Source organism: Eschrichtius robustus, chromosome 6, assembly GCF_028021215.1.
Source record: "Eschrichtius robustus isolate mEscRob2 chromosome 6, mEscRob2.pri, whole genome shotgun sequence".
Taxonomy (NCBI): Eukaryota; Metazoa; Chordata; class Mammalia; order Artiodactyla; family Eschrichtiidae; genus Eschrichtius; species Eschrichtius robustus.
In genome coordinates, this window is record NC_090829.1 from 37,023,184 (window position 1) to 37,095,272 (window position 72,089).

General features: G+C 41.1%; 1 protein-coding gene across 2 annotated transcripts; it reads left to right on the top strand.

The window, feature by feature from the left end:
• The first annotated feature begins 258 nt into the window (after positions 1 to 258).
• On the top strand, positions 259 to 28,496 carry TIPARP (TCDD inducible poly(ADP-ribose) polymerase). Of its 2 annotated transcripts, none has more exons than XM_068546145.1 (6): positions 259 to 526; positions 3,403 to 4,359; positions 18,865 to 19,033; positions 20,357 to 20,517; positions 25,447 to 25,725; positions 26,410 to 28,496. In XM_068546145.1, the coding sequence occupies exons 2-6, from the start codon at positions 3,443 to 3,445 to the stop codon at positions 26,855 to 26,857; spliced, it is 1,974 nt and encodes a 657-aa protein (XP_068402246.1). In that variant the 5' UTR covers positions 259 to 526; positions 3,403 to 3,442; the 3' UTR covers positions 26,858 to 28,496. The 2 variants fall into 2 exon arrangements, with proteins under 2 accessions (XP_068402246.1, XP_068402247.1); XM_068546146.1 differs by lacking the exon at positions 259 to 526 and adding an exon at positions 552 to 1,076.
• The last annotated feature ends 43,593 nt before the right edge of the window (positions 28,497 to 72,089 follow it).

Genomic DNA, 72,089 nt, shown 5'->3' on the forward strand with positions numbered 1-72,089 from the left:
CTCACAGCCACGCGATCCCAGACGCTAGCGGACGCAGACCCTCCGGGACCCAGCTGGCGGCGAAAGGACACGCCCCCTCCAGGGAGCACGGGGCCGCTGCACGCACACCTCGCGCGCCTCCCCGCGAGTGAGCGTGCATGCGCATGCGCACGCGGGGCGGGCCGCCTTCCCGTCACCCACTGAGCTCCCGGTCCCCTCACCCCACCCCACCCCCCTGCCTCTCTGGCTCCGCCTCCGCGACGGGGCTGCCGAGAGGAGGCGACCGGAAGCCACTTTAAAGCAGAGCTCGAGGTGACAGGCGAGCGAGCCGGGTCGGGAGTGCAGTCGCGGATTTCTGCGCTCCCGGCGGCGGAATGGCCCGAGCGCCGCTCGCCGCGTCTCCGGCCTGCGACCCCTAGACGCCCGAGTCCGTCCCCCACGCCCATCCCCACACACCCCCCCACTCCCCCCACCCGGCGCGAGCACTGTAAGCCGGCGGCTCCGCGACTCGGCTCCTGTGGTCCGTTCTCTCAGGCTGCCCGTTCAGGTAAAGGGCTCCGGGTGGGCTCTGAGGGGCCGTTGAGGGACCCTCTCTGGGAAGGCGGGCGCGGAAGGGGTCGCCGGCCTCGCTGCCGGCGCTCACGGATCTGGGGTGAGTGATGTTTAGACTGCCTTTTTGTACTGAATTCACTCGGATCCCGTCAGTATCAGGACGGTATTGGTTTACACTTCTTAGTCACTTCGGGCCTCTGGCAGGTGTATAAATTGGAGTAATTCGCTGAAGGGTTTAGTCTGGGGCGCCGGCGTCTCCCCATTCCCACTGGGTCGGGGAGACTCGGGGGTGCGTCTGTGCGGTTGCCCCCGCTGGGCAGACCCTGCGCGCTGTGGGGCGCAGATCGAGGGGGAGGGCACGGCCGCTGAGAGGAGCCTTCCGGCGGACCCGCGTTCCGGCTGCAGCCCAGAAGTTTGAAAGCTGTTTTCAGTTTAACTTTGAAGTCTTCGCCTTCCTCCCCGCCGGCCCGAGAAGCGCCCGCCGCGTTTCCCCGGCTCTTCTTGGGTCGAGCCTCCGAGACTCGCAGGACGATCTTCGCGGGAAGGTCGGTTGAGGAGAGAAAGAAATTAACTGTGGAAGGCGCCGCGAGTGGCTTCTGGAAGGGAGGGCAGCCAGGGCGGGAGTCTCTCGTTGGGTGGGAGGAGGCTGGCCCGGGGGTGTGAGGGCAGGCGGGGGCAGGATGCTCGGGAACACACGGGATGGGCCGCGCTGCGCGGAGTTGGTGCGGCCCGGGGGGGGGGGGGGGGAGGGGGGCCGAGCTGAGCAAACTGCCGCGGCCGGTAGGAGGCGTCCCTCGAACCCGAGCGTTGCGCTACGCCCGGCCGGAGTGCTGAGTTTGGAGCGGGCAGTTTCCCCGGATGGTGCGAGGGGTCGGGAGTGCCCGAGAACCGGGGGCATCACGAGGTGAAGGGTGGAGCGGTAGGTCGCCTACAGCGGGGACTGGGGGAAGTGTCCTTCCAATCTTTATTTTTCTGTTATGCAAACTAATTGAGGAACTAGATTCTAGTGACTTCCCCACTCCAGCCACTCCTCCAGTTCTCTGCCCCTTTCTCGGTTTTATTTCTGAGGTTGACAGAGGGCAAAAATAGGAAAAGTTGTGGCGTGTGTGTATGCACCCATGTAAATGAACTGGGTTTCGTCTGTTTTGCCTTGATTGGGTGTGATAGGAGTGGTGTGTGTGTGTGTGTGCGCGTGCGTGCGTGCGTGGGGGAAGGCACAGGCCGGTTTGGTGTGGTGAAGAGGGAATACCACAATCTGTGCCAATTGTGCCTTGAGGCAAGAGCACCAAATGATGAATAATAACGCCTGGTTTGGCTGCTTTCCAGTTGATTTATGTCTTATGTCAAGTCCCTCCTTCTTCATGAAGCGTTCCCTAACAATGCCAGCTCACACTGAACTCTCCTTTTTCTACCTTTTCTTTTGTACTTACTGTGTGCATTAAAACCTTGCTATATACTGTGTTTTTAATTTTTTTGAGTTTGATCATTATGCACTTTTTACACATGTACATTTATGAATCTCTCTAATTAGTTCTTTAATATTCATTTTTCTGGGTACTCAATTTTATCATTTTGTTGCTATTGTTGACCCATAAAGCCTCACAGAACTAGGCATTTAATAGGTGCTTTTTCTTCAGTAATTCAGCAAAAAATTATTGTGGAGCACCCACTATGTGCATTGTGTCAGGCACTGTACTGGGTACCTGGGATGCATACTTGATGAAGTCATGAGCCCTTGCATCAAAGATTTCTTTCAGTCTGTTGGACAAGGGAGAAGATTAATTGCTCATCACCACCCCTTTACCACCTGGCACAATGCTCAGTAAATATTTTCAGAATTAGTTAATGAATGCTAGATTGTGGAGGAGACACCATTCATCATTTTACAAAGTTTTCTTTGCTTTTTACTTTAAGTTCCAGTTTCTTTCAAGGGGTCTGATTCTTTGAAGAAAGCACTTTTTTAGTCACTGAGTAGTTCATTAGGGATCTGAAATTTGTTTTTTTTTTTTTTTTTCTTGTGTTATTTTTCTATGCCTTCATTTGTCTTTTTGAAAAAATGCATATATGTAACTTTTCTGAAGACAAGGAGGCCCCTTTCTGTATTAGGAAGTTGTGTTTGGTTTCTAAAACAGTGTGCAGTGGTTGTTGCTGATGTAGCTTCTGTTACTAACAAGCCCTGATAGTCTTCCTCCAGTAGTGGTAATGTTTGGGGATTGCAAAAGTAGACCCTTAACATCCTTGGGGAATATATTGGAACTTTCTGAATCTAGAAATGCTTCAGTAGGCTTTCTCCCATATAATATTTCGATTGAGAGCCCCTGTTTCCTGAGTATATCCTCACACCCCAAATTCACTCACAATTAATTAATTAAAAACTGCAAATAACTTTGCAGTTTTTCCTACGTTTGACAAACTTTTTTTTTTTAACAAAGAAATAGTTTTTGTCACCTCATGAGATAGGCAATATATAAACAACTGTGAAGAGAACCACAAAGCAGTAGAGATTTGGTTTCCCCACTGTCATTAGATGCACTTACTTCTACCCCTCACCCTCCACCCCATCCTAGACTTACTGTAAAAATTCATACCCCAGCAGAATTACAAATCATATATTAAGTCCACAAATAAATGTCAAGAGCCTATTGGAAGATACTATCTCTCTTTCACCTTTATCTGTTGTGGGCTTTTGAATAACCTTGGCTGCTTTGGAGCCTTGATTTCTCAGTAAAATTTAAAACTGACCTGTAAAGGTGAAATACAGTATAAGAGGAATGATTTCAGGGACTTAGAGACTAGAACAAAACACGTTGATGAATGTATAGGATTCGGTTGTTGTCAGCTTGTAAATGATCTTCTTTCCTTTCCTGGTAGGATTTTTTACACTGAGGAGCAATTGGAGCTAATCCACATCATGGAAATGGAAACCACCGAACCTGAGCCAGACTGTGTAGTGCAGCCTCCCTCTCCTCCTGATGACTTTTCATGCCAAATGAGACTCTCTGAGAAGATCACTCCATTGAAGACTTGTTTTAAGAAAAAGGATCAGAAGAGATTGGGAGCCGGAACCCTGAGGTCTTTGAGACCAATATTAAATACTTTGTTAGAATCTGGCTCACTTGATGGGGTTTTTAGATCTAGAAATCAGAATGCAGAAGGGAGCAGCTTACATGAACCTATGGTGAAAAAACCTTTGGAAATCAATCCATCGTGTCCACCAGCAGAAGACAATATGTCTGTCCTGATTCCTGATGGAACAAATGTTGGGGGCCAGATACCAGAAGCCCATCCTACCCCTGATGATCCTGAACAAGTGGTTCCAATCCAGGATCATAGCTTTCCACCAGAAACCATCAGTGGGACGGTGGCAGATTCTACAGCAGGGCACTTCCAGGCTGACCTTTTGCACCCAGTTTCAAGTGATGTTCCTGCTAGTCCTGACTGCATAGACAAAGTCATGGATTACGTTCCAGGGGTTTTCCAAGACAACAGTTTTACAATCCAGTACATTTTGGATACCAGTGATAAGTTGAGTACCGAGCTCTTTCAGGACAAAAGTGAAGATGCCTCCCTTGACCTTGTGTTTGAGCTGGTGAACCAGCTACAGTACCACACTCACCAAGAGAACGGAATTGAAATTTGCATGGACTTTTTGCAAGGCACTTGTATTTATGGCAGGGATTGTTTGAAGCACCACACGGTCTTGCCGTATCATTGGCAGATCAAGAGGACAACTACTCAGAAGTGGCAGAGTGTATCCAATGATTCCCAGGAGCACTTGGAAAGATTTTACTGTAACCCAGAGAATGATAGAATGAGAATGAAGTACGGGTATGTATTTGTAACTACTTTAAAGCTATTGTTAAATCCTATAGAGAAGGTAAAGAGGCTTTAGTAGGGTGGTTTCTTTCAGTAGTAACCTAACAGGTTTTATTTTTTTTGTCTACTGTTACTCTTTTGGCTGTATGCTATTCTGATTTTTCATGGCAGTTGAATGCAGGCTATTTATCTAACCAGACAATGCAGGTTTTATGATTTGAACAATTCAGATGTCACTCTGTGCAGTATGTGTGTGACTGAGAAGTTGCATATACATTGAGTGTTGTGAATCAAATACTATTTTAATCACACAGGAGAGCTTGCTTTTGAAAGAAAATCCATGGAGAATCTTATAAATTACGAATGCCTAATTTATCTAATTTTAAAGTTTTGTATATTGAGTAGTTCCTATTTTTTAAAGGAAAATAGTATTACTTGGAGATTTTTGTGGCCCTCTTTACATTTTGAATGGTCCAAACAATTTTTCTGTGAATGATTCCGAAGTACCTCCCAAACTTCTGAATCATGCCCAAACGTGTTAAATCTCTTTTTTAGTTTCCTTAAAGCTTTTTACCATTAATTTTATTATTCTATTTATCTTACAGATAAAATAAATTGTTCCACAACTCAGGGTATTTTTTTAAACCTGAAAGAGTCTTTTAACAATGAGTGAAGGGAAAATTTATGTTAATGGACATATTTGTTTGTCATTTACGTAAAAAAAAGTTATTCTCATGTTTTTGTAGGCAAGACATGTATATAAGTAATTTGGTTCTTTCATGGATGTCCAAGCATTATTCACTGATAGGGAACTGAAATTTCCACATCTCAGTTCTTCTTTAATGAACTTGAAAGTGGAGAAAATAATACTTGCCACATGTAAAGTTGCTAGGGCAAAAATGGCTGTATAATAAGCATTGATCTTTATATTCCTAAGTTGTTTCTCCTGTAGTATAAAGGGACTTAAAATAGTAGGCTGCCTATCCTAACCCAGAAGTTCAGGAGAAAAACTTTGTGGAGAGTCATCTTTGTTCACAGATAAGTCAGGTTACACTACCCAAGTGTCTGGAGAGTTAGAAGGCAAATGGTGGCAGTGAACCATTTTCATGTTGTCTGATTCTATTAGTTTTGATGTTAACCTTCTGTGTTCTAACAGTGCCAGAGCGTTGTTGGCATTACAGTAACCTGGTCTTCGTTTAACTTCTCTTGCTCCCATTTAGTATTAGCTAGGTGGTTTTCTTTGAATATTTCAGTTGTATAGTACACAGATCTGTGTGTCTTTTTAGCAACTTAATTGCCATGAGACTGGAATTCTGCATCTTGTGTTTCAAAAGGGACATATGGAACAAGATGAGAAACGATATAAAGCCCAAGTTTAAAGGCGTTGTTATGTAGAAGACCTCTTCGGATAAAAGTAAAGCTTATATCAGAAATGTCGTTTTCCTGATCATAAATGCATTCTCTTGATAATGTAATGCATTCAAGATTCTGTCTTGCTTGGGTAGCAAAATTCTCAGATCCTGTAACAAAGCTAAGTACTTCTGACTTATTTTTTTTAGCCAGCATTGGAAGAGAGAAAAATGTTTTCCATTTTGTCTTAAAAATCTTTTTAATAAGGTATTGTCCAAAATCTCTGTTGCCCATGAGCTAGCAATTCTGATTGGTATGTCAAGGGTAATTAATTTTATATACTTTCAAAGCCACTCTAATCCTTCCATCTCTAGATTGCAAAACTGTGCAGAAGAGTGGCCTCCCACTTCACTCTTATAAAGCAAATTTCCAGTCTGCTAAGCACTTCAGCATCTTGGTACATTAAGTTTCTATCTGTTTGAATTGCTCAGGAAGAAACTAGCAGGATTATTGTCCAACACATTACGTTCTGTTACCTTGAGCAAGGCAAGACAGGTATTTTGATTCCCAGAAAATCCAGGAACTCTTAGGATAGCAGCACACTGAGTATTTTATCCTTTGGTAAAATTTCTTTGCTGAAGAATAGACATAGATAAAAGCCCATACGCATTCATTGTTGGATCAGTTATAAAGTAGTTGCAGTGAGTGCTTGATTTCCAGATCAGTTTTAAGGAAGTAAATTAATGTTTATTTGACACTTGAGAGAAGTATGAGTGAATTATTATAAGTGGTCCTGCCCTGATAAAAATGGCAAAAAGTATTAACAGTTAATTACTAGTAAAGTGAAGTTCTCTGTGGACTACAGTAAGAAATGTTATAAGATTGTAGATAGCTAAATGTCAAAAATTAGGCTTTTGGGAAGTTGACCTGTAGTCATTGCAACCTGGTTTTCCTTGTATTCCAAAGCGATGTTGTGTTTCCTGGCAACAAGATGCAGATAACGGCATGTTGAGCCTTGCTGAGAGATTCACAAACAAGCTGGAGCAGCCCAGGTTCACATGGTTACCACATTATTTGGCTAAAGCTATTAATCTCTGTGGTCAGGCCTGTAAAGCTGGTCTATCTGTGCAGATTGCACATAACCAGGAAGTGTGTGTTCAGCTGTGTATATACCCAAGTCGAACCAGTCTTTGGATTCAGGAATAATGAATGGCAGTTGTTTATCCCACTTGTTTTCAGCAGTTTATATGACTTGGTAAATCATTATTATATACTATACCCATAATAGTTCATTGTGTGGAACTTGGGGAAAGTTCATAGTTCTGAGTCTCTAGCAGAGACAAAAGTTCATAGTTTCAAACTGTGTAGATAAAATTCTTTGGTTTTTGCAAATGGATTTAACATCTAACTTAATCCAAATTAGATGTGCAGTGTTCATTTTATTCTCAAGAGTGAATGGAAGGAAAGTTGAGCTAGATAAGTTCACAGGTGCCTTCCAACCCTTTAGTCAAGATGCTTAGATACTAAAAACACGTGTAAAAACAGGATTTTAATAATAAAAGTGCCTGCTTGGTTCATTATAATGAAATTAATTACTCTTTTCCAATTTTGCCTTCACCCCAAATTATACCATTCCACTTTGCTTTCTCATTCCTTTTGTACATCTGCAAAATCAACTGGAAACTAGTTGTATGTATGAACTCCCCATATTTAGATGCTAAGGCTTTTGCACACGGGATGGGCTTTGGAGAATTTCCAAATTCCAGATAAGCAGTTAAGAAAACAACATCGAATGTTGTGTTTTCCATTAAGAAAACATAGTCTCTGACAGTTTAGGCACTCATCCTTAGTAGAAAATGATATTAAATGGCAGGACTAAGCAGTTTTAAAAGGGTCTCAGTAACTGTGTGGAATACTGTTGTGGATAATTGAAATTGTGGAGGATGTGCAAATCTCCCTTCAGCAACTGCGATCACCATTGGTTTTCACATTACATTCATCTTAAAGTGTGCCAGGATAGTCTTCTAGTTATTATAGCCCATAAGGAAGAGGCGCTGTGCTGACCTTATTTTGTAGGTAATTTCACCTACAGTGAAAATATGACCAGTGATTATTTCTAATTCTGAATTTCCTGCAAAGGGGGGAGGATGAAGAAGAAAGTTGCAAACTGACTCCATGGTTAATTTTTCTCAGAAGACAGTGTTCTTTTCTCCTCTTTAGAATTAAAGCATATTGATAAAAAAGGAGTTTAAATTTTATAGCTTAAGCCTAGAGTGTTGTCATAGCCTTAGCTAATTAGTTTTGAGTGATTTTGATTGCTGGTGGCTCTTAGAAGTTTGTTTTTGTTTTTTTAAAAACTGTCCAAGGGACAATACCATGAGAAGACTTCACAGGAACTCTGTGAAAGAAGACAAGGAGAATTGCGTATTAGTGATAATAAAGAGCATATGCTGTTCTTTTCTGTATGACTTGCAGAGTGGATTATCTAAAGTAGAGCAAGCTCCTGACTGAACTCTACTGGAATAGTTAAATTAGCCGAGTTAGCTCTGGCCTGCACAGCTGTGATGATGTATGAACTAACTCATTATGTGTTATTGATAATACTGGAGAGAGGAGAACAGCTGAAACTTACTATGCCTTGTGACTTTCTGGTATTTCTTGAATATACACAGCTGGATGAGTTTGAATTTATTTAAAAAATTCCTGCCTAAGAGAAAGCAAGAGCTCCATAAGCAAGAACTGTGTTTGAAGTGACTTTCAAAATATGTGCCTTGTGCTTTAGGAGAGAGCAATCCAGTGAATTATTTTCTGTACCTCTTTATGATGCTATTTACATATGAAATAAAACTAATTGGCTTCTGTCTATACTAATCCAGGGAAGTTAATGGGTCTGTGTAGAGCTGTCATAGCAATCATTCATTTATTCCCTTTCTAAGCAGATTAGACTTTTTGAAGCAGCTGTCACCTGGCTTCAGGTTGGGGTCAGTCTGTTCCTGATATATTCATGGTAATGAAAATGAAGCTTGCAAAGATGTGTAACTTTTAAATCAGACAGTTGGAGGAAATAACTTACAAGGTTATCTCACAGTTCCTAAAAATAATTGCATGATACATTCATTATACATTTTCTCATTGAGTTGACTCTAAATCTTTTACTTTTTATTGTAAATAAACAGAAAAAAATAATTACTCCATTCAACATTTAAAACTTCATTCTGCATATGTGAACATGCAAAAAATGCAACTTTTGACCGATTACTGTGTTCCTGTAAAACTACTTCCATTGTTACACTAGAATTTCTAGATTCTAGATTTGCATTCTACCGTAAAACAAAGGTAAATTCGTAAATTCCATCTGGGTGCATCTTTGATCTTAGTGATCCTTAGTTTCATATTGGGTTTGGGGGGCTATTTCTAAAGGGTGAAAAGCAGTATGCAGCCCTTACAAACCTTGACTACTTACAGAATTCTACTAAAATCCAGCCATTTGAGATTGTGACTGTTTTCCTGTGGCCTCTTATATCTCCTCCTCTGATTTGAGACCACCAGATTCTGCATCCTTTGTCTGATGGTAATAATTTTGATCACATTTAAAATAGGACCTGAGATCCTCTTAACCTAGGTCATCAACCTTTGATAATTACCAGTATCCTGTTTGTGAGTTGCAGTTGCCTTTTTGTGGAAGGAAAGCTTAAGTACTTTTGAGTTACAAGATGATTCTTGATTATCCTGGAACAGCTTTCTGTAAGGCTGGTTCAAATTGGACACTGGTAAGTTTTGCAAGAAACTCCCTTTGTAAAAGCAGTAGAGTTTCTCTTTTAAATAAGTCTGAGAGTCTTAAGCTAAAAGGAAGTGAATATGAATGATATTTGTATCTTTGGAAGATACCAGAGTGCTGAGGATTGAGCCATTTTATGTTTCATTCTGGGCTTGAAATCGTTAGGTAATAGCTTAAGCCCTTGAGGTGAACTGTACTTTGCAACGCCGTAAACAGAAACTGTACAAAAGAATAAAATATTTCTAATTAAAGTTCATTTCTAGGAGCAAACAAGTCACATTTTTAAATATGAAGGAACTCCCTTAACAAAACCAAATATTATTTTTGTATTTATGGCAGTGCTTTCTAGGGACCAGGGATCATACTGCACAGACTCGCCTCTGTTTAAAATCCCTGTAAGTGTTAAACATAATCCAGCCCAGTCCCCAACACATTAACTGAAAGCCTCAAATTTCTGATGTAGATGAATTCCTTGTTAATAGGGGGATTTTAAATTACAAGGGATAGTTTCTGAAATACATTTTGAAATCTTTGAAAATAAAGGATTTTATGTAAAAATAAATTCCACTTATTTAGCTTGGTAGTTTGATATATATTTGATTTGTGCAAAAGATAGTATTGCAGTCTTGTTCTAAATAAATATGACTAATTCTGTGATCAGGCACTCAAAATTTAGAAGTTGCTTATGTTAATAAACTTCTGATTATGAAAATTCCAATTTTCCTTGCTGACCTGTCCAGTCCCTGTTGCTAAGACAAGCATAGAAGGGAGTTAACTGAGCATTCCTATTTGCCGTGACCACACCGCAAAATGTGTCTGTCTCCTCCATCTTTCTCTGCTATTGCTGTTTACTTACTGGTAACACCCACTTGACCAGTAAAGAACCTTTGCATGGTCATCACAATGAAAGGATAAGCATGTATGAGAGTGGGAATGCTAGAGCAAGTGTTTCTTTTCACATTCTACAGAAACCAGTGATTTGCGAGTATGTGTGCCACAAAATGTTGTGTAAGGAGTGTATTAGAATCCCTGGTGACTAAGTTATCTGAGAAAGAGATCGGGAAGTTTGTATTCTTTATGCAAATAGATATCCTTTGTTTTGGTGCTATTGCTTCTGAGCTTAAGGAAGGATTTGTGAATAGTCTTATGTTGAAACTTAGCACTTCTCATAATGATTGGAAAATGTTTAGTTTAAGCCACATTTACAGGAATTTCTCTTTATTACATTAATTTTTTGTTTCCTTTTTTGAATTAAGAGATTCTTAAACTGTCCCTCTCATTTGACATACAGCCATAGAGTTTGTGTGACTTTCTTTGCTCTAGGTTTTTACCAGCACTGAATAGTCAGGGAAGAATGGCAGGGGTAGGGGTCCCAGAGTGAACTTTGCTTGCAGTGTAGTACATGTGCTTTCAGAATCTTGCCTGCACCCTGTGATCTTCAAAGCTCCTGCAGCTGATCTGGGCATAGGGAGGGCAAATGGCACAAAATACTTTAAGTAATTTCCTGCTGCGGTTGGTCTTTGGTTTCTGACTGTCACCTGGCTTCGCTCTTTCATTTCCAGGCATTGTGAGAATAAAAATAAGCACAGGAGAAATACCAGGTTTGCCTTCCAAGGTAATAAAAGAAAGACATCGTTGAATGGGGGGTGGGTAGAGTATGTGAAACAGGAGGAACTTTGCTTGGTTGCCTTCTGATGTTCGGTTTGTCAGAAATGCTGCCACACATCAGAAACTTTGTGTAAAGTCTTCTATTGATACAATTAATTTGTTACTAAAAATTAACTTAGACTGTCTTAACTAATTGATAAAATTGAAAGAGAAACTTGGCTTTGTAGAATCTCTCTCCCCTAGGAAAAGTTACTGACTTAAGACCCTTTTGAAAGGTTTTGTGGTCATAGTTTACAAAACCTAGACAATAAAAAAAATTCTCTTAATATGTTTTCTGTAGGAAGTCTTTATTTTTCTTTCGGAAATTTGCTTCAAAAACTCTCAGACAGTGATAAATTCTTTATATAGTTTGTATACATTTAAGTCTCTCATGCTAAGAGCCTCTTACTTATATCTGGGTTCTCATGATAAGCCTTCAATGAGTATATTTTTAATTTGGTCACTAATCAATTAGTTTATCTGTACTAATTGGGGAAAAAGACAAGGCAAATTTTTAGATAAAAAGGATTTGTTTATAATTTTAAAAGTCAATTCAGAAATAAGCTAATAGATTGTATCTTACTAGGGGTTATTAGGGGATATATTTTATGGTAATTATTTATAATTAGTATTTCATTTATGTGTAAATGAGTTCCAAATTGTTTGAAGTTATTTGAAAACAATTATTTTTAAGAAATTTCAGCATTTGCATGCAACTGATTTTATAATTATGTAGAAAAGTTTTATAAGTAAATATATTTCAGACCACTTTAGACGTTGTCAAATTTCATATACACAAAATTTAATTAATCAGCTGAGAACACAGCAGACATTTTTTATTGTCTACTTTGAGACAAGTAACCTCCTTTCTTGATAGAAACCTCTCAGTTTTAAAAATATTTCACTTAAAGGGGATATTTGCTCATCTTCATAAAAAGCAATAACTGCATAATTTAAGGTAGTATAAGGCATGATACATTTCTTTTTAATCTGTTGTGTTCTTTCTATCCCAGCTGTTCTTGTAGAAGTTGTTTCAGTTCCTTTTCAGGCCATGGTTGATAAGTATGTCTCACTTAAGTTACCTTCTAGGAGTCTCAGGATATGTGACTGAACTGGGATAAAAGTTAAGGCTGTATGACATTTTTGATGTCTTCAGTGTGCAAAATTTAAGCCCGTGCCTCCATAAATAGATAGCAGTGAGATCTTCTGATCTCATAAGCATAATTTTTATTTATGAAAGATTTTAGGCTTATCCACATTGTATTAAAAAGTTCTTTTGTATTCTTTGCTTTGAACTTACAGTTTTGTAATAAAAAAAAAAAGCCCAACGTAACAGTGTTTTAGTAGGTTCTCTTCCTCAGGTGGCTATTGTAATTTGCTTTAAGTGGTTGCATGGGGTAGAGGGGACTTCAATGTGTGATATATTTAGGGGTTTAGGAAACAGGTGTACTCAGATGGCCGTGTCTTAGTACAGAGTTTTTTGAGAATAAACTGTTATACGTATTTGTTTAGTTCCCCACATGCTTTTGGAGAATATAGAATAATAAAAGCTTAAAAACAAGTATCCCTTCATTTAGGAAGCCTACCTGGCTGCCTTTTTTCTCCTATTTCTTATCCTCTTGTTTTTATTTCACTGTGTTCACTTCTAGAATCACTTTAATACCACAGATTATATGTCTGACAATTTGTAAATCAAACATGGGGTTTACAAATAAATGTGGTTCCACACAGCATCCACTCATTAACTTACTGCCTTCTCATTCACCTGCTTCGAAGATGTCCTAGGAGGGACCAAGAGAGCAGCACACACAGCCAGAAGTTTGCCCTAAGAAAGTTGATCCCCAGAAACTCATTGACTCTTAAAGTAAGGAATATTTTTACCTACCCAAAAATCTTTTGAGGTAAATCCATGAACCAGGTTTAACGTTAATTGTTTTACGGAGTGATCTAAATCTCAGCAATCCTGCCTTGAATAGGTCAGGTCTCCTTAGAGGTGGGCAGGTTTAATTGTGAGTCAACATTTGATTCTTAGTCTGCTCATAAGTACTGAGGGCCATATGCAAAATAATTAAAAAAAAAAAAAACAACTCCCAATTTTGATTTGTAGGTATGTCTGTGTCTACAACTACTTCTGGATACAAAGGGGAAAACCCAGTTGTTACCAAGGCCCAATGTCATAGTGTAGAAGTTAAGTAGAGAATTTTAACCTCTGGTACATATTGAAAGATATTGCTTTGTATATAGGCAACATACAAAGATAGATAATTTTATAGATAATTTTTATTGCCTCCCCAAATAGCTTTGCGCTATTTATTCGAGTCAGTGTTAGCAAAAGTCTTAATTAGTAACAGAATAAATGACAGTTACTATGCTTCTAAAGCAGAAAGAGTACATAGTCCGCTGAAGTTTAATAACTACACTGCTGTCACAAAGTATGTTGGTATTATATATGCCATGGCTTTGATTCTCATCACCTTGTAACATATTTGAAGGGATCTATAAGCTGCCAGATATTCCAACATTGCTAAATGAGTTCCTGGAAACATCAAAGCCAGGTCTCAAAAGCCAGCTAATATTTCGTGCGCCTGTGAAATTTCTTTAGCAGCAGCAAACATACCCCATCTGTCATGCCTGTCTCAAGTCTGTAGCAGAAGAGCCTAAATAGTCTCCATATTGCATTTGATCTTTATCCTTCTATCATTATGACCCTTAGTTTGGGGAGACATTTTCACTTTACATCATAGTAATAAATAATTGTGTCTGATTAATCCAGCTGATTAGGGTGGGTGTTGATTAGTTTGAGGTCACAGGTTTATCCTTGTAGAAACCAGTTAACTTTTATAGGCAGGAAGCCAAGGTTCCGAAGTCTAACCCACCTGGTTAAAACTGTACAGAGTAGCGTGCAGAAAACTTTATACTTAATTGACCTTTGCTAAAGTCTGAGTTCTATATCTTATTTGCATCATCTTCCCACTTAAATGTTTTCCGTCTCCTGTGACTCCTGTTTCATTCAGTGGCACCATTATCCAGTCTTCCAGATCAGAAACATGGGACACATCCTGGACCCTTTCTACTCCCTTCAGCCCCTCTATGCAGTTAGAGTCTAACTCTTAAATACGCTCAAATCATCCCCACTGTTAACCTCCTGAGTTCTCTACCATCATTTGCCTTATATGCAGTTCTAGTAGCTATAGGTGGCTAAGCATAGAATAATAAATATTAATAATAAACATGCTGATAAATATTTAGCAAATAAGGGCCTGTCTCCACCCTTCCCCCACCTTCCTCTACCAAAAATAAACAAATCAGTCCTCCATACCACTACTGTTGGAGTGACGTTTATAAAAGGCAAGTCTGACCCTTTTTGAAACCCACCAGTGATTCCTGCTGCGCACAGAATCAAGTCCTAACTTCTTAACCTAGCATACAAAGCTCTTCGTTATCTGGCCCCAGCCAGCCTATCCAGTCCAGTCTCATCTCTTATCATCCCACTCACACACACATACACCCTGACCTCCCACGTGAACTGCATGTGCTGCTCACTCTGGGTCTCTTGTGCCTCGCTTGGTTGGCTTCTACACATGTCAGTCACTCTGCATGTGGTGTCCTGCCTCTCATTGTCTGCCTGGTGGCTGGCCAAACTTGGCTCCCGTTTCATCCATTCTGGGACACCTTCCTTGACCACCTTGCGTGACCCCTTTCCCAGCAGAGTTAGGCCCTCTGCCTCTGGATTGTTCCAGACCACCTTTGTGCCACATTTCACACTGTGCCACAGGGTTTGCTTGTCTCTCTCTCTCCCCACTGACTTTTGGGTATTTTGCCTTTTTCATCTTCTTATCCCAACATGTAGTCCAGTGCCTAATCAGTGTGTCTACTTAAGATTACCTTTGTTTGTTTTCAATTGTCACATTTCTTTCTTGGTTTCAAACAATTCATAGAGAAATTGCCTAAAACGGTTACACTCTCCTGAGCTCCCAAATTCATAGTCCCAAGAACTATTTATCCAGTGAAGAGATCATGTCCTGACTAATTTCTGTTTCATTCAGCAACTATTCTTTAATAGTTTTGGTTTTCATTACAGCTCTATTATTTATATCGCAAGCCCTTTTTACTTTTTAGTATCTGAAATATACATAGAAGAAATGATGGTGTGTGGGGCAGACTTTCTGACTTAGTGTGGGTGTTGGTGCTCTATGTGTTGATAATATATGTTGGAAATGTTGGTGTGTCAAGGTATTTGTTAAGTAGGAAAAAAACCATTGTTAGAAAGCATCTAAATTATGAGAATGGGTGTCCTTTTCAGAATTTTTAATTAGTTTTGTATCTGGATTCTTGTATTGGTATATGTGGTGGTATGTTTGTTGGTGAAGCATGTGGACACAGAATTGTTAATATTTCAGCAGTTCATGTTCATTCTTCCCATCAAAGCAAAAATCAGCAATCTGTTCACAATATTTTTTAAAATTCATCATGATAAGGTTATATTTTGGGTGAGTCCACATTGATTGATTGTAGCCACATGATATATTTAACCAAATCTAAATTCTGCGCAGTGGCTATCTCCCATACTCACTCTTTTCTGGCCATCCCTCAGTAAGGCTACCATTAAGTCAGATAGGGTTCTCATCTGCCAGGATGATTGCATATTGCCTTTACGAAACCCTATCCTTCCCACCTCCACCCCCATCTCTAGCACTGTCTCTGTTGCTCAGTTTTTACACATCCTGTATTTACTACTTTGACCTTTTATCACAATCTGCTCAATACTCTAAATTCCAACCTTTATTTAAGGCTCTGAGACCCTGGACTTATCTCCTTAGCTCATGGCCTGACATCTCTCACAGTGTCTGTTATATACCCTGTTCACATTTTCTCATCTCTTATGTACCCTTGTTTAGGTTTCCTTTTCCAGCTCTCTGTTCCTGTCCATCCCTGTCCCTACCCTTCAAGCAAAATGCTTGAAGAACTGTTTTTTTCTTGTTCTTCCACACAACCTTCACTTACTGGTAGTTATTTCCTATTAAACTATTCCTAAAATTCTTTCTCTTACAGAAAGCTATCTTGGATTGATACTGGAAAGCCTCTTTCTTTTCCTGACCTTTATCCATTCCTGGAGGAGTAGCCATCTCCTCTCCCATAATGCTGCATTATTCTATTCTTTGTTCTCTCATTCTATTCTTTGTCCTCTCATTCTTTGTCCTCTCATTCCCAGAGTGTACTTGCCACCGATGAGTTTAGATAGGCAAATGTACTGCTTCTTTGGTTTTAGATTTTGTTAGTTATTTCCCTCTTGAAGCCCTGGAAGCCAGGGACTGCATCTGCTTAATTATTTGTGTATTGCCTTACAGCCCACCATCACCATTTCCACACACACGACTCATAACTGCTTTCTGGTAACATGAAACAATGGCTTGATAAGAGTGGTAGATGTTGAACATTTGGCATTCGTGTTGCATGAATTTTACACTGATGCACATTGAGGAGAATAAAAACTCTTGGCTTTGGATTTTTTTTTTTTTTTTTTGGCTGCATTGGGTCTTTGTTGCTGCACACAGGCTTTCTCTAGTTGCGGCGAGCGGGGGCTACTTTTCTTTGTGGTGCGCGGGCTTCTCACTGCGGTGGCTTCTCTTGTTGCGGAGCACGGGCTCTAGGCGCACAGGCTTCAGTAGTTGTGGCACATGGGCTTCAGTAGTTGTGGCTCACGGGCTGTAGAGTGCAGGCTCAGTACTTGTGGTGCACGGGCTTAGTTGCTCCGCGGCTGTCGGATCTTTCCGGACCAGGGCTCGAACCCACGTCCCCTGCATGGGCAGGCGGATTCTTAACCACTGCGCCACCAGGGAAGTCCCGGCTCTGGATTTTTTAAGGATTCCCTGTTTAAGGGAGAGCAGGTGGTAAAATTAATCTTATAAAAAGATAATTTAATGTTTTTCAGATTTGTTGTTTTGTCTTTGTCAAGGCTACTAAAGCATATTGAAAATCAAATAGCGCTAAAACAGTACTTTGATAATAACATCAATCCACAGAACAGTTGATTGTAGTAAATTAGGATTTGTCATAAAAATTTCATAATGCCCAAAGGACTGAAGTACATAGAGAATGTAGCAAAAGCTGCAGTTTTAGATGTCTTTCTCGTGCAAATCATTATCTATGAAGTCTTAATAATACAGGAGTAAACAGAAATTGCTAGAGAGATGTCCAGAATAAAATCTGATACTTTAATAGCAAAAAGCATTGGCTGTTTATATTATAATGTATGTTATTAAAACATAATGACTGCTCTTCTAAGAACTCCATAAAGAAAATACTGAGGATTTGTTAACTCATAATTAGGAACAGTTACTGGGAAATAAACTTAAAACAGGAAAATCTGTTTAGAAACTGGACATGATCTTAACAGGGAGAAAGAGGTTAATATCTCTCCACTCAGTGATAACATCAGATTCTCCTAAAGTTAAGGAAAAATTGTTTAAAGCAACTCGATGTGAAATTTAATTTAGGTATAGGAGTTCCAGTTTTCAATGTTTTTCTTTTTTGAAGAATTTCCCAGAAATGTTTTTTAAAATTTTGGAATACGTATTCCTTTTGACCATAAATAATTTTAAACAAAGTAGTGTTCAGATGTGATGTAAACTACATTTTATTGTCTTCTTCCCATTTCACACTTAAAATTATATGTTCCATTTAAGACTACATCCTACTAGTTAGGTTGAAATTAGGCATCCTAATCCTAACTTGAAATTAAGCAAGAAATTAGGGCTTTTGGAAGCTTTTTAGGAATTTTTAAAGGAACATACTGCTGTTTTACAAGTTATGTGCTCCATGGCACCATCAGTTGGTATATGACGGTTTTTTTTTTTTTTCTTTTTTCAAATAGAACCTGATTCACAAATTATGAACATTGGGGTGGAGGGTGGGAAATATTTTCTTTCCCTCATATTTGCCGGGGTGTTTAGTGAGAGATGTTAAATAGGTCTTCATGGGTAAAAGGGAGAGCACTGTCATAGGTTTAGAAGAGTACCTTCTAGCCTTCTAGCCCTCATCATGGTACTTCAATATCTACCTTAGCATATTAAAGGGACCGAGGAGTGGCTGCAGTACGTAAATTGTTTAACTTTGTGTAACCAAGTTTTTCAAACTTTTGACCACAGAATGCTTTTTGCACAGAATAACTATTAACAGTCCTTGAAACAAATGTTCCGAGAGCAGTCTGGAGCGTCACACTAACCAACAAAACCCGTAGATCAAAATTAATACCTTTTTCAAAATCCTGATTTACTGAAAGGAAATATGTTAATTATTGGGAATATCTGTCCAAACACCTGGATTTCACCTGAGCCAGTTTTGAGTGCCACTGGATCTGGAGTATTTGGATGTGTGTTATAGACAGTCATTTAGAAATCTCTGTCTGCTTTCTGTGTCAGCTTCATCCTAGAGCTGACTCCCTGATTGGTTGAGACCAGGTTTGGCTCATCCCACTGTGGTAGGGAGGGTGGGACTGTGTTGATTGGTTTAGGCCAGTGATGTTATGGGATAGAATCAATCCCTACTCCATGGCTTGCACGTTTTGGTCTTGAGGCATATACGAAATGGGGAAAAAACCAGCAATGATGTCCTTTTACTCCAAACAAGACAAGCTTTGAAAATTCTACAGTATGCTATACTAGATATTTGTAATGTCACATGAGATGTTTAGATATTTCCATTATTTATTAACAGTTCATTTTTTTCTTGGGTCTTTTTAGAGGACAAGAATTTTGGGCAGATTTGAATGCCATGAATGTGTATGAAACAACTGAATTTGACCAACTGCGAAGGCTGTCCACACCACCCTCTAGCAATGTCAACTCTATTTACCACACAGTCTGGAAATTCTTCTGTAGGGACCACTTTGGATGGAGAGAGTATCCTGAGGTATTTACAGGTTCTTTTTCCCAAAAGTGCGTTTAAATTTTTTTGTCTTTCACTGTTCCTTTTCAACGATGACTAGACAGAACCGCAGATCAAAGAGCTTATGGATGTAAAATTGAGTCTTGTTGATATGAGTAACGCTTTTCTCTCTTGATTTTTCTGAAAGTATATTTTTTTCCATTAATCTGGAACCCATAAATAGAATACCACTGTTATCAGAGAGAAAATGCTTTTCCCAGTATCTTATACTATAGGAGCCAAGTATTTAATGTGGTAAGTACTCAGACTCAGTGCCGCCTTTGGAGTAATTTTAATGAGATGAGCTCTGGTGTAACTATTGGCTATATCTGGCTCCTGGTGGTTGGATCATGTGTTACACTATTAGCATTTTAGAAGTCTAGGGGGAAACAATCACCCTTAAGCCCCTGGAAGAAGTACTTGAAAATGTTTACTGAACTGTGGTCAGGCAAATCAGTCATTTAAAATTCTATCACATGTGCACATGCATCCTCAGTCTGAGATGGTAAGAATAGCTCATCCATCACAAAGCGAGGTTTTAAAATGATGGTGGTTTATTTTGCCTGTGAATGAGAATTCTGAGTCACATTTAATAAGTGCCCTGAAATGGACTTAAAGATTAATTTCACATTCCAAAGATCTGACTTCTTCAATTTGATTAAGTTCATTTCCAGTATTACAAAAAGGGAGAATTGACTTATCTACCTTAGGTTTTCTTTTAAGGCAATAGCAAAAGAAAATGACCAAGTATGTTAATTAGCGTAAAACACAATAGTGAGTTAAAATTTCTGACTCTTAAGTAGTCACTAGGATCTAATACCTTTCAAAGAGAATGAGAGGCTGTTTAAAATGTATCCTCAGAATAGTTGGACTGTCCCTGTGTTTTTCCTCAGAGAGGTTTCTTGGGTTTGGAACTTAATTGGTTTATTTGAACTGTATATACTACCATCTTAAATCCTGTTCTGAAACTCCCTTAAGAAATATAAAAAAAAAATCTCCAGGACATTCTTAAAGCCTCAAAATAGAATAGACTAATCCTTCACATGTTTCATAAGGTGGAAATCCATGTTCTGAACAGGAAGCATTTTTCTATTCTGCATCTTTAAAGAAGATAAAATTCCTACGTGTAACAGGAGGTAATTTGACTCTCTGTACTTTATTGAAACACTTCTGATGTTAACAGCAAAGTTAACTATTTTTACCTTTAGTTACATTAACATTTTTCATAACTTATAGTGACTATTTACCATTTATTGCTTTTTTTAACTTGCTTTTTTTTTCCTTTACCTTCTGTTTTCTACTCCATAGTCTGTTATTCGATTGATTGAAGAAGCCAACTCTCGGGGTTTGAAAGAGGTCCGATTTATGATGTGGAACAACCACTACATTCTTCACAACTCATTCTTCAGGAGAGAAATAAAAAGGAGACCCCTCTTCCGTTCCTGTTTTATACTGCTTCCATATTTACAGTAAGTGTCCAGCAGAAAGTCTCACCTTTGCTCCCATTTTATGTAAATGTACACTTAATGCCAAAGAGAAAAAGACTGTAAAAGACTAACTTGATTATTACCTCTAGAATATAAAATTCTGAGTTATTCTTTAGATTTAATTCTTCAAAAAATATAGTTCAGATAAGCTGCAATTAACCCAACGCTAAAAGAGTGCGTATCCTATAGGATTTTTTGAACTGAAAAGCAGAGTTAACATTTTTCCACAGCTAAAAGTACTTATACAGTATCTGGAATAAGGCAGAGTTTGCATTTGCCTCCTTCATGGAAGATTGAGATACCCTTCTATGTTATGGGACTATTTCCCAGCCCAGGTAAACTGTCTTGGCAAGTAGAGAGAGAGTCCCTCAAGGTGGTGTTCTCTATTCTTCTTCCTTGAGTGAATTTGCATGGGAAGAATTCACCTTTTCAAATAATTTGCATTCTCATTTGCTCAGTAAGCCCCATCTTCCTATAATACGCACTAAAATTACCTGTCATACTTTTAGGTCGAGACTGAACTCATCCTTCTGAATTATAGGTGAGCTCTCCTTCCATTTTCCCAAGTGCCATTTTTCTTTTGCCTCTATAGAGAGCCCACTGGCACATCTCCATAGGTCCCAAAAGCTGGGGCACATTACCATTAGCAAGGCCATGTCTGAAAGGTAGTATCTCTAGGGAAATCATTATCTACTCTAGTCAGATACACCATATTTAGAGCTTGATTTTTAAAATGCTACTAGGTTTACTTGGTTTTATGAACTGGGGAGGTCTAGGGTAATACTGGTTGGTCTCTTTTGCTGATCTTTGAGGTAAAAATCTTCTTTTGTATTCTTACTAGTAGTTTTTTATTCCAAGCCCAAAGTGTGTTTTTCCCAGATCATTATGGCAGAGTGTTAATGATTCTAATTCTGAGATTGCAAAGGGAACATTAAAAACAAAATATAAACAAAAATCCCTGAAATGCTGGGTACCCAAAAACAATTTGTTAATAAGGCAGATTTTAGAAATATATATATTGACTTGAGGTAAATATGTGCTTTCTTCTTGGTTCTAGTTTTTTTTTTATTATTATTAGAAACTAATAAAAATGCCATTTCACTAGCACAGCTGGAGATAGTGTCAGCGTCCAGTAGTTAGGAACATATTGTCCTCCTAGTGAGACAGTAGAACTCATTAGTGAGACCGGCAGCTTGGCATGCTGAGCCAATCAAGTGAGATGCAGCTTCTGTGAGAGAGGAAGAATGCTCATTCAAGTGCTGCATTGTTGGGGGAGTTTTACAGAATAGTGAAAATTGATTTGTTTCGATCCTATGTAATTATGGAATACCCTCTTCCCCCCACCTTTTTTTAAACTTAGGCTTGTTTTGTAAAAGTATGAACTGTAAAAATAATATGAGCAGTAGTAGAATTAATGCCACAGATATGGCCTTCCTATTTATAACATAGGCTTACAAGAGAACAAAGAAAGTCACTCTCTTTTTCTTTTTAAAATTTCCTAGTTTAGTCTTCTTATCTGGAACAGTGATCATCAGGTATAAAGTAGGAGCTTAGCAAACCAAAGAGAGTGCAGACATTTCAAGAGGAAAAGAGCAGAGAAGCAGCAAGTTCACCAGGGTGGAATGGGTAAATGCAGCCTTCAGTTCCTGTCTGCCCTAGAGTCTGGGGCTGGCCTAGAGGGCAGAAAGAGGAGGGAGACTAATTACAAAAAGCAGATTTCAGAAGTAGATTTCTAGAGAGACTGTGATCTTAGCCAGGAAGAAAGTTTTGTTTTTAAGTGTTAGCAAACACAAAGGGTCAAAGAAAAACACAGGTGTCAAAAAGGCCACAATTATCAGGGAATCAGAGAGGCCTAAGAATTGGGAATGCTGGAGCAGGGAGGCGGAGGGTGAGGCGAGGGCTTCGTTCGTGAGTTACGGCAAGCTTGGCTCTTTTTAAATGAGGGTTTCCCTGCTTTTTTTCCCCTTCCAGTTTTATTGAGATATAATTGACATAAAACACTGTATAAGTTGAAAGTGCACAGCGTAATGACTTAATATACATATATGTTGTAAAATGGCTACCACAATCAAGTTTAGCTAACATTCCTCATAGTTAAAATTTTTTTCCATGTGCTTGCTGATTTTTAATAGGGCTGATAAAAAGGATCTTTTTCTTTCATATTCTTAGAATACTTGAGCTAAGGCTGCATAAGCACACAAATATCAGATTTAGAGGTTTGGAAGTCCATTTCAGCTGGAAGGACATCTGTCCTGTGCAATCACCTCATGGTCATGAGAAGGCCTGAGAGGAGTTCTTTGACTCCTCCCCAAAAAGGATAAAATTAATTTTTACTTCATCACTGAAGTTAGGTTAGGAAACGTCTTTCAGAATGGCCAGGGGCGGGAAGGAGAGTGATAAAAGGTGACCTTGGATTAGGAAAATTTGTTCTTCAGAGGCCCTTGAGTACAAGTGCCATAGCCTTTGACTTTGCCTCTCTAAAGAAGGCTGGTTACAGTGTGGGAAGCTCGCAGTATGTCACTGGAATACCCATGAGCTGAATACAGACTCAGCATTCTTGGAAAATAAAGCTACATTTGTAACTGTGCTTAGAATATGTATTTTTAACCCATGGCAACCAGAGTGTAGAGTTCCATCAGACAGATGTCTATATACATTTTTATGTTTTAGCCCAATTAAGATGTTGGCTTATTGAAAGTAAGCATCCATGGGTAAGAATGGATGCTTAACCAAATACATAAAATCTGATTGAATGTCTTAGGATAGATGGGATTTATTTACACAGGCTCATCTTCAAGCATATGTAAGGAAATCATAGACCCCCCCCCAGTCCCCTGAGAAAGGAAAGGAGACATTTGAAGCTTTCATTTTGTGAAACTGATTTCTAGGCAGGAGTGCTAGCAGAAGGAAAAGGACCAGTCTCTTCTATTGTCAGTGCCACGTTTTCAGTATGGCTGTGACAGCCTAAAACCTATTTTGGGCAGAGTGGTTGGGAGAATCTTACCTTCCTCCTTCAATCCAGAAACCTCTGTTGGTAACTTCAACCCCTAACAATACTGGGAAAACTGGCGAGTTAGGACTTACACTCTTTGCAGAGGAGGGATAGAGGGAACAGCTAAAAATAAGGAGCTTATAGTCTGTGTTTCCTGCCATTCCTCTAGAATGGTGATGGCTTTTTAAGGAGTTACAGACCTATCAGAGTCTGATTAAAACAGTAGGGGCCTCTTTTCAAAAAAATGTACCAGTGAAGGAAGGCTCTGGAGGAATGTCAGGGCTTTGTGAAAATGCTCCAGAAGACCAGAACTGTTGTGCCCTCTGTCATGAAGGTTGGGGAAAACAGCACCCCTTTAGATCTCCTGAACTTAAAAGCACCTGGGGGATTCTGCAAGCCCCGGATCCACCGAGAACTCTGTCTAACAAAGGGACTTTGAGGCACATTAATCATAGGCACAGCTACTTGAAGGAGGTGGCGGGTAAAGGAGGCAGGTTGTACCTCTATAGCAAGCCATCTCTTAAAAGTCAAAAGGCTGTGGGGTAGTGGCAATGGTAGTGGGAATCAGGCAGGCCTGAATTGCAATCCTGGTATCCATCCATCACTTTCAAGCCTTGTTTAAAGAAAAAAAAAAAAAGAAGAAGAAGAAAATATATGTACATGTGAATTGTGAAATATATGGAACTGCAAGGAGTATGCGCTTAGAAAGTAGATAGGCCTGGGTTCATATCCTGTCTCTGTTCTTTACTAGCTGTGCTGGCAGTTTGATTTGAAAAGTGGGGATAACCAAGCCATTGTGTGGGGTTATGACAAGTAGTGACACTGGGTGTGAAGTGCCTGGTCCACAGTATGTGCTTAGTAGTGTAAGGTGGCTGATGGTAAATATCCTCCTGGAGATTAGATGTATGTTCACCTATTGTTGTAACCTCTGTGTCCCAAAGCTCTTTTGAAAATTTCAGTTTCCTAATCCATTTGGCAGACTCAGGGCTTCCCCGTGACCACTGTATGCTGATGAGTGGAGTAGTACCCCAGCCCTGAATCTGGGTCTCAGGGTCAGGATTATCTTTCTCTCTGCTTCTTCCCTTTTGCTCTGTTTTGAAAATGGCTAAGAAAAATGATTTAAATCATTTAATCAGGCAGGAATAAGTAACTGCTTGTCTAAACTCATCCTTCAAAGTAACAGACCTGAATTTAAGGTTCAAGGATATTCTGGTGTCTAGGGCTTAAAGTAATTAGCTCCATCTTAAGCACATCTAAAGCTATAACATTTGAATTGTATTGACGGTTTTGTTGTTATATGTGATACTTAAAAAACTGAAGCAAATGCCAACTTTCAATGCCTACTCCATGATTTGTTTGTTTTTACACAAAAACCAAAGTATAAGCTTTTTATTTTTAATATTTTGTCATCTCCCTGGAAGCTCCCTCTTACCCCACTTCACTTTGCCTCACTTTGCCTCCACTCACTATGCTTCCCCATGTCCACAGCCTCTAGCAATGATACGTTTTGTGCTTAGTACAGCAAAGTTTGAGGAACGTATATAAATTGTTGCTCCCTTGAAACGGAGCATAACTATACAGGCAAAAGAGGAATCCAGGATTCAGAAGGTAAAGATACTTATAAATTGGCATTTGCTTGCTTGCCTTGCAGCAGTACATTCCAGAGTTTTCTCCACGAGGAGGAGGCCAGGGGAAGCTAATAATAGGTTAGTTATCTCTGTACAGGCAGTGTTAGCTCTAAGATTTTTTTTTTTCTTTAGTTGATAGCATTTTCTATATTGTTTTTTTAAACAAGCATTGAAGCTATTCAAATTATAATATTAGATACTGCTGTAGAGCAGTGTATGTGAGATGGAGGTTTTGATGTAGAGCACCTCACTGCTGAGGTTTTACACTGACGTTCTCCCTCTCCCTCGTAGGACACTTGGTGGTGTTCCCACACAGGCACCTCCGCCTCTTGAAGCAACCTCATCATCACAAATCATCTGCCCAGATGGGGTCACCTCAGCAAACTTTTACCCTGAAACTTGGGTGTATATGCATCCATCTCAGGACTTCATCCAAGTGCCTGTTTCTGCAGAGGACAAAAGTTATCGAATCATTTATAATCTTTTTCATAAGACTGTGCCTGAGTTTAAATATAGAATTTTGCAAATACTGAGAGTCCAAAACCAGTTTCTTTGGGAGAAATATAAAAGGTGAGTCAGCAGTATGAAAAGTTCCAGAGCTTTTCTTGGTGTAGCTAATGACAAATGCAGAACATAATAGTAGAGACCTGCATAGAACTTAATGTCATATTTGTTCATATATTAACTCACATATAATTCTCATAACAGACCTACAAGAAAGATTATTACAATCTGCATTTTACAGAAAGGAAACTGAGTCACAGAAAAGCTTGGTAACTTGCCACAGGTCATACAGCTAATACGATACGGTGCTGGAATTTGAACCTAGGCAGTCTAGCACCAGAGGCCTTGTTCTTAATCGCTTTACTATGCTGCCTCAAGTCAGCAACAAATTAATGTAATTCAGAGGGGATACATGTAGATTTGAGGAACCTCAGAATTAAGAGACTCTCAGGTTGGTGGAATTAGGTAAGGAAGTCACCCTGAGAAGATGTGAGAACTAGATTTGAAATGGAAGAGAGAGCAAGTGAACAAATGGTTGATGGAGAAAAAAGGGAAAGGGCTTTTCTTGTCTGCAGTGGAAAAGATAAGTTTAAACTTTTAGTATGATCTTTGATGACATTTTGCCCTTGGTAGCTATTTTAACATTTCCTCCCCATTGAAACCATAAAAAGAAGTTTACGACTACATCATGCCTATTAAACTGATCTATACCTTCATTTTTCTGAATTCCCTGTCCACTCTTTGCCTTAGGAAAAAGGAATATATGAACAGGAAAATGTTTGGCCGTGACAGAATGATAAATGAGAGACATTTATTTCATGGAACATCCCAGGATGTGGTAGATGGAATCTGCAAGCACAACTTTGACCCTCGAGTCTGTGGAAAGCATGCTACAATGTTTGGACAAGGCAGTTATTTTGCAAAGAAGGCAAGCTACTCGCATAACTTTTCTAAGAAGTCCTCCAAAGGAGTCCATTTTATGTTTCTGGCTAAAGTGCTAACTGGCAGATACACGATGGGCAGCCATGGCATGAGAAGGCCCCCTCCCGTGAATCCCGGAAGTGTCACCAGTGACCTGTATGACTCTTGTGTGGATAATTTCTTTGAGCCTCAGATTTTTGTCATCTTCAATGATGACCAGAGTTACCCTTATTTTGTTATCCAGTATGAAGAAGTCAGTAACACTGTTTCCATTTGAAAAATCTTGGTACTGCTAAATTATTTGTATAAACTCAATCCAGCATTTGTAGCAGGTTTTGGATGGGTGGGCCAGAGTGGGGAACAGCATTGACATTAATAGGGCACTTTTAAGACCCATTTTTTTTTTAAGTTGCTAGAAAGTGAAATTTTTTTTTAAGGAAAAATACAAGTTTTAAAATGACCACTTATTCTTTAATTATTTACTAATTGTTGTTAGTGTACTCAGTGTGGAAAAGACTACAGATTGCATACTCTTTTCATTCACACCTGTACATATAGGCAGCAGTGTTATTAGAAGCATTTTTTATAAAGAAACTGAACAGCCTAACTAATTACATGTGGCTTAAGCCTGGTAGAAGTTTGGCCAAATGAAATGGAGGCTGTGAGCAAAGTGAGGATTCTATTTATTTACAAAGATTAAAACTGACTGAAACTAGTACTACCATATTTAATCCCTGTGCAAAGCATCACTGCTGTGGTGTAGGATAAGTTCATGACATTCTGGTGGGTGGAAAGAAATTTCTATTTCTATCAGTAGGACTGAAATATGTCACCCAACCAGAGAACATCAATGACTTTAACTGTTCTGCAGAGTTTACCCGAGAACTCAGAGTTCTGTTTAGAGGAAGTAAGAAAAAAAAAAAAAAAAAAGGAACCATTTGAAAAGTTTGTCACCAGCAAAATTTTTCATTAACTAGCTACATGAAATGAGATTCTCGTGTTAAACTTCAGCGTTGGAAAAAACAGTCTCTTTCATTATCATCCCACCCCAGTTTGAAGGAGTTGGGCATCTAATTTGGTTAAAGCCAGTCCCGAGAATTAGAAGTATTACTTTATTTTAGGGTTCCAGACCTAGGCCCTGACCGAAGGTTTTAGAGGAAGGAAGTACATCTGTAACTGAATTGGTCAGGTTTTTTACTGTGCTTTGCACAAAGTAGACCCTCAAAAAAAAGTCTTTGTTGACATGGAAATATTGTTAAAGGTGGAGCTCCCACCCTTCCACCTGCTTTGCCAGATGCAGCTGGGTTCCCTGGCCAACTCTGTATTTTACACTACTTCACAGAAACACACACTTGGAAATTGTGCCACTGGCCCAGCAGGAGCAGTGTTAGGTGAACATGCCACTGCCTCAGCTCAGAGAGGTAGCAGCTTGGTGTACTTCGCCTTAAGTAAAGCAAATGGACCTGGATTTATAAAAGCAGTAGTGGTTGTTCACAAAAGAATTCACCACGGAATTCTTTCAGGTACCAAGCTCCCCTAGTATGTTTGTGGTTATTTCATTTACACACAACCCTTCAGGAACTTCTGTGTTGTTTAAAGCAAGATCTATCTATCCTGATGTCTCAGTGACTCGGCCTGTTTAAGCACTTACCAGGGCTTCCACACAGTAATTTATTTTGCCCTAGTAGATCTTGTTGTTTGCTACCATTGGCATGAAGCAGCCCACTGAGGCTGGTACAGTTGTCCTTTCATTCAGTTGTAACTTGTAAACCAGTGATTCCCAATCTTTTTCAAGTTAAGACACCTTACCGTTGCTTATTTGATTTTATGAAACTTGTTCCCTTTTTTCTCCCTAAAGGAAAAAAAAAAGCTTTATGACATATTTATTTTTTTAATAAAACTAAGCAAAAATAAAAGTTCTGGTAATTCTTTAAAACTTTTTCTTGTGGTTTTGGTTCCATTTAAGACAACTGCATTCGACACGTAGTGGGTGATCTGTAAATGCTGATCGATTGCTTGAATGAATGTGTGATTGAATGACTGAATGAACAGACCTAACCAGAAACTGCTGCCTAAACACTTGTGCTCTGAGAATCAGCAAAAAATACATTATCTGGCAGTCAACTTCAACTATAAGTCACAAGAGAATAGTGAATATTTTATTTTGCAGGTAAGTGCTTGAGGGAAAGGGACAAGTTTTATTTCAGCAAACTGCTGTAGTAAAAAATATGACCAGGTTGTCCCCTGCAACAAGTGCTAAAGGAAATATAAAAAGTGTAAAAATCTCATCTGCTCTCAAGCACCTCCGCTTTCAGCTAACCTAAAGTGACCCAACTGGTAAACGTGAGCCTCTCTGACAGTACTTTCTCTCCAGTGTAATGATTTTTAAATTCATGTATAGTATTGTATGTTCTAACTAAGCAAGAACTATGGAATCAGACTAAATTTTGTAATGGTTCCATGGATTTAAAACATACTGAAAAGCATTCAGTAAGTCTATCTCCCTACTGGCACAGCTGTAATTCACACCATTTCAGAAAGCTGGAACTCACTCTTAAACTATGGTTAAGATTTTCAGGGGGAGTCTGCAAACTAAGATATTCCAGTGTCATACAATTCTGTAGACAGGAAGGTTTATGTGTGCAAAGTTAATAAATATTGGGCCTTTGTATTTATAAATTCTAAAACCCAACTCCACCTTTTGCTATAAACCTCTTTTAGTAAATGACTTAGATATAAAAATAATTATTAGGGCCTGAAATACTGATCTTTGAGGATGAATTTTTGTTATACTAGGTCTGAAAATGGTCAGAGGGTTTTTTTCCCTCCTTTATTTAAGGAAGGTAAGATGGTTTCATGTGGTTAGTTTACTCATCTTTGTAGTTATTTTCTGGTTTTTTAAGACTACAAATGATAAGAATGTTCCAACTTTGAGACCCTATAATGCAAATTTTTGTAAAGTGCTGTACAAATCAATAGCATTTATTTACAAATTAAGAGCCAGAAGCAGTATGGAGGCTCCTCAGAAAACTAAAAATAGAATTACCATATGATCCAGCAATCCCACTCCTGGGCATATGTCCAGACAAAACTCTAATTCAAAAAGATACATGCACCCCTATGTTCATAGCAGCAGCATTCACAATAGCCAGTACATGGAAACAACCTAAATGTCCATCAACAGATGAATGGATAAAGAAGATGTGGTACATATATACAATGGAATATTACTCAGCCATAAAAAAGAATGAAATAATGCCATTTGCAGCCACATGGATGCAACTAGAGATTATCACGCCAAGTGAAGTAAGAGACAAATACCATATGATATCATTTACATGTGGAATCTAAAAATATGACACAAATGAACCTATCTACAAAACAAACAGACTCAGAGACATAGAAAACAGACTTGTGGTTGCCAAGGGGGAGGTGGGCAGGGAGAGGGATGGATTGGGAGTTTGGGGTTAGTAGATGCAAACTATTACATTTAGAATGCATAAACAAGGTCCTACCGTATAGCACAGGGAACTATACCAAATCTCCTGGGATAAACCATAATGGAAAAGGATATTAAAAAAAATGTATACATGTGTGTAACTGAGTCACTGCTATACAGCAGAAATTAGCACGACATTGTAAATCAACTATATGTCAAAAAAAAAGAAAAAGCCAGAAGCATTTTCCTTAGAAATGATAGTGCTGGGTTTTAAAAACAGACCCATCTAGTTTATTGATTTAGGTACTCTTATTGCAGGCAAGTTAGAGAAATAAAACAATACTTTTCCTTCGCTTGCTTACCTTACTCATAAGCTATCATCATCATAGGTAGAAAAATATGTTATCGAAGAGTTTCATCAGCATTATTAGTTGGTCTTATTTTATTGCTTTACTCACTCTTCAGCATATTTTTTGGGAGACTAACGCCTGAATAGAACTCTCATATGGCAGCTCTTTTAAGGCTTTAATCTTACATGAATGTGGAAGATTTGTGTGTTAGAAGTGTTTCATGAACACTGCTAAATCCTCCAAACCAGAGCAAAGATGCCCACCCACTTTGATGATGTCAGAATTTTATGGGCTTAATTGTTCTTAAGTACCCAATTAATAAGATGAAAAATGACCAAAAGCTTCTATGAATTCAGTGATCTTTTAAAGCAAATTCATATTAATATCACAACAGTATCTACGTTTGATATGTAGGATATATTTAGTCTACAGGCAACGTTTAGTGCTCACATGGATTAATGGGCTCCTTACGATAACTCCCATATGCTGCTAAAGTTTACAGCCAACAGGCTGGAAACCACTGGGCTAGACTATTTCTATATTCAAGTTTTATGTCTATCTCAATTATATCCAGTCCTAAAATAGCCTTAATCAAATCAGCTAAGAGGCTCAACCCAGTGTTCAAGAGCCTCTAACCCCTTCTAAAATAACAAGTTTTAGGTGCCAAATTGTCATTTGTGGGGCCTTATGTCCACATACATCAGCTGCACTTCAGAGTGTTTCACAGCACATTAAGGACTGCATCTAACAGATCTGAGTGGCAAGAGAACACTAAACAGGTGCTGTTGAACTACATGATAATGCAAGACTCTTCAATGCTAATATGAAATTCTTGTGCAACCATCAGTTTATAAATCTTTTTGAGGAACAATGATGGATTTGGGGCATTAACCCACACTTTTCTGACAAAGGTCCTACTTGAAGGTTTGCATTTCATAGTATCTTGGTTAAGGATTTAAATCATAATTTCTAAGCTGAGTTCAATGAATTGTTCCACTTAGGAGTGGCAGCCATAAATCTAATGAGAATTACTCTCAATGATCTAAGCCAACTGAACCCAGTAACTACAAGCTTTAGTTCCAACCACTCATAAATGTAGCTGAATTTCTTCTAAATGTAAATTTCTACCCATATGACTGCATTTTCTAAAAATACAAGTTTGTGGTCTCATTTATAATTAACTTGTAGGCATATATAAGTCAGTGCTGGATAGGAGTAGGAATGCAGATTTTGTGAATCATTGTTACTCAATTTTGCAGTGAATTACTGTCATCAGAGAGCAGTGGCTTAGTCACAAGTCTGTTTGAGAAAGTTACACGATCTTAGTGTGTGGCTTGTGGACTGAGATGAAGAATGTAAAGCAGCACAGTGCCTGGCTCATGGTATGCAATCAAATTTTAGCCAGTGGTAGTAATAATAGAAGTAGTAGTAGGGTAGCCTGAATAACGTCCCCAAAATATCCAAGTCCTAATCCCAGGAACCTGTGAATACATTATATGGCAAACAAGGCTTTGCAGACATGATTAGGGTCTTGAGATGGGGAGATGATTCTGGATTATCCTTGGATGCCCAATGTAATCACAAGAGTTCTTGTAAGAGTGAGGCAGAAGGTCAGAAAGAGATTGGAAGATGCTATGGTGTTGACTGTGAAGATGGAGGATGAGGCCATGAGCCAAAGAAGGCAGGTGGCCTTTAGGGGCTAGAAAAGGTGAGGAAACATGCTCCCTTAGAGCCTCCAGAAGGAACGCAGCCCTGCTGACGCCTTGACTTTAGGAATTCTGGCCTCCAGAACTGTAAGATGATACATTTGTGTTATTTTAAGCTACTAAGTTGGGTAATTTGTAACAACAGCAATAGGAAGCTAATACAAGTAGTAAATATATAGAAATTATATTGAAGAATCATCAGGAAGCTGTTCTAATATAAATTAGTAATTAAAAAGAACACTACAAATATGAAAAATTCCAACGCTTGTTGGAAATTTTTAAAGGTTATGTGAAATCCCAAGAGAGTAGACCACCCGTGGCTTCCCAGGAGTGGTATACATGCATACCAAAGACAAACCTCACTTAAAATAAGGCTGCTTCTAAGAGGTATTTAAAGACTGAATAAAGACAAGCACTGTAGTTGGTCAGATAGCCCAGTCTTCAAGAAAGACGGGAGACAAAGCAAATTGCTTTTGAGAAAGGGTTGGTGAAAAAGATGTAGGGATGAAAAATGTTATCACTGAGATTGTCCAATAGTGGGTTTACTTTGAAGATTCAAGCCTCTTTTGAGTGATCTTTTGTTCCTACTAGGAAAGAGTACACATCTATTTAGAAAACATTTGTTGACTAGCTCCTAGAACCCAGGGAATTCCTCCTTGAAAGGGCACTGCTCCAGGATATATAGTAGCTTCCTTTAACTTAGCAAGGTACAGAATTTTCCTCAGCCCCTTGTTAAGGAATATCAGAAACCCTTGTCTTTTTACTGCCTCAAACTGAAAGATTAACTCCACTCCTAACCAGCTCCTATTTTTCTGTAATCAGGAACTTCTTAACAGAGGACCTCATTCGGAGCTTTGTTTTGAAGGAATGAGCATCCTCTTAGCTTTGCTTTTCTCTGTTACACCTTCCTCCAAAGAGTCTTGTGGACAGGGTCAAGGTAATCAGTTTGTTGTGGTAAAAATACATAAAGATGTCTTAAATCATAATGAATACAATGAATTCTTTACCTCTCATAACAGAAATCCAGAACAGGTTATTCCAACACTGATTAATTCAAAGGTGCAACAGCTCCCAGGATTCTGTATGATGCTCTTGGTTCTCCCCTCATGATTACAAAATAACTGCTCTGGCTCCAAGTACTACAATACATCTCATTTGTGACATCCAAAAGTAGGAAGAGATGATCCTCATCTAGTGCCTTTTATTTTTTCTTTCAAGAGTTAGTAAATCTTACAAAAGCCTCCTAGTTGACTGCTATTTTTATCTTTTGTCCTGGGTTGCATCTGGTGACCATGTTTAAACCAATCCCTGGCAAGGGGGACAGAATCACTATGAAAGATGTGGACTAACCAACAGTCACTCCCTAGGGCAGGGGACTAATCCATTAAGCAAGTGATCACCCACACCTGAGCAAGATTGGGGTTTTGTTAGGAAAAAGGAAAATGGCCATTGGGGAGAAAAACCAACAATTATCTATCTCAAATATTGTTTTTCAAGGTTAAATGAAGGAATTGTATTAAAGAGCACCCCTTGGGGAAGTTTTTCAATCTATTTAACAAAGACCCTGGGTACCCATTTACTTAAAGACCAAATGGTTATGGAAGAAAAACATTACTTCAGAAAGCTTATAAACTGACTTAAAGCTGGATTTACCACTGTCTGGTCTGTGAAACTTCCAGATTCTAAGTGGAGCTATTTTTAATATGAAACTTTGGCCCTTATAATGGACGGACATCAAAAAGACCGTGCAGCATGGAACGCAGAAAACAACCTTAGCACCATTATCTCCACGTGGGGTAACTTTAGCAGGTTAGCATCAGTTTCCTTATAATAAATAACCTCATGGGCTGTATAAGGAATAAGAGAGAATTCATGTAAAACCTTTAGCACAATAATAAATAATAAAGCTGACTTCTTGTTACTTGAGTCCAAGGACTCAAATGAGGCAAACTTGAAGATCTATATTTGGGAGTAGGGATAAATCCCTGTAAAGTTAAAGTATCCAGTTTCCTTGGTTTTAGACTCAAGATCTCCTACTTCCTAATCACAATTTTTACAACTATAAACTACAAACATTAAAAAAATACAGCTAAGTAAAATATAATGAAAACATACTTCAACTAAAAAAAAAATAGAATTGACCACACACACACACAAAAGTTAACTGTCTACCCCATCTCTTAGCATCAATGCCAACCCCTCAGCTTTATGGAACTGCTACAGAAGGCTGGGGTTCTCACTCAGAATTTGGGAGGGGAGGTAGGATTGGCAATGGGCAGCATCAGAAATGGACACTCCATCCCTCAGAATTTGCTGGGACACTATAGGCCTTGAGTTTGTGGCAGTGAGATAAGCCTATTTGGAGACGATAAAGTTAAATTATCTCATTATCAGCAAGCAAACTCAGTAGCTTTCTCCATTAATGCACACAAACATATCATGGAATTAAGATATTACCAGGCAGTACCTGACTGAGAAACTCAGGAATACCCCATCCTTGGTGTGCCCCGTTCTGCCTTGGACCCATCACTTCACCTTCCCACAAGATCTCTGAGGAGGTATTTGCCCAAAGGAAGCAAAGCAAAGAGACTCTTTATTATCATCTGGGGTCTTGACTGCAATCTCTTAATACAGTAAACTGGACTGAGGGTTGGAAGGTGGAAGGCTACTTTTTCTACTATTAGTTAGGACCAAATGCCCTCAGATCTAGCAGGATATATAGAAGCCCTGCTTCAACTACTCCCTACTTCCAATGCCTTAACTGGGGTTAAGCCTTTACTTCTATGATACAAAGAAAGACCACTTTAATTCACTTTCCTGTCAGCTCTAAGAAGAGAAAAGTATTCATTATTTAGAGCAAGGGTTGACAAAATTTTTCTATAAAGAGCCTGATAATAAATATTTTAGACTTGGTGTGTCACACAGAATCTCACAGCTACTGAACCCTGCCATCGTAGCACAAAAGTAGCACCAGATGTTGTGTAAGTGAATGAGAATCGCTGTGTTCCAATAAAACCTTACTATTAGCCTGAGGTCACCTATGCTGTATACCACTTTTCATTCAATGTAAATAATTGAACCATAGTTAGTTTATTTGACTTGTTACTTGAGATGTCCAGGTACTGTATTAAATTTTTGCTTCTCGCTCCTACTGTAGCTGTGCTCCTAATTACAGGGAATGTATTATTATTACTTGTTAATATTTTATTTTCTTTCCCTCCCTATCCTATATTAGACTATATTCAACTCAAAGAGAAAACTGAAAACCTTTAAGAAGTCTAAGCCCTTGTGGCTGACGTTACTTGTGAAGGCATGTTTTTCACTTTGGGGTCAGTGGTGGATCATGAGGCCACTATGAGAAGGCTTCCATCATTGCACTGATAGACACACCAGTTGAAAGGCAGTCCCATCCTTGCTGTTCTGGTTCAATAGAAACCTCCCATCAGAGGACAGAATAGATGAGAATCCAATTGGATAAAATAGTGGCAGATGGTCAGTCTCTTACTGGGGTTCCAAGTGGACGGAAACCTTTTCTGACTTTGGAATTTTCTGTCATAGGGTGGCCAAGGGCCTAAAGAAGTCCCTAAAGGCAAGAGGTCACTTATAATAATCCCCATCCCCCTTTTTCAAGAGTTAGAGTTGTCTGGATGGTGGTGGGGTTCACCCAGAGCCAAGAAATAGTACAGGGCATTTCACTGGAGACAATGAGAGACAACAGGATGGAAAGGGTAGAAACTATATTACAGAGCTATGACCATATATTTGACAAGGCTCAGGATCAGCCCCAAGTCTGAAGAGGCCTCAATGTCAGATATGCAAGAGATCAGCACTGGGACATGGGTTTTATTCTAGTCTTCTCTCCAGAAATGGGAGAAAAGGGTATCTGATGAATAAAAATGTTAGAAGCTGCAGACAGACATACCCAGAGACAAAATAAAGACCTCTAGAGAGCTTTGGCAGGTTTTCATAGAATTGCCACAGGACCTCAGAAAAGCCAGCGAGGTGGTAGTGATGGCTATGGGCTTAGTGATTATGATCTTTGGGGTGATGATGTCGGTCCTTCATGTTTTTGTTTTTGCTTTGTTTTTTTGGTCACGCAGTGCAGGTTGTGGGATTTTAGTTCCCTGACCAGGGACCGAACCTGGGCCCTTGGCAGTGAGAGCATGGAGTCCTAAATACTGGACCTCCAGGAAATCCCCCTTCATGTTGATGTTAACTGTGATGATAGCAGTGGTGATGTGGTGGTGATGGAGATGATATGGTGGTGGTGGTAGTGGAGTCATGCTCATCGTCAAGGTGGTCATGTAGGTCATGACGGTGGTGATGGTGATGATAGCATTGTTGCTATCAGTAGTGGTGGCGGTTGAAAGAGAAAAGAATAAAGACACCTAGTACTTGATCTAGAAAGAAAGTAGGGGTAATAAATTATATAGTGTCCAGCTCCACTATAAAGACTCACAAGGAAAGTATAAAAATTTTGACCTTGAGCCCTGCCTCAGAATTCAATCTGATAACTTTGGAGCAAGAAAAACAGTAGATTCAAAAGCTTCTATTGATTGTTTAGTGAGAAATAGAGACCTATGGTGAATGGTTTTCTTCTTCTTCTTCTTTTTTTTTTTTTTTTTTTTTTTGGAAGATATGTTAATGGATTCTTGATTTTGAAAGTGAAGTTTTTCACCACCTCCACTCTTGATGGCTTGATGGAGAGGGTCAGGGCTGCCTTATTGTATAACTCCAGGGAGTGTTATTCACGCATCTGTGTGAATAGCACCCTGGAGGAGTTTAATGCTCAGACTGCAGCTATGCTTAAGGCCTTGGCATGATAGAGTAGCCTGTAGTTGTCTGAGAAACTGGGGCAGGAATTCAATGAAGAGCTAAGAAGGCAGAAAGTTCTCAGAAAGGAAAGAGTAGTGCCAACAACAGGGAGACAGGCCAGGCCCAAAACTGTACAGAATCGATAAGATATTCCCAGCAGTGGACAGCAGTCCATGAACTTAGGAAGGGCATTGTGTGATACCGAAATTTTAAGTTGATTCCTGTTCAGAACAGTATTTACCCTGTGTTATCCACACACATAAGTCTTAAGGCTTATGATAGCCTTGAGTCTCAAGGAATGCTGGAAATGAGATTATGTCCACTCTTGGGAGTCATGTGGAGAAGGAATAGGATGGAAGACTACAGGTGACGGACAACTGAGCGAGGAAAGAGATATCAAGCAACCACCAGGAAAATGTAACCACCAAAAGAATTTAAGAACCTTCTGCAGAAATTCAGGGGCATGTGCTGGCCTTCTCATAAAAAAGTGAGATGGGAGGAATTGAGTTACTTCATTGGAATATTAAAGAAAAGGGTGACCCTGGAAGGCTGGAAATGTTTATTGAATATTTATGATATTTACTGAACATTTATTATGTGCTACACTATGTATTAAATGCCAGGCCTTATCTCAATTTACAGTGAGAAAATAAGACCTATAATAAATTATTTAGATCAAGAGAATGTAGCCAGTGAGTGGCAGAGCCCTATTTAAACCTATCTGCTAAATTCCAAACTCACACTCAAAAACCACTGGTCTCCAAACATTGTGATGATACATTCCTATCATTAAAAACTTTGGAGGCATGCACCACAGTCTTTATATATTTATTTACTCATAAATTATATATAATGTACATATCTCCTTCTCCACTAATAAATTATATGCATTATAAAATAGACATGAAAATAGAAAAGAGATGAAGTAAATAATTTTTAAAATGTTTTAAAAAGAAGAAATGTAGTGTTTTTATATTTATTAAATGTACACAAATATTTTTATTCTTACTAAAAAATAATAATAGTAGCTGGAAAAAGCATATCACGAATATATCCAAATGGAAGATGTCCATCACCGACTAAGCTTACTAAATCATGATAGTCATTTTTTCATTCTTAACTTCCTTAGTTTTGGAAGTCCTAACCATGGCAATCAGAGAAGAAAAAGAAATAAGAGGAATCCAAATTGGAAAAGAAGAAGTAAAACTGTCACTGTTTGCAGATGACATGATACTATACATGGAAAATCCTAAAGATGCTACCAGAAAACTACTAGAACTCATCAATGAATTTGGTTAAATTGTAGGATACTAAATTAATAAACAGAAATCTCTTGCATTTCTATACACTAAAGATTAGAAAGAGAAATTAAAGAAACAATCCCATTTACCATCGCATCAAAAAAGCATAAAATACCTAGCGATAAACCTACCTAAGGAGGAAAAAGACCTATACTCTGAAAACTATAAGATGCTGATGAAAGAAATTGAAGATGACACAAACAGATGGAAAGATATACCATGTTCTTGGATTGGAAGAATCAATATTGTGAAAATGACTATACTACCAAGATAATCTACAGATTCAATGCAATCTATATCAAATTACCAAAGGCATTTTTCAGAGAACAAAAAATTTTTAAATTTGTATGGAAACATGAAAGACCTCGAATAGCCAAAGCAATCCTGAGAAAGAAAAACAGAGCTGGAGGAATCTGGCTCCCTGACTTCAGACTATACTACAAAGCTACAGTAATCAAGACAGTATGGTACTGGCACAAGACAGAAATATAGATCAATGGAACAGGATAGAAAGCTCAGAAATAAATGCAAGCACCTATGGTCAATTAATCTATGACAAAGGAGGCAAGAATATACAATGGAGAAAAGACAGTCTCTTCAATAAGTGGTGCTGGGGAAACTGGACAGCTACATGTAAAAGAATGAAATTAGAACACACCCTAATACCATACATAAAAATAAACTCAAAATGGATTAAAGACCTAAATGTAAGGCCAGATACTATAAAACTCTTAGAGGAAAATATAGGCAGAACACTCTGACATAAATCGCAGCAAGATCTTTTTGGTTCCACCTCCTAGAGCAGTGAAAATAAAAACAAAAATAAACAAATGGGACCTAATGAAACTTAAAAGCTTTTGCACAGCAAAGGAAACCATAAACAAAAAGAAAAGACAACCCACAGAATGGGAGAAGATATTTGCAAATGAAGTGACCAACAAAGGATTAATCTCCAAAACATACAAACAACTCATGCAGCTCAATATTAAAAAAAAAAAACAAACAACCCAGTCAAAAAATGGGTATAAGATCTAAATAGACATTTCTCCAGAGAAGACATACAGATGGCCAAAAAACACATGAAAAGATGCTCAACATCACTAATTATTAGAGAAATGCAAATCAGAACTACAATGAGGTATCACCTCACACCAGTCAGAATGACCATCATCAAAAAGTTTACAAACAATAAATGCTGGAGAGGGTGTGGAGAAAATAAACAATAAATGCTGGAGAGGGTGTGGAGAAAAGGGAACCCTCCTACACTGTTGGTGGGAATGTAAATTGGTACAACAATTATGGAGAACAGTATGGAGGTTCCTTAAACTAAAAATAGACCTACCATGTCCCACTCCTGGACATATATCCAGAGAAAACCATAATTTGAAAAGATATATGCGCCCCAATGTTCACTGTAGCACTATTTACAATAGCCGAGACATGGAAGCAACCTAAATATCCATGGACAGAGGAACGGATAAAGAAGATGTGGTACATATGTACAATGGAATATTACTCAACCATAAAAAAGAATGAAATAATGCCATTGTAGCAACATGGATGGACATAGAGATTATCATACTAAGTGAAGTAAGTCAGACAGAGAAAGACAAATGCCATATGATATCACTTATATGTGGAATCTAAAAAAATGATATAAACTTATTTACAAAACAGAAACGGACTTACAGATATTGAAAACAAATTTATGGTTACCAAAGGGGAAAGGTGGGGGGAGGGATTAATTAGGAATTTGGGATTAACATATACACATTACTAGATATAAAATAGATAACCAACAAGGACCTACTGTATAGCACAGGGAACTCTATTCAATATTCTGTAATAACCTATATGCGAAAAGAATCTGAAAAAGAACGGATATAGGTATAACTGAATCACTTTGCTGTACACCTGAAACTAACACAACATTGTAAATCAACTATACTCTAATATAAAAATTAAATTTAAAAACTGTTTTAAAAACAAGAAATGTAGTGTTTTTTTATTTATTAAATGTACACAAATATTTTTGTTCTTACTAAAAAATAATAATAGTAGCTGGAAAAAGTATATCATGAATATATTCAAATGGAAGATGTCTATCACTGACTAAGCTTACTAAATCATGATACCAATTTTTTTCATTCTTAACCTCCTAGACGAAGATTTCTGTTGAAATTCAGCTAGTAAATATTCATATTTCCAGATGTCAGTCATCTTGCGAACTAATAGAGAAGTGTTGTATTTTTATATTTTTAACCTATGCCTTCAAATTCCATCGAAACTCTTCATTTAGATGACTTTTAAACGGAAAATTTCACTTCCGAATGTTTCTAAGAATGCACGAGAATATTTTTATGTGATATCTTTTAGAAACAGAATCACATAAAATGGAAACACATCAAAATATTATTTTTCAAAATGTTCTCTCCAAAGTATGTGTCTTGTGAAATATATAAGTATTTCTTATGCATAGTTTAAAAGTGAAAAGACAGTGTCACTTGAAAAGACAAAAATGTTTGTTTCGTGTTTTTTCAAAAATGTCTTCTAAGTCACTAGCGTCAGCTACTTGTCATCAGAAGAAAAAGTCAGAAACTTTGAAACATTAGTGTTTTCATAAAAATAAGAATGTATAACTCATCTTTAATGTTACCTTTCTTTTAAGCATTTTATCATGAGATAACCAGTGAATCTAGGTAAGAGACAAAGATTTTCATGGCCACAATCCTCCCATACTTATCTTATAAAATTTCACAAAAATATAACTATTTAGACAGGGTTTGGCAAATGTTTTCTGTAAAGGCCTTGATAGTAAATATATTAGGTTTTCCAGGCCATACAGTCTCTATTGCAACTACTCAACTCAGCTGTTGATGATACTAAATAGATAATATTAAACCAAGGAGCATGCTGTGTAAATAAAATTTTATTTACAAAAACAGGTATCAGGTGGGATTTGGATGTGGCCATACTTTGCGGACGCAAGACTTAGGGTGGTATAATCCTTAAATCCACTCAACGAAGCGCAGATAACCTGCCGTATGTTACTCCAAAAGGGAAAAGAGTGCTAGTGCCTCCGTCTCCTCTGGGAACCTCTCACTTTTTCCCGAGGGTACTATGTCGACTGTATGTGATGTGTCCCCATCCAACAGACAGGCCTGATGAGGGTGGCAGTGTCAAAGTTCAAAGTTGGAGAAACAAGATTTTTCTTAAATATCTTTAGATTAAAAATGAATGTAAATAGATGTTCCAAATTTTTGTCTTTCATCTCAATTGATCATTGTTTGCACCCCACTTTGGAGGTCTTCACTCAAAACTATTGCACATCTGGCTGTGAAAGCAGGTCATTGGGATAAAAATGGGAGGTGAGGGCTTCCCTGGTGGTGCAGTGGTTGAGAATCTGCCTACCAATGCAGGGGACACGGGTTCGAGCCCTGGTCTGGGAAGATCCCACATGCCGCGGAGTAACTAAGCCCGTGAGCCACAATTACTGAGCCTGCGCGTCTGGAGCCTGTGCTCCTGAACAAGAGAGGCCGCGATAGTGAGAGGCCCGCACACCGCGATGAAGAGTGGTCCCCGCTTGCCACAACTAGAGAAAGCCCTCGCACAGAAACGAAGACCCGACACAGCCATAAATAAATAAATAAATAAATAAATAAAAATAAGGCATGACACAAATTAAGCAATGTGAATACCATCAAGCTTTCATCATCATAAAAAAAAAAAATGGGAGGTGAAGTGAAGGAGCAGGTTGTGGGAGCTTTACGGCTTCTAACACTAGCCAACTTTCAGATGGTTGAGCGTGGGGGGCGGCAATGTGATGGCGGCCTTCAAGGATGAAGGTCAAAGACTACAGAGGTGAACCAATGGAAGAAGAAACAGAACAGGGCTTGGGCTTTGGACAGACTTTCTAATCACCATCCATCCAAACTCTGTTGTGCTCTTACCACACTCTGTTGTTATAATTGAAGGTATGTCTCTACCAGTAGACTGGGAGCTAGCTCCATGAGGGTATGTTTATATCGTTAGTACCCTTTTTTTTTCCTTTCTTAGAAACCAGGTGTCATGAACATTCAAATAATGTTTGCTGAGTGAATGAATGCAGAGGTAAAGAAGTGCCACAAGATTTGGGACTCTTTCTTAAGGAATAAGGTTAATTTAAGATTAACTAAAATAAGACAGACACATAAAAATATAAGGCAGTGTATGTCTCCAAAGTGTCCCTGTGCATCTCAGCACCACCCCAAGTGAGGGAGGGAGGAAATTACTATGACTCAGGAGAAAGGGATATTTCGCCATCACCAGGAGATGTGCTACATAAGGAGATGCAAGGTAAGCAACCAGTTTTTTTAATTGCATTTTTTCCACAGATAGCCAGAGTGGCAATGATTTAGTTGATTTGATCAACACAGACTGCAGAACTGGAAAATTCTGGTAAAACACAACCTACTTCATGCCAAATTATGTGGTTTGTTCAGACTTACTGAACTGGAAAAGGCCAAATCACTTTTCACTTGGCACTGCATAAATATTACCTACAATGATTAAGGGCAGAATCCCAGACCATGTCAAGATATCAGCCAGCGGATGACATGTAGTCCTCAAGCAGGCATGGCTTCCCCTGAAAACAAAGGCTAATCCTATCTTTTGTATTTCATATGTTTGAGCTGGTATCATTTTATATATCTCAAGTGTTGTTAAACCTGGATATTATTTGTCAGTTAAGATTCTTTCGGTCACACTAATCTTTGTGAGCCTTGTATATAGGTTTGTGCTAGCTCTCTGAAAATTCCTGCTGACTCAACATATTCACTTCTCTTTGGGATAGGGAAATGGACCACACAGTTTGAAACGGAGTGAACAGAGGTGTGAGTAAAATGTAAAAGTAGGAAATTAATGTTACTTTTCAAGTAGCAAAGGACTCTGCTTAGAGAAAGAAAAGCTAAACTCTAGTCCCAGCTTTGCTGATAGCTTTATCCAAGTTACCCAGCCCTTCTAGGCCTCAGTTTCCTCATCTGTAAAATGAGTAGGTCAGATCTCTACTAAGACTTCTAACTCTATGATTCTAAGACAAATGAAGAATTAATAATCTGTCTTTAATACTGAAGACCTTGACCTTAGTGATATAATATGCTTCATCAAGAAAGTCATCTGATTCCAGGCTGACTGCAAAGAGGGATCTCAAAAACAGAAGGTGGAAAATACAAGTCGAAACTCAAGATTATTCACACTCCTGCATCTCCACAGGACTCTCAGACATATTTACTGCCTCTAAGAGCAGCCATTCTTTGTGACAGCCAATCTCAGTCTTGATTTCTAGAGTCGTGTGAATTATTCTTTCTCAGGTTTCTCTCTCTCCACCTCCACTAGCCAGGGCCCACACCACAACCTTTCCCCTCCCTCCTCCAAGAATACCAGAGGGTGTGTGTCTTCAAGGGCCACCAAAGCCTGCCCTGAAACCTGATCACAAGGACAGGGGACCCTGATCTGGAGTCAGCCCAGTCCTCTCCAGTGACCCACTTTTTAATGGATAACTTGCCGGCTGGAAAGGCCTCCCGTGATATTGACTCTGGCCTTCTTCCCTGGGGCTCGTGCTGCAGTGCAAGCCCAACGGCCTGGGAGTCCAGAGTCTTTTCGGAAACACCTCTCATCTGTACCGGCTTCCCAGAGCAGGGAAACTCTGCCAAGGATGGATGGCATCCTCTTCTTGAATGGAGCATTCAAAGCTGCTGCCACGTGTTGAAGGTGAGCCATTTCTGTCTCGTGTGCCCCTCCTTGGTCAGGCTGTGCTCTGACTCAGCTTCACATGCAGCTGTTCCCTGGGGTGTTATCACGGTTTTTTCTAATGAGCCATTTCTCCTTCCTGCAGCCGCACTGGGACTCAGACCTCAGGTCACTCTGCCAGTTCCCCAGCCTCTGCCTCAGCATGCATTCTCACAGCGACCTTACAGCTGATGGAAATTCTGTCTGCAAGCAAGTTAATTCCTCATGCTTCTACTAGATACATATTTAATGCATTTTTAAAATAGATACTGAATGTCATTTCCATGGCTCTTGCAGATTATCGATGGCAAATTCTTTTCAATAAACTTTTATATGCATAAATGATTTATTTAACATGGGGCAGATTTTATTACCATGAGGAATAGAGGTTATAAGTATTATTTGCTGTCCTCCGTGGCACAGCAATGTAGGAAACCACAGACTATGCTCCGACCACAGACATCTGAAAAACATTTGATTTCCATCGTATTTCTTAAAAATTTTACTGGTTGCTGAAGACCCTTATCGGGCCATAATTATAAATGGACCAGAACATGAAATAGCTGTGAGAGCTAAGAAAGACCTTCGTGCTGGAACAAGTTCATTCTTGGAAACCAAGGCCTCTTGCAACTTAGAAGAAAATTGTAATATCGTATATGCATTAGACAGTATTTTTCAAGAAAAGTCTTTTTCCAATTCTTTATCTGAACATTGGTCAGGTTAGTTGTTCAAATCTTCGAATGGATTAGAAATGAGTGCACTGTCTTCCAAAAAAAGGAGGTCCATCCTAAGAGAAAATGCCTTTCCTGAAACATTTCCTAAACTCCCTTACAGAAGCCATATTTAAGCCTGACTAAGAAATGCCCACGTATTGAACCAGCCAAGAAGACGATTATACACTGATTTTAGGAGCTTTTCCACTTTTTTTTTTTTTTTTTAATAAATTTATTTTTGGCTGCGTTCAGGCTTTCTCTAGCTGCGGTGAGCGGGGTCTACTCTTCGTTGTGGTGCGCAGGCTTCTCATTGCGGTGGTTTCTGTTGTTGTGGAGCATGGGCTCTAGGGCACGTGGGCTTCAGTAGTTGTGGCACGCAGGTTCCATAGTGGTGGCTCACAGGCTCTAGAGTGCAGGCTCAGTAGCTGTGGTACAGGGGCTTAGTTGCTCCGTGGCATGTGGGATCTTCCCGGACCAGGGCTCGAACCCATGTCCCCTGTATTGGCAGGCGGATTTTTTTTTTTTTTTTTTTTTAAACTTTTGGGGTTTTAAAAATTAATTTATTTATTTATGGCTGTGTTGGGTCTTCGTTTCTGTGCGAGGGCTTTCTCTAGTTGCGGCAAGTGGGGGCCACTCTTCATCGCGGTGCGCGGGCCTCTCACTATCGCGGCCTCTCTTGTTGCGGAGCACAGGCTCCAGACGCACAGGCTCAGTAATTGTGGCTCACGGGCCTAGTTGCTCCGTGGCATGTGGGATCTTCCCAGACCAGGGCTCGAACCCGTGTCCCCTGCATTGGCAGGCAGATTCTCAACCACTGCGCCACCAGGGAAGCCCGGCAGGTGGATTCTTAACCACTGCACCACCAGGGAAGTCCAGGAGCTTTTCCACTTTTAACATTTGAAATTAATTCCAGCCAGAACTGTGATGTATAAGTACACATGAAAAGAACTTTGTATGAAGATGATATATAATTATACTGCAATGCTCTATTTTTCAACATGTTTCTCAAATAGCTAAGACATGCACAAGTAAAAAATGCAAAAGTTACAAGAGAATATATAGAGTTTCCCTAATTCTCCCCTAACCCCTGTTGAGGCAAAAACTTAGTTTCTTGTATACCCTTCCAAAGATAATGTGTATATATATTATTTTTCAAAGATGATAGCATGTTGAACATAATTCTTGCATGTTTTTTCCTCGCTTAAATTTATCTTGGAGCTCAACCTCATTCTTTTTAATGACAAGAAATTTCTCTCATATGAATGTTCCATAATTTACTTAGCCAATCTCCTAGTGATGAACTTCTGGGTTGTTTACGGTCTTTTGCTATTATAAGCTATGCTGTGGTAAATATCCATATATATAGATATATAGATAGATAGACAGATAGATACCCATGTATCTTTCTGCATGTATGCCATTGTTTCCATAGATTAAACTCCTACAAGTGGGATTATTGGGTCTAAGGATAATTCTTTTTTTTTGGCCATGCAGCTCAGCTTGTGGGATCTTAGTTCCCCCACCAGGGATCGAACCCAGGCCCCGAGAGTGAAAGCACCAAGTCCTAACCACTGGACCACCAGGGAATTCCCAATAATGTATTTTTAATTTTAGTAGATATTGCAATTTTGACCTCCTTAGAGACTGAACCAATTTACAAGCATTCCTTGCATACCTCCCCCAACTCAAAAAAAAAAAAAAAAGTAGGAAAGAGCAATGCTCTCCTAATCAGTCTCTTTGCTCTATTTGAGTTTGTGTTTGTGGAATTGCATTAAATATAGAGAATGTCAGAATATAACACAACTGACATAATATTATCACTCAGGTCTCAACTCAAATGTTGTTATTCCCTCCACAAAGCTTCCCTGACCACCCAAAACACACATCCCCAAGCACACTCTAGCCCACTATCCTTTGTGTATCACCGTCACTTATCGCTATCAGAAAATTACCTTGCTTCTTTGTTTATTCTCTCTCCCTACCCTGCCACCCCTCACTAGAGGGTAAGCCTTGGGAGAACAGGAAGCATGACGACCCAGTACTTTGAACAGAACCTGGCACGGAATCGACACTCAACATGTGTGTGTTGAGTGAAACCCTGGCTTCAAAGGTACCTTTGTTACCCGTGGATGTGAGTTTGCTCTGGAATAACTTTCCAGAGCCCTCCAAGAAAGGGGATGGGAGTTGCTCAGAGGAGTTTCTAACACATTCTGGGAATACTTTACAGGCCTCAGAGAGAAAACAGGCTCCCACAATTTTGAGGAAAACAAATGGGGCTGGTAGAAACCATCCAGTTCTTTGATTTGGGCCCGAACAAAAATCACATTATCCTTAGTTCTGAGCAAACTATGGGTCAAAGTGGAGCAGAAATTAATATTTGTAAAGTGGTTTGAAGAGTATCAAGCACCATTGCTATGGCTATTAATAGAGAGATATTCTTAATGAAAAATAAAGAAGTGGTTTTTGACTTTCAGTTCATAAAGTGCCCTCTTTTGAGGAAGTTCTGTCAGGTGGTATCTGCTGTAGAGGTGATTCGCTGAATACAGGTGGTAATAAATAAGTGATTGTCGAAAGGGTGTTTCTAAATCCTCTATGGGTTATTCGCTGGGTCCCGGGTATGGCCGGCAGGCTCGGCTAGGCCTAATTAATTAGATTCAGCTGTGTGGGAAACTTTAGTAATGACTTGGTATGAATATTTCTCGCTGCCCATTAACTGGCTTGGCAGCAGGAAGACATGAAAACGCCATTTGAGCTTTCTGGACGTTATATATTCTGGGAGATACAGGCGATACCATGTGAATTTTCCCATTGGAAAAGATTTTTCAGTCTTAATACAGGAAGTAGATTCATCTTCATTGTCCAAGAAAGTACGTTTCTCAGAATTCTTAGAGAAGCCTGCTACTCAGTTCCTTATATAGAACTTGCATGTAGGCTTTCATGAGCCAGTGCCCTGTCAAGGGGAGGCTTCTGGGGTTTAGACCCCTTTAATCCTCATTGGAGGCACCTTTGCCAATTCTTTAAATGGACAGCGAGGGTTTTCTCAAACTTCAAGTGTTATGAAAGTGCAGCTTCCTAGACAAGTCTCCCAGCTGGCCCCCACCTCCAGTTGCATGGCTGGCCCCGAGCACCCCCGTAGAGCACTCCTGAAGGCACCCTTGGGCCTGGTCCTCTAGATCTGAAGGCCCTGGAGAAAGCAGCCCTTGCAGGGCCATCTGTCCAAAGACAGCCTCGATTGTCAGCTCACTACTTCCTCCCCGCCAGACATACCACCTCCAGGGAATTCATTCTGGGTGGCCTTTCATAGAGTTCCCTGCTCTGATCTCAGCAAACCCAGGGCCTAAGTGAACTTCTGACTCTGGGGAAGAATGTTGTGGGACTGGGTTGTCCTGTGTGGAACAGAACCGGCGGTACCAGGTTCAGGAGAACTTTTGCTGAGTCCGCCAAGGGGTTTCTTCTCAGGCCCAGGCTCTACAAGTGGAAACTTCCAAATATTAACTCTTAGCAAAAGGGCCTGATAGTCACACAAGACCCTCCCTCCGAGAGCTGCACAAAACCCTGACCCCCCCTAGACTGGGCCATTTGAGCAGGTGCCCTCCCCAAACCTGGGAGGAAAGTACAAAGCCAAGTTGGGAGTGACTAGAGGCATTCAAGATTTATTTGAAACACATGATTTCTAAGATGTAAGGACCGAAGCTGATCTGAAGGATTCAAGATACTCCTTTTCATACCATATATTTTCCAGGCCTTTTGTAAGATACCCTCCAAAGAAAAATGAAGGATATATTTGTGTTTAAGAAATACACAAGATTTTGAAAAAAGGTTAATGCTAGAATCCCGTCCCATTTAAGATTCTCCAATATATTTCCTTACAGGTTATCAAACATCCGTCTGCCTGCCTTAGATTTTCTGTCCAGGAAATAAGAATTTTCCCACAACTAACCTAAGCTGCCTAAGGGGAAAAGGTGGAGAGACACACATACTTCCTGGCATGTGGAATGAGGAGTGATGTTATGATTCCCACTCATATGATCCACTGAGATTGTGGCTGAAACAAAATGCCCTCTAATTAAGAGCGCTGCCCCTTAGAAAGGCTCATCTTGCCAAGCCCTGCTTACAGTCCTACCGATGTCTGCCCTTTGAATGAGTACCTAATAAGAACCTCAGTTTTGCAGAGATGCGGCACAATGGAAGGAAGGACATGGCTTTCTTTCTTTTTTTTTTTTTTTTTTAAGTCCTGTACAGAACTGTTCTGTCAAGGACCTGTGGCCGGGTGACCAGTGTGGCTATGAATAGCCTAACCCTCAGTCAAGTTTGTATGAGAAAAGCCGATGTGGGGTATTATCTTAGTCAGCTGGGGCTGCCATAGCAGAATCCCATTGCTCGGTGCCTTAAACAGCAGAAACTTATTTTCTCACCGTTCTGGAGGCTGCTGGAAGTCTGAGATTAGGGTGCCAGCTTGGCCAGACTCTGGTGAGGACTCTCTTCCTGGTTTGCGAATAGGCCATCTTCTTACTGTGTCAGAGACAAAGAAGAACGAGAGAATATGAGGGCCCCACCCAAAGGCCACACTACAAATACCATCACCCTGGGGGGTGCAGGGCTCACAAAGGCACCAGCCAGGCAAGGCCCAGCTATCCGCACTGAAGGCTAACAAAACACAGTCCAGATTCCTTCCTCCTTCGTCTAGTATTTATTGAGCCCCTACCGTGAGCCAGGCACAGGTCTAGGCAATGGGGATACGGCAGCCAAGAAAGTGTTGACATTCCCTGCCCTCGTGAGGCTTCCAATTTATATATTCCACCAAAAGCCTGGCCCTCAATAATTCTGATACAGAGCTAGAGGCTTTGACAAGCTAAGGTCTGAGCACTCAACCAGGGCTGCATTTTTAAGATGTGCATTGTTTCACGTTTCTTCCCTTTGTCAAGTTTTGAGACACCCCAGGAGCACATATGCTGTTCAGAGGTGGAACCACCCAGGGTGGGAGCAGAAGCCCGTGAGCCTCACCCCATGAGTACTGCTTGGCCCTGTGGCTAACACGCTTGCTGCCTGGCTGTTGGGCTGCACACTGCAGACCTGCAAGCCTTGTAGTCGTCCAGTCTAGAGACTAAAGGAAGAGCAGAGACATCAATAGCTTACCAGACAGGGGGACTCTCACGCAAATGCGTGGCAGACAGAGAGCAGGACACAGCAACCATCCTCACTACCGCTGGGAGAAGGAGACTACCATTTATAGAGGGGAATTAATGTCAGGTGGACTCAGTTACCAGGGACTAATTAAGCCCTATAATTAAGAGAACTGGGTAGTCATGTGAGAGAAGCAGGACCTGGTTGAGCAGGGGATATACAGAAGGCAAAAGAATAGCCATCTTGAATGGCCTGATCTTAGAGTGGCCCTGGACCAGACGGTTCCACCATGCACCCATTTCTTCACTGACAAAGAGGGGATGCTATTTACCTGTGTCCTAGGGATGTGTGTGAATTTCACCCACCACTCAGAGATTGGAAAGCCCACTTAGGTGGAAAGACAAGTAAATGAGCTTTACAACTTGCCTTCACACAGCTAACTTGCTGCCTGCCTTTTAGGGGATCCACGTATAAACACAGGACCGTGTAATTAACCTGATGTCAACACCAGCTGAACAAAGGCACAGGGCTGAGGAGGGCCAGGTGGCCCAGGAGAGACACATTTGGGCAGGCTTTGGGAGAGAAGGAGCCCTTTCTTCTGGCTCCTTATTCAGATCCCTTCAAGGGAGGAATGACCTACCAAACGTGGGCAAACGGTTCCCAGAACTGCTGAGTTTCATTCACACAGAAAAAAAGCAAAAAGTTACCCCTGGCAGGCATTTATTTTCCAAGAAGCCATGGGCAGCCAGCGGCTGTGGGCACTTGTCCAGATACCTCAGGTGGAAGCTGCCATTACCTGATATGGTGATGTCTGCTGGGCTAAGTAGGGCGTGGAACATGAACTGCATTTGGTCCTGTGACTGCTGACAGAGATGGGGACGGGGTGGGAGTGAATGGTTAAATTTCTATCTCCCATTTTGTCCAATGTTTTTCTTCACTTGGGGGAATAACTAATATTGTGATGAGACGATTTATAATGAATTTAAAAGGTATTTATAATACCTTTCAAACACAAGGCGTGAGAGAAAGCCATGTTGTCACTATAGTAATAAAAAATGCAAAGGTAAACTCTGTATGAAGTTAAGACATAGAAACCACAATGAGATATCACCTTACTCCTGTCAGAATGGTTATCAAAAAAGAACATAAATAACAAATGTTGGTGAGGATGTGGAGAAAAGGGAACCCTTGTACAGTATTGATCATGGGAATGTAGATTGGTACAGCCACTTTGGAAAACAGTATGGAGGTTTCTCAAAAAACGAAAAATAGAACCACCACATGACCCAAAAATTCCACTCTGGGGTATACATCCGAAGAAAACGAAAACACTAATTCAAAAAGATACATGAACCCCAATGTTCATAGCAGCATTATTTACAATTGCCAAGATATGGAAGCAACCTAAGTGTCCATTAACAGATGAATGGATAAAGAAGATGTGGCACATATTTACAACAGAATACTACTCAGCCATAAAAAAAAATAATAATAATGCGTTTGCAGCAACTTGGATGGACTTGGAGGGTATTACACTAAATGAAATAAGTTAAAGACAAGTACTGTTATGATATCATTTATATGTAGAATCTAAAAAATAAAACTAACTAGTGAATATAACAAAAAAGAAACAGACTCACAGATATAGAGAACAAACTAGTGGTTACCAGTGGGGAGAGGGAAGGCGGGAGGGGCAAGATGGCGGGGGGGGGGAGTGGGAGGTACAAACTATTATGTATAAAATAAACTACAAGGATATATTGTACACCACAGGAAACATAGCCAATATTTTATAATAACTATAAATGGAGTATGACCTTTAAAAATTGTGAAGCACTATGTTGTACACTTGTAACTTATACACTACTATACATTACTATACTGCAGTTAAAAAAAAAAAAAAAGACATAACGAGCTCAAAGACTGTCAGGGCAAGATGTGGCATCATTAAGGGATTGTCTCCCCAAGACTCTCCCACAATTTAAAGGAAACTTCCTTCCTTCCCTCTTCCTCTCCTTTCTGTCCTTCTTTCTTCCCCCTCCCTGCTCTTAACCACGATTAACAGGTTTTAGTGCTTTAAGTAAAAAGCAACACTTTTTTGACCTCTCTGTCCTCCGAGGTGTTCCAAGTGTGTCACCTGCCCAGTGTGACTGCACAGTAACGAGACAGACTTCCAGGTTTGGCTTCGGGAGATAAGTCTCATCATTTTGTGGTCATAGCACATTGTTTCGGGGGATTATCAACTTCTAGGGAGGGAGTCAGGCAGGCTGGCAGGCAGGCTAGTGACCCCGCAGGAATGCGAGCTCTGGTGAGTTTCACAATAAGCCAGCTTCCACCATGGGAAAGCCGTCCCTTCTAGAAGGCCAGGCAGGCACGCAGTGGGATCAGGTGCCTTGCAGCCTTCTTTGGGCCAGGTGTCTGACTGTATGTGTTCCTGAGGTGAGCAGGGCAAGAAAAAAACAAAACAACCAAACCAAACACACCGCTGCCTTTACCTTGAGTCCCCGCACCCTCTCTTCATGGGTCCCAGATTCCCTGACTTCAGGGCCCCTGCAACACATCCTTCCTGACACCCCAGGAGTTGTCCTCTGCCCTGGGTTCATAGAATGAGACCTAGATGATGCCGAATTCTGATTTCTACTCTGAACAGTCAGCAGAGCTGAGTTCTGAACAACGCTGTTTGTTTGTTTGGGGTACGGTCTCTCTTTATAGGTTGGTCTGTTTTCCATTCAGTGGTTAACTGTTTAATAAATAAACATTAGGAGCTGTGAGTTCTCACTGGGGGTATTAGTACATCAGACTGGTGATTCAAGAACTCTGAGCCTTAGAAACTAATGACAAGTGACACAGGTCACCTTGTAAACGTGCTCACGTCCCCGGGTCTGTCATGAACAGCCTCACATTCTGGAATAACAGACCTTCCTCCCAGCACGCCAGGCCCAGGCTTTCAGTCTCATAGCGCTTTCTTTACCCCAAGGAGAAGCTGCTCTGACATAGTGTTCTGCATAAAACACGCAGTCCAGCTGGAGGGATGGGTAGACATGATCCCACTTTACAGTTTTTCCAGTTATCGCACTTCCTGTGCTTAGAGCAGCAAGTCTCTCTGTGCTTTTCGGAAATACATCTCTCAGTTGGAGTTAACGCTACGATGCCACCAACGGGGTTAACTATGGTCCAGGCAGTCGGCTTGTTTGTGGACATACCTTGTGGACTCAGGGGCTGGTCAAGATGATGAATTTTATACAGTCAAAAGGAGAGTCACTATGTTCATCTGTCATCAGGGTGCTGACATAACACTGGGTTTTTCTAGCGTGCTTTTTTCACCTTCCCAAAAAAGGTAGCATTGGCTCTCAGAATGTTTAAAAAATACCAAGCATAGGTTACCGTAGGAATTGTTACATTTCTTATCATTTAAAAAATTGAACAGAATTACAAAAAGGCAAGGCAATATGTTGATCCTTATAGAAGCTAGGTAATACATACAGGGAGAGTTATTATACCATTTTCTATACTTTTATGTGTGTTTGAAAGCATTTAAATAAATTTTTTAAATAGACTCTGAACACCCACTTGAAACGATACAAAGACAATTGACGTGCAAATTCTTACTCAAGAACTATTAAGAACTGACATTAATGGAACACTCAGCCTTAGATCTGAGGATCTTCTATGTGCCAAGGCTTCACATGTGTGATTTCCAAGCCTCACAACAACACTGCAAAAACAGGATAATTAATCCAACTTATAGGTGAGACTCACAGAGGCTAAATGATTAGCTCAAGCCACTTGTCAAGTAACAGAGTCAGGACTGGAACACAGACCTGTTGCTCCCTAAGAAGAAGAACTTTCCACAACTCCACACAAACTTCAGCTTTGTGTGGGTGCAGAGTGCATGATTGCCTAGACCAGTGATTCCAAGGTCAGGAGTAAGGCAGGGGAAAGCTATGTTTACCTCCAGCTGATTCTCATGGAAACAGAATTTAGGGAATTCTCCAATTCTCCTTGATTTGAGGCTCTTGGATTCCGCCCCCCCGCCAAAAAAAAAAAAAAAAAAGGGAAACTTGTTCCTCAAAGTGTCCCCTCTTTAGAGGCTGTCTTTTAAAAATGTATTGCTTCTGGGTGGCATAAAACATTTCAACACATTCCTAATTCTTTCCCTTTGAGTTAATTTATTCCTCAGCTTCATTTTTCTTCCCTGTTGGGAGAGAATGTCCTAAGAGCAGGGACATCTGGGGCAGGGGAGTCACTAAGAGGTGATAAAAGGTTACAAAAAAAGAAAGTGGGGAAATCCAGCGTCCTTTCCTTTGTGATTTCACCTAAGCAGCAGCCAACACCACACCCTTATGGGTGTATATTTGGTCTTTATACACTGTAAAGTCTAAAAATAAAAGAACTGTCTTTGAAAGGGAACACTGTGCCCTCAGTTTTTGTGGAGGATTTGAATCCAGTAATTAATTCTATCTTTCAAAGGCCAATTTTGATATCTGGATTTTCTTCCTCGATGCCTCTTCCTTGCCCGGTGCAGCGAGTGTTTGTCGAATGGATGCAAGGGTCAATTCCAGGCCAGAAAGAACAATGGGTGCATTGGAATTGCCAAGGGTCAGAAACTGAAGCATTTCACATCATAGGTCTGAGTTCCAGGAAACCATGACATTCCTGAGTTCTTTGGAGATACCGGCATTCAGAGGCATGGATGATTTCAACTTAATTTCAGGCCTCGGGGGACTGCATCAGGTTGTGAAGATCTTCAAGAACTAACACACACACACACACACACACACACACACACACACACACACACACACACACACACACATTCACATACCCTACCTATGAAAACCACATCGTTTCAGTGAGTCCGGACAGTCTTGACAAACATTTATCCTTCCCAATACCTTATCCACCCTCACTGTGAGGGATCCAGAAGGGCCTCATAATATGCCACTGTGAGAGAAGGAAACCAACACTGGATTTTTCCCCCATGTGCTTGCTTGCCAAGCCTAAGAAAACATTCAAGCCCATGGCTTCTTCTTTCAACCAGTTGAACCAAGGGTAGGGTAGGGGAGCGAATGAGAGTGGGAGCCTCAGTAATTCCTACATCTGACCTCAAGTCCAAAGATGACGTCCTTCTTCAAAGAAAGAATTCTTTAAATGTGTCCATGTAATCTTGAGACAGGGGATGCAGGCGGCTGAGGCCTACAGGCACCCAAAGTAGCAGTGGTTCTCGTGTCCTTCCAGCCTAGGATGCCAGGTTGGCTGGACAAATGTAGCTGTAGGAATCAGACACACCACGGAGACACGGGGTCTATTATTATCAGTCGCTCTGAGGAGAGACTGCATGGTCAGCTGCTGTCCCAGAATTCCCCTCTTGGGCCCTGACGGGGGACTCTGAAGGCATCCAACAGGGACACTGGCAGTGCCACTAGACAACCTCCTCAGAACCATTTATAAGGTTCTATGACCTTAGAGGCCCAGGCCTGCAAGAATACAGACTCTCAGACCCAGAAGGCATCGCAGGGCCATCTTGTCTTGCCCAGTTAGGGAATACGATAGATCCTGTAACTGAATTTCTCATCCCTTTAAGCCCTACAAAGTCTCTGGTAAGCCACTTTTGAAGGAAGCATTTCTAAATGATGTTATCTACTAACCTGTTTTATAAAACAGGTGTTAACGAACATACAACCCTTTCATAATAACTTGACATCACCCTTAAACTTCAGTTTTCCCATCTATAAAATGTAGAAAACAATAGCCCTGACTTAATAGGGGTATTGTCATGATTGAATGAGACATGACATATGGAGTGCCTAGTACAGCACCTTACCCATTATCAGTGTTAAATAAATGACAGCAAGAATCAGTCCTAGCAGCTCCAACCATCAGCTATCTCCTTGACTAGCAACACTATGACTCTCCAACAGCTCCCTGCCACACCCCTGCCAAGTCTGCTGTTTCTTATCTACTGTGGACTGGGAAACTAGAAAAATCAAACATGTCCAGAATTATATGTGTATGTGCTCAATTAGAATCAATAAATCTCCAAATGAGTGGTTAAGTGTATAGCTGTGTGAGTGCTTGCCTCCACCCAGGAATACAGTCTGTGTTTTGAAGGGTTGAATATATCATATATCAGCTCTCCAGGGTCTAGATGAGTAAGCTGTTACTGTATTTATTATTCCCTACATATACAAGCACGTATTTCTTTTTATAAAGTAGGTTTTTTTTTTTTTTTTGGTTGCGTTGGGTCTTTATTGCTGTGTGGGCTTTCTCTAGTTGCGGCGAGCGGGGGCTACTCTTCTTTGCGGTGCGTGGGCTTCTCATTGCAGTGGCTTCTTTTGTTGCAGAGCATGGGCTCCAGGCATGTGGCCTTCAGTAGTTGCAGCATGTGGGCTCAGTAGTTGCGACACTCGGGCCCTGGAGTGTGCGGGCTTCAGTAGTTGTGGCTCGAGGGCTCTAGAACGCACTCAGTAGTTGTGGTGCATGGGCTTAGTTGCTCTGCGGCATGTGGGATCTTCCCAGACCAGGGATCGAACCCATGTCCCCTGCATTGGCAGGCAGATTCCTAACCACTGTGCAAGCAGGGATGTCCCTATAAAGTAGTTTTAATCACATCTTTAAGGTATTGTTAAGAAGTTACTCTTTTTCCACCTCCTGGCAAAGAGACACACCAGAGCACGCAGAAGTGATGTATTGTGATTAATAGAAACCAAAGCCATGGCTCCTCCAAGGACCATCCAGATTTAGAGATATCAGATGCTTGTCGACCCAGGAGACATCTCTAGTCTTGACTGTGCAAAACAAATCTCACAGAGGAATGTCTACCTCTGACTCTGTAAGAAGGGGTAATGGAAAACAATGATGTGTTTCTGGGTTGGCAGTTTGGCATTGTCAGTCTTCATCATAGAGGGGTGAGTGTAATCGTCTGTTATGAAACCAGACAGATACAGATGTGCTTTTGTAGTGAACTGTGGTTGATTTTGCCAGCTCAGCACCATTCAGCCGTCTTTTGGTAACAGCACTTCAGTCCAGGGATGGGTATGTGACTTGGGTTTGGCCAACCAGAGCACCATATCTGAAAGGGATCCAGTGATTAGTTCTGAGATAAATATTTTAGCCAATGGAAGCCCCACTGGCCTTTCTGTTAGTGCTAACTGGGAAGAGGCAGTTTCTTTCTTTTAAACTGGAGATGCAAGCCTGGAGCGAAGGGTGGTCATCTTGCTACCACAAGAGGAAATCTTATCTGAGAAAGAGACAGACCTTGGGGACATCACTTAGGCACCTGTATTCAACCGTAGCAAGACTTTTCAGTTATATGTGCTAGTAGACACATTCTCTTTTATCATTTTTCCCCCCTTGGGACAATTTGAGTTGGATTTTGATCACTTGCAACTGAGGGAGTTCTGATCATGCCTCCTGATAATAGGCAGTTCTTGGCTCTGTGTGACGTCATGGTAGCCAGCCTCCAAGATGGCCCCCAGTGACCTTCACTTCCTAGCAGTCACATCCTTGAGAAGTCTGAATTAGGGCTGGTCTGTGTGACTAGAGGATGCAGCAGAAGCAGTGGTGTATGACGTCCAAGGCTAGGTCAGAAAAATGCATTGCAGCTTCTGCCTTGGCTATTTGAATCTCTCATTCTGGGGGAAAACCAGCCACAGTGTTGGGAGAACACTCAGGAAGCTCATGTGAAGAAGTCCACACTAAGAGCACTTAGGCCTCCTGCAAAGAGCCAGCACCAGTTAGCCAGGCATGTGCATGAGCCACCTTGGGAGTGGACCCTCCTGCCCCACTTAAGCCCAGCTGACGTCTTAACTGCAACCTCATAAGAGATCCTGAGCTACAATTACCCTACCAGCTTGATCCCAAATTCCTGACCCACTGTGGGAAACTGAGAGATAATAAATAATTATTGTTGTGTTAAGTCACTAAGTTTTGGAGTAATTTGGAGGAACACAGCATTAGGTAACTACCAGACCTCTTCTGCTATTTCTCACGCCCTGATCCTGATGAGAAAAACAGGATACTGTAACACATACGTCCCAGGCTCTTACCCCTCAAAGTCTCACTCTGTTTCTGAGAGTTGCCAGAAGGGAAGTAATTATCATAGTGGAGCCCCTCCCACCGTGGGCCCTCATCTTCCTCAAGTGCCAGGCGCCACCATCACCTCTGCCAGGCAGCACCATCACTTTCCCAGGGGTCAGTGTCTCTGCCAAGTGACTGGCCCTGAGGCCTCCTCTATGGCAGCCCCCAATTCCCCATAGAAGAACTCAGGCAGCCCCCAATTCCCCATAGAAGAACTCAGGCCTCCTGGACGTGTGTGAGCTCAGGGCTCACTGTGTCCCCTGCAGGAATGACGCTGCTTCTTGTCCTGTCTCTATGTCACTTTAACCTTTGACTTGCCCATGAAGTTTGGAATGTGTAATTTTGTACACACCATATGATATCTCAGAGGTCCAGCTTGGCCATTTTCTCTTCAGTCATGGAACAAATAACTTTTTCTTTGAAGCAGAGTAGCCAGATAGAATTTTCTGTGAAGACGAAAATGTTCTATATCTTCACCATCCAATACAGTAACCACTAGGCACACGTGATCACTGATCCCTTGAAATGTGACTAGTATGATATGAGTCGGATTTTTGATTATATTAAAATAGTCACATACGATGAGTGGCTTCTGTATTGGACAGTACAGCTTTAGATGCAGTGGTTTTCAAACAAAAAACTTTTCATCTTGAGCAGAGAGTCTGCACTAAGATCAATGTGACTTTAGAGAAATGCTTTAACTCCAATGTCTTAACCCAATTTTAATGGAAGTGGTTCCTTTGGGATTTACTTTCAGAATTTCCTCCCACCTTCCCCTCAGGACTCAGACAGGAGCCCAGGACTGACTAATCCCTCCGTTCCTCCAGACATGCCAACACACAACTGAATCCCAGGGATGGGTGTGGCCCGCTTTCAAATGAATACCCTGCTACCATCAAATTTGGCATCTCAGGGTGGGAAAGGATCTGGAAGCTTATCTAGGCCACACTTCCATGGGCCCCTCACTGCTTATGATTGCATAACCGTTCACTGAGCAGTCCCAACGCTGTTGGGTCTAAACATGAAGTGGTTTTAATTTTTCCAATGACTACCTTCAAATTTGATTTGCTCTGAACCAAACAAAACAAACTAACAGAAGGAAAACAAAAAGCTTTTCCCTTAGCACATCTTGGGCAGATTCCATTACCCTCTTGTCACTTTCAGCCCATTAAAAATCCCCTTCTCATAATCTAATTCAGAATCCTATGCCAGCCTACTTCTCTGTTAGTTTTAAGATCCTCCAGCCTGTTGGAGTGGAAAGGGGTCGGGAAGAAGGGACCACATTGTTCCCTGATCTGGGAGATCCCGACCGGTTGGTGAGGCCTCCTCTGCCACCTCTCAGCTCTGCCCTGGGTGGCCGACCACACAACCTCTTGCTGTTGGGTTCCTTTACCAGAGGGCAGCCCTCTGGAATGGACCCTGGTGAGAAAGCTCGAGACCAGCAATTTCTCTGGGTACTGACCCCCTGCCACCATCTCTCACGCAGGCAGGCAAAGGGGGAGATCTGCAAGTCCACAGCCCAAGCTGATGTCCACCTGGGGAGGGAGATGCTCTCTCCCCTCTTTCAGCAGCGGCCCCCCTCCCATTTCTCTTGCCTGGGGCAGGGGTGGACTGGGGCACAGGGAGGGAATCACTCCCTACTGTGAACCCTGCCCACCGCTGTCGACTTAGACGCCTCCTGCTCTTTTCCATGTGAAAAGAAGTAGGAAGGTGGTAGGGTGGACGTTGACTATGGAAGCCTAATATGTAGCCTCTTAGAAAGGGCGAGGGGGAGGGGAGAGGGTTGTAGTGTGGCTTTTGGTTGCTACTAATTCCCTTTTTTTTTTCCCAGGGTAGAGATAATATTTTATGTCATACATAAATGCACACAATATAACTAAACTATGAAGGGCTGGCTCTGGGGTAGTAGGCACATTCAATTCTCACAAGCCAGGCCAGCGGAAACAGTATGTTTTGGGGGACTTAGGGGTGGAGGGGCACCTGACGCAATGAAATGTATTAAAAAATATTCTTGTGGCGGGAGTTTTGAGGGACTCCTCTGCTTAAACATGCTAAAAGCATATTGCTTAATTTATACATTTATTCAGAATGTATCGACCCCTGAATCCATCCTCAGAGTGTGAAGCATTTAGCACCTTTTTTTCAGGTGGGACTCTAAATGCCAGTTCCAGAGCGCCAGGAACACCCTCACTTCACCCTCCCCCTTCCTGATTTGGTTTGCTTTAAGTGGTCTTGAGCAGGAAGAGTGGATGTGCAGGGATCTTGGTGAGCCACTGGATGGTCTCAGGTGAGCTGCTGGCAGAAGGGCTGTAGACAGGGACTGGCCTGGATGCCCAGAGGCTGGACAGAGACCCCAGCATGAGGCAGCAGCTGTCCTGGTGTCCTCACAGGGGGCAGGGGCTGCCCTGCCCCATGAAAGGCCAGGCAGAAGGGCTCCCAGTATGCTGGCCCAGGCCAGAGGGTTAAGCTCTTTGCTAGAATCTGCTGACTCAGAGATGCATAGTAGAAGTTCCAGCCTAAGTGACAGAAACCTCTGGGCTCAATATGCCATTTATGGGGCATAGGGTGGCTTAGTGACCAGTGGTGGCTAAATTTCCCTGGAAGCAAACCCTGAAGGGCATGTCTAGGGGCAGAGCTGGAGGCTGGGCAGGATGGAGCTGGTCAGTTCACTGTGCTTCTTGGGAGTGGACGTTGCTCCCGCATTGGGGCTGCACTCGTTACCAGGACGAACCCAGCTATGGCCATTCTTGGTGACCTGCACATCGGTTCATGTACACAGACACCTGCAGAGGCCAGGAAGCTGGGAGTGATGGCTCAGGACTGGCACCAGCATCAACCTGCCTCTTCTCTACCCAAACCACCACTGTGTCCCAGACACGTGAACCCTGCCCCCACCCCACCCAGGAGAAAACACTCCTCTGACTTTCTTTCCATTTCTCTCTCTCCCTCTTCCTTCTTCCTCTCTGTTTTAAGCCCAGCATAAAGGGACAACTTACTCTATACCCACCATTCACAGGGAGGCTTGCTTCGTGGATTTCAAGGTGGTTTTCTGAGCTAGCTTATATTTTGAACTATGTTGCACTTCTCTCTCTAAAGAAAAAAAAAAACAAAACCAAATTAAGTCTCCAGGACTTGGCTCCAACAGAGTACCTGCTCCCCATGCACACTTGAGTAAGAGAAAGGAAAAAACACCATCGCTCTTAAAGTATTCATCTCCAGCCGGCTTTTGGCAGTCTTTTCTCAGCCTGAATATGTCCCTGTTCTCAATACCATCTGTTCTCACACACCTGCAGCATTTAAATAGGCCAAACGTTCCTGTGACAGGTAATAGGAATGATTTCTATAAGCAACATACCCTGTAAAGGAAATGTGGTTTCTTTAAACTCACTGGGTTCTGAAATTTATTTAGAATATATAGGGAAACCATCCCAAATGAATTCTTAGTAAAACATATAAAGCATAATTGTCTTGTCTCTTTATTAAAAAGAGGATATAGAGCTGAAAGCTGGGTCAGCCATTTTTTTTTCTCTTTCAACTGTTTTTTCCTTGTGGTCTGGCTAACTTTCGAAAGACTTTTTTTTTTTTTTTCTAAAAACAATATTCTATTGATTCTTAAAAGATGAGAAGGTTTCACTCACTGCACTCAAGTTTACATTTTCATTAGAATTATGGTGGCATTATTCATCGTTCATTTTCTCACAGCAGAGACACAACACAGTATGGTCCCATTTTATTTATGAGAACACTGAGGCATGGAAATTTAGGAAAATTTCTCCAAGGTTATATAACAATTGATTGACCTAAGATTTTAAGTCATCATGCTGTCCCAAATATTTAAGCAGCTGTGCCACTGTTGACTTTCTGACTGGCTGAGATATTTTCCTTCAGTTCTTGATGTCAACCCCTTGACCGATGTTATCAATTTAAATTCTCTTACAGTAGGTTCAGATTGATAAGGATATTAACTGGAAGTGTCTTGTTTTCTATAGACGCCTAAGGAAATATGTAAGTAGATGTGGTCAGATTTTTGTCCCAATTTTAAATATATTGTATCAGCATTGATCTTACTGGCAAATCATATTTCTAATGCTTCTGTTTTAAGTGAGAGGCCTTTCCAGCCTCCTGGAGTAAACATGAAAGGGAATAATCATTTCCAGGTGCCCCCCTTCTCACTGCTCACCTTGCATATGAATGGATCTTCTTTTATGTCGTTTTTTCATGTGTATCATTAACATCTTGCCTGTGTGTTCCTGCATTCTCTTCCTATTTGGTGTCTTTGTTTCTCCTAAAGCCACTCAGATTTTCCCTCTTTTTCTACAGATGCATAGCCAACTGGCTTTCTCTCCTTCTCTCTCCCTCTCTCTGTTTGTGTTTGTTTATTTTTTTTACTTTTCTTTTTCTTTAATCTGTAGTGGGTACCCTATAACAGGATCAGGAGATTTAGGAAACTGCATTTTTGGCCTTGGTCCCATGGGCACCAACACAACACCTCCAGAGAGTAAAAGTTTGTGCACCCCGACTGCTCCAAGTTCTCAAATATTCAGGCCAGCAGTGTAGGTGTGAGCTGGTCATTCTTGGTATAGCTGTAGGAAGCTAAGGCCTAGGTGCCTTTGCTGGGGATGGGGGGGAGGGGGTAGAGTGGGGTCAGCAGCTCCAGGCAGCTCTCCTAGGCCACCTGCTCCCCCTGGAAACTGGTAAGAATCTCTTCTTTCCAGAAACTTTTTGTGTGGCTACTACGTCGTGGCACCTGAGGAATGTGGGGCTTTGCCTCACTTATTTGCCTAGTTGCTGTCCTTTGACCCAACCTGGGAATGTTCTGACCCAATCTTGACTTCTGTGAGCCTCCATTTCACTCTTTTAAATAAAAAAAGATACTTTAAAAATCACCAGGGCTTCGCTGGTGGCGCAGTGGTTGAGAATCTGCCTGCCAATGCAGGGAACACGGGTTCGAGCCCTGGTCCAGGAAGATCCCACATGCCGCGGAGCAACTAGGCCCGTGAGCCACAACTACTGAGCCTGCGCGTCTGGAGCCTGTGCTCCGCAACAAGAGAGGCCGCGATAATGAGAGGCCCGTGCACCGCGGTGAAGAGTGGCCCCTGCTCGCCGCAACTAGAGAAAGCCCTCGCACAGAAGCAAAGACCCAACACAGCCAAAAATAAAATTAAAAAAAAAAAAAAAATCATCAAATTGCTCATCTCTTAATTTAGGCTGTGGAAGATCAAGACCACAGCCTGGCGAAATAAGGAGTGGCCTGAAGCCACGTGGACCACTTGGAAGGCACAGACACTATGGCAAATTAAGTGCAAGCTAGTGTGGGGTGAGGGGTAATACTCAGCACTTGGAGAGACAGAGAGAGAGAGAGAGAAAACAAATGTTAGGATTGAAAAGCATCTGCAACCCATCAAGTCCAGTAGTCCCACAAGCTTGTCTTAGCACAGGGGAGGACTTTGCTCTCTTAAAATGACCAATAGAAGGAGGTGCTGGAAAAGGAGGCTTTGCAAAGAAATGTATTTCTGGTCTCCAGGTTTATGAGCCACTAGAAATTTCACCTTCTCCCAATCCCCAGTTTACAGGCGATGCCCAGGACAGGGATGTGAGTTTTCCAATATCTATGATCATTTAGGGCAGAACTAGAATACAAATTCCCCCAGCTTATTGGTTCATTTCTCCTTCTAGTACAACACAGAAATAATGTACCAGGACTGTGCTTGGGGGTTTGAGAGTGAGGGAAGAAAGCATTCTGCCAACAAAATAATAAGAGCTAAAGTACTAAGCAAAAGCCCACTGTGTACACACTACTAAATATAAAATCAATAACCAACAAAAACCTACTGTACAGCACAGGGAACTATACTCAATACTCTGTAATAACCCATGAGAAAATAATCTGAAAAAGAATATATATAAAACTGAATCACTTTGCCGTACACATGAAACTAACACAACATTGAAAACCAACTATACTTCAATTTTAAAAAAAAAGATAAATAAATAATTTTTTAAAAAAGCTCACTGTGAAAGGGGCAGTGGGAGATGAGGAGGTGAAGGCAGATCACCCAGAATACTATTTGTTCCCAAACTCAAAAGCATTCAGAGGCCAGGCATGTCGCACAGATAAAACTAACTTGATCCAGATCTGGGGAATTATTGCCCCAAGTATGTTTATAGCCCCTGCTTCCTCCTCCTTGCCTTCCAAGACTTGGGCTGGCTTTGATGCATGGAGGTTAGATGGATTCCCTGGGAAGATTTAGAGACCCAGAGCCCAGGAGATCACTACAGCTCTTGTGTTCCTAGCACAGAAGTGAGGGTAGGAATGTATGATGCAGCTGTCTTTTGTGTTTAAGAAAAAAAAAAAAAAAAAAAAAAAGGCCTGGGAAACCCTTAAAGAAAGAATATTTTAGGTCAAATATCAGGAAAAACTTGCTAAAACTCAGAGCCATTCCTCTGATGATCTGGGAGCTTCCTTCTCTGCCATATTCAGATCATGATTTTTTTTTTTACAGCAGTACAGCAGCAAGGCAGAAACTACCATTCTGCCGAACAAATTCAGGTCAATCTTTTGGGTTGTCTGTTTTGTTTCTGCACTTTAAGAAATCCATTCAGTACATATAGCAGGCCAGTAGCATGACTGGCCTTTTCCCCAGTTTGAGTCAGCCCTAAGCATCGCTGCTTATAAGGAACAGGATCCTTTTTTAACCCTTCAGATGGTGCCAGGGCAAATTCCTCAGTGTATTCATGAGTCAAGGGACAGCATATCTGGCATGGAGATGTCTAGCAGGCTGAAATTTCTGGGTGGCTTTTCCCACTGCAGGGATTCAAGCAAACCATTGTCATTCTTCCCTCTCTAGCAAGGGAAAGGAAAATCCCAGCTCTTAGAGCATTAGTTCTGGCTCAAGAAGATGGGATTTCTTTCCTGGAAACAGGGTCTGGCTCTGAATGTGATGCCCTCGGAGTTGGTGCTTTGTGTTGCCAAGATGCCTGCTTCTGGCAAGCTACTGGAGAAAGAGGCTGCTTGAGAGAGAGGGTCTTGATGCCCCTCAGAATTACACAAAACCTCCATTATTTCATAGTTATTTACACGAAAGAACTTTTATCCCATGAGAAAGGCTTAGACAACTTCACGAATAGGAGTATTTTAAGAATTATAAACAGAAATCAGATCACGTTAAATAGTGGATTTCTAAGTAGAGTACCAGTTAAATTGCCTAGTGGGCTGAGTAGGGAAACAAAGAAGTTAGTTGTGGATTTGCAGTGTTGTGAGTGTCTCTATAACTGGCAGCACATGAACTGGGTAAGCCAATTTCCTGTGCCCTCCAGCCAAGGCCTCACAAACACCTCAGCACCTGGACACTCCTAAGACTCCTCTGTTAATGGCCCCATGTGATGAGCCACTGGGTCAATAGTGAAGTTGACCCAGATGCAGGGGCCAGACTGTGATGTAACACAGAACCGAGTTTCTTCCAGGCCCTTGCAATAATCACTTTATATCCAGAACTTTTCCTAAGATGTTTCATTTACCAAATTATCATCCACTGTAGCAGTTCTCCAAGTGTGGTCTGCGGACCCCTGGGGAGTCCAAAACCATTTCAGGTGGCCCACAAAGTCAAAACTAGTTTCAGGATAATACTGGGTGGGCCAAAAAGTGCCTTCAGTTTTTTAAGTAAAAATGAAAGACACACTTTTCATTTTCACCAAGAATTTTGTTGAACAACATATTCACCCTTTGTTCCACTACCTCCTGCCATTTTTCAGGCAAATTCATAATTCCATCTTCCCAAAACTTTTTATCCTTTTGAGCAAAGAACTGCTCCAGATGCCTTTTCGATTCCAGGGAATCGAAATTTTTTCCATTAAGAGAATTTTGTAAAGACCAAAATCAATGGAAATCCAAAGTTGCAATGTCTGGTGAATATGGCAGATGAATCAGAACTTCCCAGCCAAGCTGTAACAGTTTTTGCCTGGTCATCAAAGAAACATGGTCTTGCGTTATCCTGATGGAAGATTATGCGTTTTCTGTTGACTAATTCTGGACACTTTTCGTCGAGTACCACTTTCACTTGGTCTAATTGGGAGCAGTACTTGTTAGAATTAATCATTTGGTTTTCTGGAAGGAGCTCATAATAGAGGACTCCCTTCCAATCCCACCATACACACAACATTACCTTCTTTGGATGAAGACTGGCCTTTGTTGTGGTTGGTGGTGGTTCATTTCGCTTGCCCCACGATCTCTTCCGTTCCACATTATTGTACAGTATCCACTTTTCATCTCCCGTTACAATTTGTTTTAAAAATGGAATGTTTCATTATGTTTCAGTAGAGAATCGCATGCGGAAATATGGTCAAGAAGGTTTTCTTCACTTAACTTATGTTGAACCCAAACATCAAAGCAATTCACATAACCAAGCTGGTGCAAATGATTTTCAACACTTGATTTGGATATTTTGAGTATGTCAGCTCTCTCCCATGTGGTATAACGTTGATTGTTCTCAATTAATGTCTCGATTTGATCGCTGTCAACGTCAACTGGTCTACCCCACCGTGGAGCATCGTCCAGCAAGAAATCTCCAGCACGAAACTTCGCAAACCACTTTTGACACGTTCGATCAGTCACGGCACCTTCTCCGTACACTGCACAAACCTTTTTATGCATTTCAGTTGCGTTTTTACCTTTCTTGAAATAATAAACATAATATGCCAAAAATGACGCTTTTTTTCTTCCGTTTTCAATATTAAAATTAAAACACAAAAATTCACCAATTTAGATAGGTCTTTTTTTAAATGCACATTGATATGACAGCTGTCGCATACAATCTAATGAAATTGTTTCAAATGAAGTTAAAGACAACTATGTGGTACTAGAGCCATCTTACGGAAAAAAACTGAACAAACATTTTGGCCCACCCAGTAAGGTGCCATTTATCTTTTTCACTGTGTTGACATTTACACTGATGATACACAAGCCATGGTGGAGAAAACCACTGGCGTTTTAGCTCAAGTCCAGGCAGTGGTACCAAACTGTACTAGCAGTTATTGCATTCACTGCCACACACTCAAAGTGCCAAAAAAACCCCTACCGGTTTCATTTAAGAATGTCCTTGACAAAGCCATTAACATTACTCATTGTATTAAATCTTGACCTTTAGGTTCACATCTTTTTAATATTCTATGTGAAGAAATGGGAAATAAACATAAAGAACAAGCATAAACAACAAATCTCTCTGAAGAAGAGAGATTTTTTTCCCATTTGTGGCTTTCTCTTAGGAAACTGAAAACTTTTTCTAGATTGCCCCAGCCTACTTACCTTCATATTTCATTGACCTGAATCTGGTCTCATGTCCATTCCTGAACCCATCCCTGGCCAGAAGGATGGGCTGTGCCTTTGACCAATCAGGTCCACTTCTCGGGTGGGGTCAAGCTTCCCTGAGGCACAGGCTTGACAGGTGAAGGGCTGATAACTGAACGAAATCGGGCTTTGTTAGGAAGGGAAAAGGGAGGATAGAGGCAACCAGTAGGCAATCACACAGGGTTCACTACATTCAGTACATGGAAGTCTAGAACAGTGGGTCCCAATGCTGGCTGGCAGACTGGCTACATAGAAATCACCTGGGAGCTTGTTTAAAAATATAGCTCAAACTGTGCTGTGCATATGAATTACCCCGGGATCTTATTAAAATGCAAATTCTACATTTGTAACAGGTGCTCAGATAATGTAGCCATTAATGAACCCCACTTTGATTCGCAAAAATATAGATTGCCCACTTCCAAATTACTTAGTCTCCTAGGTGACCATGGTTAGAGAATTGGGTTCAATGTGATCAAACATCAACAATATCAAGATTGGCATTCATTCATTCACTCATTCATTCATTCATTCAATAAACATTCATAGAAATAGAAACCTCTACCCTGCCAAGTCCCGTGCTTATTGTTGAAATCACAGTCCACATTCCGCTGGGGAGGGAAAGCAGGCAGATCTACAAGCAGATGTTGTTAATATAATGTGAGAAATGCTCTAATAAAGCTATGTACTGTGATCGAGGGACAAGGGACAAGGAGTGACTCACTGGTGAAGGTGAGGTGACAGGTAGGGAAGGTTGCACAGAGAAGGACATATAGCTGGGCTTTCTTTGGTGCCCAGAGTGAGAAAATGTGGGTGCATAAGAGCATGGAAATATGAATGGACAAAGTACATTCGGGCACAGTGAGAAGGTCTCTCTCTGTGTCTCATGTACAGGCTGAGGCAGGGGTGGAGAAAGAAAAGGTCAAAAAGTTTGGCTGGGGCTAGATTACGGAGAGGCCTTAAGGGCTGTCCTGAATCACTCCGTAGCTGTTCTCATGCTTGCTCCTTAGAAGCACCTGGAGAGCTTTAAAAAAAAATCCTGACGCCCAGGCCACACCTGAGGTCAGTTAAATCGTACTCTAGGAGTGGGGGAGGGTGGCAGGGAGGCAGCATCAGTACATTTGAGAGCAGGTGGTGCAACGTGCAGCCAAGTTGAGAACCACAGCGCCTGCTCGACCTGTTTGCATAGAATACGCTCTTCAGCGTGGATACAGCCCATCCTTCCTAAACGCACTTTTCATTTCAGTTTGGTATTCAAAATCAGAATTATTAAAAGGCTTTTATGCCACAGAGGCCATGTGATGGGCATTGGAATGGCGCTCCCCCTGCACAGGGGCCTGTGGGGCGCGGGCAGATGAAGCCTGCCCTTTGTTCTCCTGCCTGCGTCTGCGAAAGCTGATCCCTGCGAACCTGCAGCCAGGCAGAGGGTACCGCTTTCCCTCACTAGCCGAGACCACGGGGATCTTTGACTGGATGAGTGTGCAGAGCGTTTGCGGAATGAGAACGCCTCCCCCGCTCCCTTGTATGAACTGAATACCTACTCGGGAATTGGGGCATATTTTTATTTGATGAGATGAAAAGATGAACTCTCCATACTGTGAAAGCTGACAGAAGAATCTTTTTGTAGGCGCTTCACAGTGTGAATTTGGAATGCCTGCCCTTGGTTTTGATCTCTGTATACAGCTGCTAAAATGTTTTCGTTAATGAAAGTTTTCCCTTCTCCCTTCTCACCATTAAAGTCCCTGAAGTAATCTTGAAAGTGTCCAAATGTTGCTCTGAAACTTTTGTAGTGGTTGTCCCCTCAAGCTGCAGAATTTCTGGAATGTTTTGAATTTAAAAAAAATATTTAAAACTGTCCCATGTATAAAACATAAACACAACTCAAAAACAGCACTCCAAACTTGTTTACCATCCGGCTCAGGCCTTGTTTTTAGTCAATAAAATATTCAGGCATCTTTAATGGAATGGAACAAGTTCTTCCTGTGGGAGACAATGGAGACTGGAGACTGATGTATGCAAATAACACAGCCCAGCAGGTTCCTGGGAATGCACGCCTGGCTTTGGGCTGACTTCGGTTTGGCCTTAATGCCTATTTTGACTGTGTCCTGTTTTACAATTCCCCACCCAGCACATGGGAGGTGAAGTGCTGCTTTATTTTCCGAATTAAACTGTCTTCCAACAAGCCTCCTGGGGTCCCCTCTGCTTTCCCTCAGAGAGGCCCCCAGATGAGGGAGGCACTCCATCCCTCCTCCGCAGCGATTCGAAGGCCTTCGCTGCATACTCTTTAAATAATTCACCCAGCCTCTTCCCTTCGTGATAGCCCAGGCTTCCCCAGAACCAAAGGATGTGTAATCACCTTGAAAAGAAAAATAAAACAAACACTTATCTGCAGCTCTGACTCAAAAGAACTGGATTCTATGGAAATTACAGGCTTTCACTCTGGCTGTGCAGATGTGACCAGGAATCCACGCCGTAGCTAATGCAGGAGGGGAGCTGGCCTCCATGCGCATAGAGTGCCAGTTTGTGCGTGGCCCGGGCCGGCGGGGGCAGCCAGCTCTGCCTGGATAGGCCTGGACTGGGTTCAGTCCCTGAGCAGGAAGCCCGGCTGATGCCTGACCACTTACAGGGAGAATATGTAATTAGTCAACAAAACCCCAACAGCCTCCACCTGGAGTCTGCACTTCCACAGCCTCAGTGGTGCATGGCCTCCCATTCCTGTGGCTGCAGCTGCTCCGACCCAGCGCCTGGCTCTCCCAAGGCCCCGCTCGGATACAAACAAGCTGGCCTTTGATGACAGGAAGGGAGTGGAGTTTTAATCTTGGTTCGAGGAGATGTTACCTCCCTCTTTGTGGATCAGCGATTGCTTTCAAAATACCGGGAATCATTATTTTACCTTACAGTAAGGGTTATTCTGTGCCATGATTAATTTAGCTAAGGCTCTTAGAAAACAGTAAAAGCTGAGTGGCCTTATTAGTCCCCATTTTAAGAAGCACTTTAACATCCCTGGACAGCAGGTCTGATGAGAAGTGCTACTTATCGTGACACTCATGCACCTTCCTTCTTCTGAGCTGATTCTCACGGGGCTTTTTAGTTCCTCTGATGAAAATGCACTGGTTCCAAATGAAATTTTTATCTTTAAAGAAGATCAATTTCGGTTTCTAATGAAGGAAAAAGAAGAAATCATTTCATGCTAACTAGGAGGGAGACATCTTGCATTTTGGAGAAAGGTGGAACAAGGGTTTGGGTTTAAAGTTTAATTAGAAAATGTCTGCTGAAAAGAAAAACCCAATTTGAAGCTTGCTCACAGCCTGGGGACCAAGATTCAAGCTATTCTCACTGTCCCTTGCCCTTCCCTTCTTCATTCCCTACCTCTCTCTCTCTGTTTCTCTCTCTCTCTCTCTCTCTGTTTCTCCCCCACCCCCAGTGAGGAATAGCACAGGGAAGGAATGAGTCTTTACAAAACACAGCAGTACATCTTGGGTGGTGCAGAAAGGCAGGGATTACAAACGCAGGGGATGGGTTGGCAGAGAGAGGCACCTCGCCCCAGCTCTGTGGATTCCACATTCTTCCCCGAAGGGAGTGGCCCCTTTGCCTGCAAACCTATACCACCAGCAGCCAGGGGGTCAGCAAGTGCCCTGAGAGCTGAGTTTCCAGAGTTTTCTGGAAACCGGTCCAAGCTGTACCTCTGTCACCAAGGATGTACCAGGATGTGTGAAACGCTTATTCCACTTGACAGTTTTAAAATTGCCATTTATATGTGCTTTTAACTTTTATTTAATAAAGGAACAAATGCTTTATAATAAAAGCCCACTTGGTGATTAAAATCAGTTTATTGATGGCTAAAAAACACAAGGAAAAGCTGATATAAATCTTTATGAGGCCCACAGCTGCTTGTGGACAATCCCTCCGCTCCCAACCATGTTTTCTCTGAAGCATCGTGTCTCTCACTTTCCCCCAACTTTGTTTTGGCCTAGTAATTCTATCCTGTTGCACAATTGCTCATCCTTTATCCTCCTGTTTTTGATTACCAACTGTTCTTTATTTTAAATGTAGTTACTGGCTAATTAAATAGAAATTAACTACATTTAGAGACAAGGTTCCCAATTATTGGATTATTGCTTCTTCCTGTGGCAAATATTCATTCTTCTTTAGGCAGTTCTGACAGCAGAAATCCCAAAGGCAAAGTCCGACACCGTTTGTCAAGGCCCCTTAGGACAACTACCTGCTATACCCACAGTTTCAGGAAGTAGGGATGGGATGCTCTCTTCACCCATTAGGACCTAAGCAAGCTGGGCTGTAACCAGAGCTGTTTCCTGTTGTGATTCGGTTAAACCATTTCTGATTTAAGACTCTCCTACCAGAAGGTCAGGTTTATTTCACAGAAGAAGGGGGAAAAAAACCATCTTCTGATTTTCTTCATTGTTGGAGACAGCTGGAATGCATCTTCCTTTCCACCCAAACACTGAACACTGTTTGGTTGAGTGACGCAGAGGCTGGCTCCCTTCCTGGGTTGGGTGGAGCATGTGGGCCAAATCAGTCAGACTCAGGGAACAGCTGAGCTGAAGGCTTCCTACTTTCAGGTCAGATCCATTGTGCTAATCACCTAGATAATCTGATATGGATATCATTTATTCTAAAATGAGAACAAGAAACACATCGGTGACAGAATTCAATAGTCCAAGCCTTTTTCAATCTTAACATGTGCTTCTGTAGATTGCACAGATATATATAAATTCTGCAGGGGTGTGTCTCCTCATTAACATTGCCTTCTCATCAGGAGATGTCTTCTCCTGTCTTTGCCTATTGTTAAGCTACCCATCTATCAAGGTTCAGTTCAGGCCCATCTCCTCTTTCATGAAGACTTTCTCTAAGATAC

Excerpts from the sequence above, each read along its gene's own strand:
- TIPARP (XM_068546145.1), top strand. The coding sequence starts at position 3,443 with ATGGAAATGGAAACCACCGAACCTGAGCCAGACTGTGTAGTGCAGCCT. Across the intron at positions 4,360-18,864 it reads AGAATGAGAATGAAGTACGG|AGGACAAGAATTTTGGGCAG; the intron begins GTATGTATTTGT and ends GGGTCTTTTTAG. Across the intron at positions 25,726-26,409 it reads CTTTGGGAGAAATATAAAAG|GAAAAAGGAATATATGAACA; the intron begins GTGAGTCAGCAG and ends TCTTTGCCTTAG.